The sequence below is a fragment of the Ipomoea nil genome, unplaced genomic scaffold (genome assembly GCF_001879475.1).
Source record: "Ipomoea nil cultivar Tokyo-kokei standard unplaced genomic scaffold, Asagao_1.1 scaffold0164, whole genome shotgun sequence".
NCBI lineage: Eukaryota > Viridiplantae > Streptophyta > Magnoliopsida > Solanales > Convolvulaceae > Ipomoea > Ipomoea nil.
In genome coordinates this window covers 189,550-261,638 of record NW_017616592.1, presented here as the reverse complement: position 1 = coordinate 261,638, position 72,089 = coordinate 189,550, and the positions used below count along the sequence as shown (strand labels likewise).

General features: G+C 39.6%; 2 protein-coding genes and 1 long non-coding RNA gene across 4 annotated transcripts in view; all 3 read left to right on the top strand.

Annotated features, from left to right (window-relative positions):
- The window catches only part of LOC109175687, a 5,656-nt gene extending 4,463 nt beyond the window's left edge, over positions 1 to 1,193 (top strand). Inside the window, exon 2 of the long non-coding RNA XR_002053306.1 lies at positions 954 to 1,193. This is a non-coding gene — a long non-coding RNA (uncharacterized LOC109175687). The remainder of the gene's footprint in view (positions 1 to 953) is intronic.
- A 22,868-nt stretch (positions 1,194 to 24,061) lies between these two features.
- LOC109175223 (spindle assembly checkpoint component MAD1) lies at positions 24,062 to 26,512 on the top strand. Its single transcript, XM_019324482.1, has 3 exons — positions 24,062 to 24,449; positions 24,568 to 25,043; positions 25,744 to 26,512. Exons 1-3 carry the CDS (start codon positions 24,350 to 24,352, stop codon positions 26,206 to 26,208), a joined length of 1,041 nt encoding a protein of 346 aa, XP_019180027.1. The 5' UTR covers positions 24,062 to 24,349; the 3' UTR covers positions 26,209 to 26,512.
- A 25,160-nt stretch (positions 26,513 to 51,672) lies between these two features.
- Positions 51,673 to 55,408, top strand: LOC109174847 (mediator of RNA polymerase II transcription subunit 19a-like). 2 transcript variants are annotated; one of them, XM_019324079.1, is made up of 4 exons: positions 51,673 to 51,913; positions 53,029 to 53,084; positions 54,593 to 54,882; positions 54,966 to 55,408. In XM_019324079.1, the coding sequence occupies exons 2-4, from the start codon at positions 53,054 to 53,056 to the stop codon at positions 55,236 to 55,238; spliced, it is 594 nt and encodes a 197-aa protein (XP_019179624.1). In that variant the 5' UTR covers positions 51,673 to 51,913; positions 53,029 to 53,053; the 3' UTR covers positions 55,239 to 55,408. The 2 variants fall into 2 exon arrangements, with proteins under 2 accessions (XP_019179624.1, XP_019179622.1); XM_019324077.1 differs by having other exon boundaries at positions 51,678 to 51,887.
- Positions 55,409 to 72,089: the final 16,681 nt, after the last annotated feature.

Sequence of the window (72,089 nt, the reverse complement as noted above, 5' to 3'; positions counted from 1 at the left end):
TTGCTTTTGTCTCAGTATAGAAAGTACAATGTCCCCTGCTCAGCTGAGGGAAGTTCTATTTATGCTAGGTCCTAACGGTAACAACATGAAGAGTCATCATTGGGGAGCTGAGCTAACGGCAAGAATATGAAGAGTCATGAATGAGGCGTTGAGGCTTTAACTCTCTCTCATCAAAGGTGGCATCAATGGTGGCTTCAAAGACAATAAAGGTGACACCTGTTGGAATTCCTAACCGTTGGAATTGTCCCCGTTGGGTTCCTATGTGATGCTGAGTCAATGCCCATTTGTGATCCGGGTCGGGTGCCAGCCCTATTATCCTGTCAACATGAAAAGCTTTGTTGAAATATTAAAAAAAGAAAAACAGAAATTTTATGGTGATTCAAATAAGAGTTCTGTCTAGAAAAATCCTAATTTATATGTACATGGTAATAACATTGTTAAAGAAAAACAGTTTGGGAATCCAAAAATTGTTAAATGATAAAGAACCATACAACTGACAATAGAACAAACCTAAGAAAATAAAAAAGCTATTACATACAGATTCTAATTAGAACAGAGGCTCTAATTAAATAAGAATACCACTGCTTCTTGTATTATGGTCTGAAGCAGCAAAATTCTATGTACTAAACTTTATGAAACCTGTAGAAGATGAGCATAAAACAATTCATAACAAAAAAAAAAAAAATACAGCATTCAATTACAAATTCGAAATAGAATAAACTGTGATTGTTAGTATTATACACACACAAAAAAGATTGGAATAATCATTGATTCGAATTCAGAAAATAAAAAAAGATCATACTACTGTATGTATTATAATTGAATCAAAATAGTAACACATACCTCTTTGTCATGGAACACACATTCTTTGCATTTTATACTTTCGTTTTCATTCCTATTTAGAATATCATACGTTTGCACACATCTCAACTTGATAGCACTGCTTGTTCTAGGTGACAGCTCGTTGGCCATAATGAACAGAGGTGCCAAGAAGTTTTTTGGGTATATTTTTGTGTTGTAAAGAACTCTCTGTAATATGTAGTGTTTGCTATGATGTCAAATTGTATTTCAAGAAGTGTTTATATACTTGTCTCTAGAAGTCTTCAACTTATATGCTATTTAATGCTGTTGTTTCTAGAACCAAAAAGACTTATCATTCATCAGTGTAATAAATGTCTAACTATTGAGTGGCTCGAGGTTGTGGTAGGTAATGCGAAAAGGCTTATCATGAAAAGATAGGTAATTAAAAGCTCTGACCACTTACCCAAAAAAAAAAAAAAAAAAAAAAAAAAAAAAAAAAAAAACAACTCTGTAATCCATGTTTTAACCAAACGGCGCCGTATCATTTGGGCGGGAATTTTTCACCAAAAGGATTTGGCTTTATTATATATAGGATAGGATTTTGGAAAAGACGAACTATCCTGGCCTATTTGGTATGGGGGCAGAGTAATATATGGTTGGTTATTGAACTCTAGATGGAGTTTTCCCCATGAATATAATGCGTCAAAGTTTTGAAGCCACGTGGCTTTATCGCATAGCTACTGATGGATTATATGAACCCGGGGTCTGAATTATACAACCCGAATATATGTCGAATGTGATAAACGAATAATAAAATGATAATAGGGATGTGTATGTAAGAATTATTGTATTAATCGAACGAATAATGCTATTACAGAGGTAATCAACGTGTAATAGTCAGACAATTGTTGTAGGAAAAGTAGAAAATGCTTGAATAGGACACCGGGGGTGTTTTTATACCCCCCCGGTCGCTACGGGCCCGGGGTACGCGGGAGGAGCCGCGGACCGCGCCGCGAGACTCGCTCCACGCGATGACCCGGTCCTTGGCCGAGCACGGAGCTCGGCCAAGGGGCCGACCATGGGCTCGTCCGAGCCCATGGGGCCAAGCCCACGAGGCCGAGCCCATGGGGCCGAGCCCGAGCCCATGGAGGTCGGCTCGACAATGAGCCGACCCCATACCGGGCCGATCCCGGGGTGGTTCGCCACGCGTCGCGGGTAGTTCGCTGATGCCGGGTCCGACCTGCTCCGTATTGGTTTGCTCCAAACCCGCTCTGTGATTATTACATCAGCTACAATACACGTGGGAACAAGAGCTTGTCAACTATTAAATAGTTAGTTTGACATGTTTTGAATATCATCGAGTTTAGTATTTAACATGTAATATTATAGCCACCTTATTTATGCCTAATTTAATAATTATGTGCTTCATGTTATTGTTGGTATGTAACTTATATGGGTAATTCCCGGTTATACTCGTAGAATGTATGTATGTAGAGTAATGTATGAACAAGGAGGAAGAAGATATAGCAAATGAGCCTCTTTTATTCATGTTGTTCTTGTATGTGTTTAGATGGAAGGGAGAGCTACAAGCTAGAGAGAGGAAGCCTTTGTAGAGAGTGGGGGAGGAACCCTTAACTTTGAGGGCTAATGCCCTATTTATAGGGTCAAGGGTTGGCGGGTTGACCTTGACCCGAACCGTTTGACCCAACCCAAGTAGGAGCACGGAACGTACGGGGAGCCTAAACCCGCGGTATATTCCCTATCAAGAAGCCCCCCCAAGTCCGTGCCCTGACGATGAGTTAGCAAGGAAGGGTTCGGGCTGAAAAACTGCTTATGGTCCGCGACTTACGCAGGTTGCCTCGTTAAAAAACCTTAAGCTAATAAAAACCCAGTGGGAAAAATTTTTAGCTTCGGAAAAAAGTGCACAACGCTAAACGCAGTCTGGTGGACTAAAGAAAGGGTTTGCCCGACCTAGGGGTCGGTTTTGCAACATGATTCGCGAGGTCAAATCTTTACCGTACCAATCGAGCGGCCGGGAAGCTAGCTAAGATCGGGAGATCAGGTTAGCTGCGATCTAGAGGTCAACTTTACCGGTCTACCAACCGGGTTGCTGGGTACGACCAGGACGTCGGATTTATTTGCGATTTGGGGATCGAACTTTCTATGACTTAACACTAGGAGACCTGGTGGTTTAACGATAGTGAGATGCGCTCGGTTTACGAATTGAAAGTCCCAGGCGGGGGGACACTTGGAGACCCGATGGTCTAATGATAGCGAGATGTGCTCGATTTGCGGATCGAAAGTCCCAGGTGGAGGGACACTAGGAGACCCGATGGTCTAACGATAGCGAGATACGTTCGGTTTACGAATTGAAAGTCCCAGGCGGAGGGACACTTGGAGACCCGATGGTCTAACGATAGCGAGACCGGGAAGGTTACTTTGATCAGGAAGTGCTAGGCGCTGTAAGACTTGAAGGTCTAACGAAGGCGAGACCGGGAAGGTCATTTTGATCGGGACTCAATGACGAGACCGGGGAGGTCGATCTACTCCTTTGATCGGGACTCGATGATGAAACCGGGGAAGTCGATCTACGCTTTTGATCAGGAAGGTCGATCTACGCGTGAGGCAATCTACGAGACCGGGAAGGTCGATCTACGCGTGAAGCGATCTACGAGACCCGGAAGGAGGTCGATCTACGCTTTTGACCGAGAAGGTCGATCTACGCGTGAAGCGATCTATGAGACCGGGAAGGTCGCTTTGCTCGGGAAGCACCTCAGTGCTCGAGCTCCACAGGCTGAGGGAGCGTGCTCTACAACCTTACTCGTGTAGCCTCCCACTCCCTTAGTTGCGAGAATCGTCAACCTAAGGGAGTAGATACGATAGTTTCCCAAGTTTGCTTTGTAACTTAGATTGCGATCGGGAAGTAACCCGACTGATCTCATGATGTCGATGCATCAAACTATACTTAGGGTATCGACGGTCGGTTTGCCTAGCTTGTAGGACTTGGAGGATTTATGAAGTTTGAATTTACCGATCAATAGACCTGACCTCTAGTACGATAGAGGGTTTGAATGCTACTCGACCGATCTACTTGGGAAATACTTTAGCGAACAAGCTACTCCACCCGTGTAGCCCCCCACTCCCTTAGGTGCGAGAATCATCTACGTAAGGGAGTAGATATGATGGGTTCTCGAGTTCGCCTTCTAACTTTGATTGCGATCGGGAAATGACCCGATCGAGCTTATGATGCCAATGCCATAGCGTCGATGACCGGGAAGTGGCCCGATCGGGCTCACAACGCCGGTGTACCACCGATCGCCTCGCCTAACTTGTTGGACTTGGAACTTTGCTATATCTAAACGTACCAATTAAGGGATCAAACCTCTAACGTGATAGAGGATTCACACGCTACTAAGATTGAGCGATCGGACTTTGATCGTGATCAGGCGATCAATCTTTTACCAATCGAGAGATTGGTTTTACTTGGGGCGGGAGGCCCGGCCTCGTGGGTTCAATTGCCTACCTTGTAGGGCTTAAGGCCGAGATGCGGTCTCAGGCCAACTGGGCTGGTAGTGGCAATGATGCCGATCGGACCGGACTTAGAGCGCCGATGGCGGCACCGACCTAACCAGACTTAGAGCGCCGGTGGTGGCAATGTCGACCTAACCGGACTTAGAGCGCCGATGGTGGCCATGCCGACCTAACCGGACTTAGAGCGCCGGTGGTGGCCATGCCGACCTAACCGGACTTAAAGCACCGGCGGTGGCAATGCCGACCTAATCGGATTTAGCACACAACTAATCCATGTAAACGCGTATGAGCCGAGACATAAAGCTGTTCGACACCAAGGTTGGTAGGTCGGGCTCGGGCCTTGATCGGTATTGAACCGGAACTTGAAGTTTACGCGGTGTTGTAGTCGTTACCGTTTAGAGAGCCAAGATAAGTTTAAGCGACTTTGCCGTCGTTTGGGCTATAAAGCCGAGAAAGTTTAAGCGACTTTGCGGTCGTTTGGGCAACAAGGCTGAGAAAGTTTAAGCGACTTTGCGGTCGTTTGGGCAACAAGGCCGAGTTAGTTTAAGCGACTTTGCGGTCATTTGGGCAACAAGGCCGAGTTAGTTTTAGCGACTTTGCGGTCGAATGTTGGCTCTAGACGATTAGGTGGCGAGTTGCGGTCGGGCTCTTGTCTTCGTGGGTCGGGAGACCAGAATTGCCTACTTATTAGGGTTTTGTGCCTGGATTTTTCTCGGGCTTAACCGCGCCAGTGGTGGCAAGGCTGACCTGACCGGACTTGAGGTGCCGGTGGTGGAAATACCAACCTAACCGGGCTTAATTTACATATGCTTTCCTATTATAATTTTTTAAATACAAAGCTACGTCTAAAAGACTAATACAATTTTTACAATTTAATCTACGATCAAATCTAATTTATGACTATAGTTTACAAATTTAAGAAGTCAAGTCACGATCTTGGGCTTGGTTTGTACTTTGTTCATATTACAGAATGTCATGCTTGAGAAGTCTGCTGACATGTGCATCTCCGATCGACGTTCAAAAGGGACATCTTGACTAGCGATTTAGCTTCGGTGCCCGATCATATCCAACATGCAGTCTACTTTAATGTTGGAGTTCGTGCATATGGAGGAAAGAACGATCATCGCTGATCTAGATCTCTGGCAAATTCAGGAGAAATTGTGATGATCGGTGGTGGATACAACGATTAAGTTTCGTAGTTTTCAAGCTGAGATTTTTCCGGTCATCCGATCTTCTTCAATCAAATATTAACGGCATCTCCGGGTGCGATCTTTATTTCGGGAATCCTTGATCTTAGCCACCAACTCAGAGGAGGTCGGGAAATCTGGGGCATTGACGATTGGGAGTCCAGAAACGGATCATAAAGCTGATCGGAGACCGGCATAAATCACGAGCCTTTGGTTCTCTATCTGGTCCGGTCACCCCACAAATGCTACCAGTTCGACAAGTATGCTCGGGGAGGGACAGACTAGGTAGGAAATTGCTCGGGGCTATAGAGCTCTACTGATGCCACCCGCCTGATACACTCGGTGATGACCGGAGGTGATCAAGAAGAAACCCAAACAACTTAGTCGGGTACTAATGGATGGTAGGTGAGGTTGTGTCCGATCGGGCTTATCCGATTGTGCATGAAATACTATCTCCCTTGATTATCAGCAGCTGCAGATTGGACTTCGCCCTTTCAAGCTTTAGAACGGTCACAAAGCGAATCGGTCATAAGATGAGGTCATCATCATCAGTCTATCATGATAAAGATTTGCTCGGAGAACCTGTCGGAAGAAAAATCAGCTCGGAAGTCAGTTAGCAAGATGAGTCGGAGTGCTCGGTGAGTGAGCCTTGGATCGGTCTGATCTGGTTTAACAGGAGGTATGGCCGGCGACGGTTCTGGGCATCTGCTCGAAAAACATGCTAGGAGGGGGGCCACCTCAGGCCCAACTACGCGAAACTTTAGACCAGGACACAACCTCTGAAGTTCGGTGATCGCCAAGAATTCCACCGGTGTATCTGTCCGAAAGGCAACAGAGTTCACTCATTTACGACCTTTAGTTCGAGCCACGCAGAATCGACCAGTGACGTCTGGTTGGTCCATGATTAGAAATTAGCGAACAACATCAAGATCGGGAATGCATGAATCTGTTCTGTTCGTCTCTCGTGAAATTGGAGGATGCTCGGGAAACTTTGGGAAAGCTTTGTGGACCTCGAACAACTATACTGATTGCCCAACTAGTGACGTTGGACTCGCCGGCAGCGTACAAGCTGGATCGTGAACAGTCATTGCGCTCGGGAAACATAAAAAATCAGAGCCACCCGACCAAGAATTTGGGCGGTTATATCGCCTTACTGGTCGAAGGAGATCGGTACTTTTGAAGGCAATGGGTAGCGAGAAGAAACAGTCAGGATAGCTATGATTGGAGTCGAGTGCGGCAATGGTGGGATCGGATCTTGTATTCGGTCGGGATGAATTTGGAGTAGGCTAGAGCAAAGCTTGAACTACCTGTCCTTTGATCGTGGGTAATTAGGATTATTGGTGTTGGTTTTTGGGTTTTTGGGCCCAGGGAGGTCCAACACAACCTTGGTCGGTGGATACACCTTTCAATAAAGCTACTAAAATATAAGGGAGCAAATAATTCTGGTGAACGTGTATTTCTATTCTTGTAGCTATTGGTACATGGTATATGGCTATTTTATACATGTAATATTGTGTAAGAATAAATTTATCTTTGATATCGAGAGATGGAGTATGCTTCTTGGTGGAATGGTGGTGGAGTCTTCTCATATGGAGTCTTCTTCATGCGTGGAAGAATGGTGGAGTCTTCTTTGTATATTGTGGAATGAAGCCTTCTTGGGAGAGTAGTTGTGGGAGAGTGATATGTGGTCTTCTAGTGTGTAGGAATAGTTCTTGGGAAAGTCCTCCCATGTGTGGATGAATGAATGAGTGACCCCCTTCCTTGAGCTCTTCCTCTCTTCTTATAGCTAGCCGACCAAATAGTGTCGGTTGGACCATTTAGTATGGTATTGATGGGTAGTAAATGGGGTAACAAATGGTAGGTTATGATGAGGTAAGTAAATATGTGTTTTAAGGACTTTAAGGGTAGATAATTTGGGGGGTTAGGAATTGAGGGGTAATAATTAGGAGTTTAATATGGGCTAACGGCTAGTTTTAAGCCGACCTTCTACCCGTGCCGATCTCACACTTGCGCCGACTCTCGAGTCGGGCCGACTCCTCGGTTTGGCTCGTACCTCTTTTTGGGCTTGCTTCATTTTCTTCTTGGGCTTCTCTTCTTGGGCCCCGAGCCCACGGGGTTCACACCCCATCAACTAGTCCCTCACTTTTCTATGTCTCGCACTCAGCAGGGCATGAGAAAGTATATTGTCTCGCCTCAAAATTCCCTTTATTTGCCGCATCGATTTTTGCCGACTCTTTATTCAAGATTCCAAACGACTCCATCCTCATGACTTCTCTTCGTTTGCCATATGACCGATTGCTTCAGTGGATGTGACCCTCTGGCTTCGAGCCCCTTTTTTCTTTAGCCGTCGAAGTGAATCTCGGCGGTAACTTTTTCTTTCTCTAATAAACTTCTAAGGGTTCAGACCCTCGATTCCTTCTTTATTTGTCGAGTCCCTCAGTCGAGGCAACTCTTCGTTGGTAGCTCCTTTTTCGTCCAAGAAATGTCTAAGGGATAGTGCCCCAGTTTCTTTTCTCTTTCTTGCCGAGTCCCTCAGTCAAGGCAACCCTTTAGGCTTTTTCTATCTTAGAAACTGTTCAGGGTCAGTGCCCCGTCGTTTCTTTCTTTTCTCGCCGAGTCCCTTAGTCGAGGCAACTCCTGTAGGCTTTTTCTCGGAAACGTCTAAGGGTCAGTGCCCTTGTTTCCTTCTTTTCTCGCCGAGTCTCTCAGTCGAGGTGACCCTTTAAGCTTTTTCTATCTTAGAAACAGTTTAGGGTCAGTACCCCGTCATTTCTCTCTTTTCTGGCCGAGTCCCTCAGTCGAGGCGACTCCTGTAGGCTTTTTCTCAGAAACGTCTAAGGGTCAGTGCCCTTGTTTCCTTCTTTTCTCGCCGAGTCCCTCAGTCGAGGCGACCCTTTAGGCTTTTTCTATCTTACAAACAGTTTAGGGTCAGTGCCCCGTCGTTTCTCTATTTTCTCGCCGAGTCCCTCAGTCAAGGCGACTCTTGTAGGCTTTTTCTCAGAAACGTCTAAGGGTCAGTGCCCTTGTTTCCTACTATTTCTCGCCGATTCCCTCAGTCGAGGCGACCCTTTAGGCTTTTTCTATCTCAGAAACAGTTTAGGGTCAGTGCCCCGTCATTTCTCTCTTTTCTTACCGAGTCCCTCAGTCGAGGCGACCCCTGTAGGCTTTTTCTCAGAAACGTCTAAGGGTCAGTGCCCTTGTTTCCTTCTCTTCTTGCCGAGTCCCTCGGTCGAGGCGACCCTTTAGGCTTTTTATATCTCAGAAACAGTTTAGGGTCAGTTCCCTGTCGTTTCTCTCTTTTCTCGCCGAGTCCCTCAGTCGAGGCGACTTCTGGAGGCTTTTTCTCGGAAATGTCTAAGGGTCAGTGCCCTTGTTTCCTACTTTTTTTTTCTTTCTTTCTTTCTTTTTTTTGGCCGAGTCTCTCAGTCGAGGCGACTCCTTGATGTGACTCTTCTTTTTCTAGTAAACTTCTAAGAGCTTGGACTCTTGGTTCTTTCTTTACTGACTCGCGTCCTTTAGTCGGGGTGATTCTCGGTTGTAGCTTTACTTTTTCTTCCTTTATATAGCCCTTTGTAAATGAGAAATTCCATGAGAAATTCCATGAGAAATATTTTGAAAATGTATTTTTCTTGTCACGCCCAGAATATATCCAAGTCTATTGTGCGGCACATGTGACTGGAAACTAAGCTCGCCTTATGTAGAAAAATCCATCCTCCAAACTCGCATAGGAGATAATACTCGGGCAGACTCTTGGAGTCGGCTTTAGAGCTGATTGGGCTTAGGACTCAAGGTCCAACACAGAGTAGTCGGCCCAGCGTACGAATGGGCAGACCCATGTCCCTTGGTCTGCCTTACATGCCTTCAATAAATTTTGAATTTCTCCTCCGTTTGACTGAGTCCGTCAGTTAGCGTATTAACAAATGATCCCAGCGTTTTTATACTGCCTAATTGCTCAAATCTTTCTCACCAATTTATGTTCAAGTTATAGTAGCCCTTCTGAGCAATTTTAACTTTGCAATCCTCTTCCAACGCAATTGTCAAAAGCTAAATCTCACCATCGCGCCCCATTCTGCCCAGAATCAAAGCTGCGAGACCAAGGACCACCAAGCTGCATGGGTCATCCCCTACTTAGCCATTTTAATGTTTCCCATCACCGAAATTAAGTCAGCTTCAATTTATTCCCTTAGCCTCCGTTATAACCTCTTTCTTCCTAGAAATCAGAAGTCGCTTGGAGCTTCCTATTCTCAACATGATACTGCTTAAAACAATCTTTTGAGGCTTAGAGTCTAATAGTCTCATCTGAGTCGACAAGGTTTTCCGCCATTCTTGCCTGAAACAACGGAGGGTGGTCGCCTTTTATTCCTATCGCCAGAGTCCGAGGCATTGGAGTCGGAGTCTCTTTTAACTCACCTCGTCGGACCTCAGTCCGGTTTCAGACCCAGCAACGCAAACCATACATAAGAAATCATTTGAATCATTGATGTCTACGGGGTTGGAGATACCATCTTTCACGAACTATAACCTTCAGAGCCATGGGCGGTTCATGGCCGCTCGGCGGTGTCATTAATTGGCGGTGGCTGCTAGTAACAATCCACAAGGAGTCGGGAGCTAACCGTTGTTATGGTGAGACATGCGCGCAGTCGCCGATTGTCCGATCAGATTGCTTGTGTCGAGTCCATCATTGCCGGCTCCTCGATTACCTCTATTCGAACACTGCTTCTCCTTCTCACCCCTTCTCTTGTAGCTTTAAGTTCAATAAATGGAGTCCTGGCGTATGGCGAGGTAGACGGGGCGAGTCCAAGTCTGAGCCATTAGCGTCGGAGTCACTTTCAACTCGCCATATTGAACCTCAATGAGCTGAAATCTTCAGAGCCATGGGCTGAGCATGGGAGTAAGATCCATCAGTAGCCATCTTGTGAAGGCTAAAAAGTTTTTAAAATGTGGCTTTAGTGAACCAGGAGGCCGCAGCGGATGATGGGGTGCATTGCTATTAAACGCCCAGAATCGTATTTTCCCGATTGTTACTGATGGAAGCTTCAGCTGACTGAGAAGCATGCAGTGGGCGAGAGGAATGTCGGCGCAAGATGGACTCACAAGAACTCGGCGGACTCAATGGACTCGGCGATTCAGTATATGGATTACGCGGGCTCGACGATTCAGTATAGAGAGTATGCAAGAACGAGTGGTCTAACTCTCAACCTCTGAACTTTCTTCTTTAGCGCCAAGACCTTACTGTCCACCCTTTCATGGCGTATATTTGGTCCTCGCCGCTGCTGTGGAGGCGACAGAGGTAGACTCTCCCAACGCCGCCAGAGCAGAACGCGACGACGCCGAAGCCCCACTACTCCTTGGGTCCTTCATTTTCATTCCCTAACTAATTCCCATGCTCATCAAAATTTTCTCTGTATCCCTGCTACGTGAACAATAGGATGCTTTTCAATTGTCCACAAAGGTTACCTCTTTGCGAATAAAATTATCGCGATTCGAATATATAACATTAATCCCTCTCGCTTGATTTTGCTAGTAATAGTGGTGGGAGTAGTCTGGTCTGTTTCGCCACTCCCCTGTTCGTCGGAAAGTGGCCGACTTCATTTGAAGCCTGGTGCCAACTGTGGGTACTTCAAACTGATAGGGGCATGCAGTCGGCGACAGAGTCTCACCGACCTCTGCATTCCCCTGCTCACCGAAAGTGGACTCGGATGCCTGTACATGTAGCGAATCAGAGGACTCGGCGAACCTTACCAGTTCATCACCTTGTCGCGAGCTGGCGGACTCAGGGAACTCGGCGGAACAACCATGATCTTTTAATAATGCGCCGTCTTCAGAAGCAATATTCCAACCATGAGATGCATCGATGCTAACGGATGGTGACTTAAGAATACTAACCGGCTGTCGTGGAGGCCTCGGCCGACTACAAGAACTCGACAAGGGCCAAGGAAGATCTTGGCGCCGAACGAGCAATCGGGATAGTTTTTCCATTTTCCTCCACTTCTTTGTTTGCGCGAATATAACATAAACAGGAACAATTGATACCATGTTGGGAAGCCTACCGTTGCAGGGGTTTTATGGTGCTTGATGCCAGGCTTGGCTGTCGACTACTGCTTTGCAAACGTGAGTGGTGAGAGCATCTGCCATAATCTTTCCTCGTGTATGCACTATCTTCCTAGCACATTTATTATTGCGCCTCCAAAGCTTTTTTCGAGAATTGCGTTCGCAACGTTCATGGGGGCGATTTTTCCCTCTACTTTCGTTGACCCCGATAGCTTTTGATAGGTAAGAATCTCCATCCAAAATGCAATACTTGATGTCCGCACATCCAGTAGGAGGGTGTGGCGTTGACCCAGAGGAGGACGGTGAAAGCTGGTAGAGGCTCAGCCGTCCGAAGAAGTAGGCGATGGGTACACAGTCGGCGGTGGAGCAGTCTCACTGACCTCTGCACTCCTCTGCTCGCCGGAAGCAGACTCGGATTTGGCGTTAAGTATATATTTCCGTATGGTAAGGTAACAATAAGTAACGCATCATTATTATTAGCCATAAAATGACTTCATTATGCAGTGGTTTCATAATCTTGGGTTTTGAATCTCACAATTGGGAATTGAATTGGCGGACGTTCTTGGATTGAATTAACATAGTGATTGCTCCGACTGCTTTCCCATATTTGGTGTCTTGATTTTCGCAACAGAGCCTGACCTTATGAAAGTTTCCATGGATGCTTGTGATAGAGATTGCCACGTGTGAGTGCGCAGCCAAGAGTACATCCAAAAACCTTCCCTGTGCCATTTTGCTTACACAGCTGGTTCCAATTGGCATACTCGTATTCATTGTGAAGAAAACCATTTTATATACAGTGATTTGCCCAGGTTCATTATGGATTCCTATGAAGAATGCCGTTGGCCCCCACGCTTGCACCTTCTAGACAAATTTGATGCTGGTGGTCCTGGATCTTGCTTAAAAAGGTACTCTGATCCAACTTTTTTTTTAAGAGAGCATCCGCTGGTTCTGATGAAGCATATCTTGAGAAAGTCCTTCAGGAGCTATCACATTCTTTTGATTCGATATATGGATCTGCACGTGTAGAAGGTGTTTCCTGCCCAAGTTCTTTGTTGCACCCTGAAGAGGATGATTCGAGACAGTCATTCTCTAATTCATTACAGATGTACTCCAATGGTTCCCTTGATTATGATATTCCTTTTGAGCTGGTGTCCAAAGAATCCTTATTTTCCCCATCACAGATGGATCGAGACAATGGTATTGACGTTGCTTTCCCAGATGAAAAGATTTGGGTTGTATCTGATGAAACTGGAAGTGATTTCTCTCAGAACCAAACATGTTCCTCTTCAGTAAATGGTATGGAAAATCCCATCTTTCCTTTTGATTGCCACGCACAGTGGATATTCTCCTTCCGTATGCCATGTGTAAAAAATATGGTCATTATTGTAGGAAATTCCATTTTCCTTTTTTATTGCCACACACAGTAGATTTCTATTTTCCCTATGCCGTGTGGAAAAATATGGCGATTGTGCAGAAACTTTTCTTTTCCTTTGATTTTGGCCGACCATATTTCTATGGACAACGATCTCGGATTTTCTTGCGATTGATTTGAGTCGAGTCGGTGGGCTCAATTTTCTCGCTGTGATGGTACTAGAATGTGTATACTGGAGAGTCTCTTTTAACAACATACTGCTTGTCGGGCTCCATATAATCAAAGCTTTTCGCATAATCAAGAGAAAAATTAGAGAAAACAACTGTAACCACGGTGTCTACCGTTAAAGTCGGGGTGGGGGAACCGTTAATTTGGCGTCACGACTTCTTGATTCCCCCGGCCAAGTCCCTCAGTGTGATAGACCGACCACTCTCTGCCAATCAACTTTTGAGTACTTTAAATTAAATATCACATTTAATTTAAATGATAACGGTTACGTCTTGTAGATCTCGACACGCAGACTTCTTTACTTGATTCTCCACTAGTCCTCTTCTTGGTCCACGGTTTTCCGTGAACCTTCTCAATCTTCCGTCCGCAATGACCGGACGCTCTCCGAAATTGTTTAGACAAAGAGGTAAACGCGACCTTTCGTCACTATCCCCACAGACGGCGACAGTGTTGGTTTTTGGGTTTTTGGGCCCAGTGAGGTCCAACACAACTTTGGTCGGTGGATACACCTTTCGATAAAGCTACTAAAATATAAGGGAGCAAATAATTCTGGTGAACGTGTATCTCTATTCTTGTAGCTATTGATACATGGTATATGGCTATTTTGTACATGTAATATTGTGTAAGAATAAAGTTATCTTTGATACCGAGAGATGGAGTATGCTTCTTGGTGGAATGGTGGTGGAGTCTTCTTCATGCGTGGAAGAGTGGTGGAGTCTTCTTTGTATATTGTGGAATGAAGCCTTCTTGGGAGAGTAGTTGTGGAGAGTGATATGTGGTCTTCTAGTGTGTAGGAATAGTGCTTGGGAGAGTCCTCCGATGTGTGGATGAATGAATGAGTGACCCCCTTCCTTGTGCTCTTCCTCTCCTTCTTATAGCTAGCCGACCAAATAGTGTCGGTTGGACTATTTAGTATGGTATTGATGGGTAGTAAATGGGGTAACAAATGGTAGGTTATGATGAGGTAAGTAAATATGTGTTTTAATAGGACTTTAAGGGTAAGGGTAGATAATTAGGGGGTTAGGAATTGAGGGGTAATAATTAGGAGTTTAATATGGGCTAACGGCTAATTTTAGGCCGACCTTCTACCCGTGCCGATCCCACATTCGCGCCGACTCTCAAGTCGAGCCGACTCTTCGGTTTGGCTGGTATCTCTTTTTGAGATTGCTCCATTTTCTTCTTGGACTTCTCTTCTTCTCTTCTTGGGCCCTGAGCCCACGGGGTTCACACCCCATCAATTGGTGTTAACGTTCTCCGGTCTTTTATGCTCGGGTCTGACTAACTCGTTACAGTCTTGCTGGCCAGAGCAACGGGAAACATATATAAGAAGTACAATAACTAAGCCAGGTGGCGTTCGGGAACTTCGGTCGCTTGATGTTGTTCGACATTGGTTGTCCATCGTGGGACTGCTTTGGACACGCCGGTGGTCCATGACCGGACTATAGTCGACGGTCGAGACCGAGCTCGGAGAAGCAGCCCTTCACTCTGGAAGAGAGGCACAACTTCGACCAATCACCAACTCGGAGGTCGGGAAGTGTAAACGCTACTTTGTTTGGCGGAGAAACTGCCCGGAGATCAGTTGTGAATGGCTTCCCCTCGGAAAACAGCCCTCTCTGGGAATAAATTCTCCCCTTTCTTGGTTTTGACACAATTCACCGCCATGCTCCCCCAACCAAGCTGCATGCATTAAACAATTTCCATATTCTTTTTCTTTTTGAACTCCACCTCCAGCCCCACCAATAGGAAATAAGCTTCTACCATATTTTATTTACTTCTTTTCGCATGCGGCATCAACGCACCGCTACGCTCCACCAATCACCTTGCTGCCCTCCTTCCCTCTATTGGACTGCCCACACCCATCATTGAGAGAGAAGCTTTGGCACTAAAGCTTCTCCTCTCTCATTTCCACGGAACAAACAACTAAAAGCTACGGCTACTATAGCTCCATAATACTCAAGATAATAACGAGCTTTTCTGCAGATGGCTCTGGTAAAAGGAGGGTCCAGTAGCTGGAGGACGGAGAAGGTGCGTCACACCTCTGCTGCTCCAAAACGTTCGATGCGGCGGTGCTGCGGGAAAGGGGAAAGACACACGCGAAGGTGGGGGTGATCGATGATGATGGCGAAGGTGGAATTAGTTTTCTCTGCTCTACCACCCTTGCATGCAATGAATGAACCCATTTCTGGGTTATTCTGATGAACAAAGCGTGACACGAGATAGCTCTGGTCGGACTTGCCGGACTTGCATGTTGGCGTCGGAGACAACATGGGTACGAACTGTGCTTGTTTTGCTTTTTCAACTTGAACTTGGCTTCCAGTTAAGGCTCTAAATCGCAAGAACAGAGAAAATAAACTAATAAGCATCATGGCGTTGTGGTTGGAGCACTGGACCTCCAGTTTGGATGTTTGGGTTTGAATCTCTCCCCAGAATTTCTACAAATTTTTCTTTGCCTTCGGCCTCCCTCGGATCCCTTAAGTCTCAACGAACACAGAATAAAAAACAACTAGTAGAGTGGTGCAATGGTTGGGGTGTTGGTGTAACAGCTTGAACTCCTGGGTTAAATCCTTTCTGATTTCTAGAACCTCTTCATAGTTTTTTTTTTCTTTTTTGATGGTAGGAACGTAACCTTTCGCCATGGTCCCCACAGACAGCGCCAAAATGATACGGGTAATTCCCGGTTATACTCGTAGAATGTATGTATGTAGAGTAATGTATGAACAAGGAGGAAGGAGATCTAGCAAATGAGTCTCTTTTATTCATGTTGTTCCTGTATGTGTTTAGAGGGAAGGGAGAGCTACAAGCTAGAGAGAGGAAGCCTTTTTAGAGAGTGGGGGAGGAAGCCTTAACTTGGAGGGCTAATGCCCTATTTATAGGGTTAAGGGTTGGCGGGTTGACATTGACCCTGACCCGACCCAAGTAGGAGCACGGGGCGTACGGGGAGCCTAAACCCGGGGTATATTCCCCATCAGTAACATTTGATAGAAAAGGGTTTTTTCCACATAAAGTTGTCCCACATTGCTTTTGTAAGTCCCATTTTTCTTCCTTATATACTACAAGCCTTTAAGTCTTTTGAAAGTTATGGGAGGGAAAATAGGGAAGCCTACGTGCGTGCCGCCACTCGCCTGGTTTGGTTTGCACCCGTGCGAGGTGTGCACATTTCTTTTTGTGACAAAGAATCCTGTCACTAATACAACTACTCACTAGCATAATTTTCTCTCATTATATTCTTGTAATGATGGAAAATCTCGTCAAAGTTTTTCCTCATTATATTAGATTTTAGAGATCTTTTCAATCTCCACCTCAAGAAATTCTAACTTTTGCCTACATTTTTGCACTACTTCTCCTCCCATTAGCCCCCTCGAGCTTCTCCATAAACACTGCTCGGAGTCGATCCTTCAATTCTTCCTTCTTCGACGACACCTCCACGTTCTCTACCAGCGACGATGTCATCGGAAGCCCTTTATCGTGCCGGATTCTCCATAACTTCACCACCACCTCCACAGCCTCACTTCACTGCTCATAAAACAAAGTTCTAAAACAGAATCCCTTTCGAAAACATGGGAAATTTGTGGTGGTGACGACAATTTCTTGATGAGCTCGTCCAATTCGGATCTATTAAGGCTCTGGTTACTCGAACGGAACTATATTACGAATTTCGGCTGTCCAGGAGGCTGATCACGACAGTTGCTCAAGTGAGACTTCCACTGATTCTTATACGGCTGCCTATAAGGAAGCTTCTCTGGTGGTCGATTTAACACTGATGTAGGGTTATAAAGTGAAATTACAAATCTGTCCTAAGTTTTATTGCCTTAAAAATGCTGGTTTGACTCTAAGATACCAAATTAAGGAATTTTGGTAGTTGAAGACCAAATTGGTGAAATCCTCATAGTCGAGGGACCAAACCGTTAATTAAATCTTATATAATCCAAAGTAGTTAAAATTATATCGCAAGAAATAATTAAAATTAACAATAATTTATACAATTGAAGTATTAAATTTATTGAAACTGAAAGATACATATGACTAACTTTTATAAAAAGTAATAATTAATTAATGAAAAGTATATGTTTTGCTTATAATTTTTTTCTTCTTAGAGCCTTAACAACTTCAACAATAAAATTTATATTGAGTTTTTTTTTTTTTTTTTATGTCCATACAGAAAAGAAAAAAAAAAATTAAGAGTGACCACCAGTTTGTTAGACATGTATGTTTTAGGAGTTCGGAGTGTGGGGCCCTTAGGGTTGGGATTCAACTAACCTTTTGGAAGAATGTATGTTTTAGGTTCAACAATAACATTTATTGCTTTGGACATTGTATTCTAATTAAATAAATATATTAAATAAATGTTTTTAATTATTTAATTTTTCGACTTAATTAATATTTGATATTATTCTGTACAATCTTCTTAATTCTTAATTTAAGAATTAAGAATATGAGCGACGATGAATTTATTAATGAAGTATTGTAAAAATGTTCCTAGTTATATGAATTTTAATTGGGTATCAGAATTTCGATAAGACTAGAATATTGTCCTTCTTATGGTGAGTCTTATGTCATTTCGTATGAGATATAGAGAGTGGACATGTGGATGATTGTTAAAGAACAAGTCAATGAAGTCATTGAACAATGACTGACTACAACATATCGCATGGTGTTTACCTACGTGTCATCGGTATATTGTATGTTACAAGTATATATAGGGATGGCAAAGGGTCGAGGTGGGTCGGGGAGGGCTACATCCATAACCTGACCCACCTTATATTTTCTCCACCCACACTCACCCCAACTCACATCGGGTGGACTTTTACAAAATCCACCCTCACCCCCACCGGGTGCGAGTGCCCACTACGGATACCCACCACTTATCATCTTATTATTATTTTTCAAAATATAATATTTAAATTACTTATATGTAATAAAATAATAAAATGCATTAGTATACTAAAACATAAAATAATAGAAATATTTAAATATAATAACTAAATTTTTAATTTTTAAAAGTAAACTTTGTTTAGATATAAAAATAATAAAAAGTTACCCGAAGTTATAAAATTTTTTATTAATAACTACGTACTAGTACTTATTTTAATATTATTTATATATAGACACACACATGGTAGGTTGAGTGGGGTTCTAGACAGATTTTGTACATATAACCCGAATCCAACGCGACCCAACGCGGATTTACTTTTTAAAGACCCCACCCAGACCCATCACCCACTACCACCACCAAAAAAAAAAAAAAAAAAAAAAAAAAAAAAAAAAAAAAACCCGATCCATGCAGTGTGGATTTTGGTGGATATCTGCGGTGCGGATTGAAATTGTCATCCCTAAGTATATATGTAATAGTCTTGACTTGAGACGACATGGTTCTCTCATACATAAGGTGGACTGGTGTTTGTCAGTATGCATCTTTTGTTCCCTTATGGGGGCTATATATAAGTGTACTTGATGGCCTAATTTAATATTGTACCGAGACATGTGTGTTCAATAGAGGATCCATCATCTTGAAGTAACAAGGTTATTGTAATCTATTCAATAATCTTAGAACGAGAATCTCTGGCAGAGTATAATGAAGTTGGACTTCAGGTTAAAAATATTAAATAAACATTTTAAACCAAGTTTATAGGTTTGACAAAGTTTGATCATGACTTTTACCGTGGTTTGGAACAAATGTTGTGCTGAAGGATAATATTGCATAATATTTGTAACAGAAAGGTTCATCATAATATATAAATATATTTAATTGTCAATTAGGTAGTCATGACATATTGCTAGGTGTCACTAATGACTTACGCGCAAGTTATTTAATAATGAGTTATTAAATATTACTCGTTGCTAGTTTGACTATGAACCTAGATGTGTTAATATCTATTTATGTCACCGCTAGGCATTGTCTAGTGCACATAAAGCACATCAATGTTTAACATTTGTTTTCAATGCGATCAACAAAAAAAACGATTACTTGCAAGACCCCCTTTCACCATCTCTCTCGTCTACTCTCTCTTTCGCCTCACATAAACTTCCATTTATTTTTTAAACCATCTATTATTATTGTTACTCTTAGAGAAACCATATCACTTGGTTTTTATCTTTCAAAAAAAAAAATTATCAATTGGTTTTTTGCACAATATTTAAGAAGCCAAGTAGGAGAGAGGAGCGGGAGAGAGAAGAAGAAAAAAAATGAAAAAATAATGAAAAAAATTCTCACATAATGCCTTCTCTCTCCTCTTTCTCTATCATCCACCTCACTTTGAGCCCTACAAAAAATAAAATAAAATTAAAAAAATCACTAGTGTAAATGCTCTTAATTCATTTTCTTCTATCTCTTCTCTCATTTCCCATTCTAAAAAGTTAGATGTTCTTTAGGGTTAAGTGTAACAAATCCAAGACAGCCAAATTTTGTAAAAGGACTAAAGAAATAAAAGGTTGTTGTTGTGTTTTCAAAAAAAAATAAAAGGTTGTCATATTGGCTATATCGTGCTGTCAATGGATTTGCATGAATAGATGATATTCTTCCCGACAACCCAATATGGGATGGTGTTGAATATAATTTTGAAACAAACTAAGAAAACAAAGACTAGACGTGTACTCTCATTAATGACTTGCTTGTAGAAAGCTCCATTACATGTGCATATCAATTTATACAAATTATCAATACTAGCATTTTTATCTGCCATGTGAGAAAATTTAGGCTCAATATATAATAGAGTAAATACCCAAAATGGTCCCTCGACTATAGCTAAATTCATAAATTGGTTCTTGACTTTTAATTTCAACCAATTAAGTCCTTAACTTTGCAATTTTAACACAATTTGGTCCTTTGTCTATTTGACCGTTCGTTGACTACGCTTTTTTAGGATATATATGTAATTTCATGGTCCATCGTCGATTTTTTAAGGTTCCGGTTGCATTTCTAGACCGCACAGTTACATTTGAATCCACTGCCGGCGCTGCACCCCATGCCGGAGAGATTATAGCTTTTGATAGATAGATCGCCGAAGTCCCTGGAGTAGCTCTTTGAGAAAGCCGTGACTCCAAGCGATGTAGGCAAGCTGAACTGGCTCGGGATCCCCAAGCAGCAAGCGGAGAAGCACTTCCCCCTCCGAAACAACGATGTCACCTCCAAGAGCGTCCTCTTGAGCTTTGCACGTGAAACTACATATATATCCTCAAAGATCGCGGTTAACAAACGGTCAAATAGATGGAGGACCAAATCGTGTCAAAATTGCAAAGTTAAGGACTTAATTGGTTGAAATTGAAAGTCGACGACCAATTTGTAAATTTAACTATAGTCGAGGGACCATTTTAGATATTTACTCTATATAATATTAAAACATTGATAAATATAAATAATTAAAAATTATAGTTCAAATCATATATATACTAATAATATATGTATTATATACACACATAAATTATGTAATAACTAGTAATTTACCCGCGCGATGCACAGAAAAAAAAAATTATGTCATTATAAATATAAATAAAAAATAGAAAAACTAAAATTTTTTAAATTATTTAATATAATAATATTTTTGAGCTTCCATTGGTCAAGTATCTATTATTTTTATAGAATACAAAATTACAATTAAAATTAAAATTAAAATTTTGTATGGTTAGTATAATCTCTAATTATGTGCATATTCAAATAAACTTATAGAGAGAATTTACATAATTACATTGATTTATTCTTAATTGTATATCATCTATATTATAATTTTCACAATACGAATAATAACTAAGATAATTACATTTGGAAAGCAAATTTCAAATTTTGTATGTGTAAATTTAAACTCTAATTGAACAGCATTCAAAAAAAAAAAAAAAACTCTAATTGAACACATTTTTTATATGATTATATAATATATAGCTATTTTATTTTTCAAAAGTATATTTTTTATATGATTATATAATATATACCTATTTTATTTTTTAAATGTTGTGTTTTTTTTTTTTTTTTATAATAAAGGATGTTGTGGCATTAATTGTAACATTAATTATTTCCCAAACCATATAGTTTTATTATATAAATTTTCACAATACGAATAATAACTAAGATAATTACATTTGGAAAGCAAATTTCAAATTTTGTATGTGTAAATTTAAACTCTAATTGAACATATTTTTTATATGATTATATAATATATAGCTATTTTATTTTTCAAAAGTATATTTTTTATATGATTATATAATATATACCTATTTTATTTTTTAAATGTTGTGCTCTTTTTTCTTTTTTTTTTTTTTATAATAAAGGATGTTGTGGCATTAATTGTAACATTAATTATTTCCCAAACCATATAGCTTTATTATATAAAGGATGATGAAGTCATCAATGTTAGAATTAAATAGTAACGGAGTTATAACTGAGTTAAAAAATTTCAATAATTATAAAACTGATCGACTCATCTCTCTTTTTTTTCTTTTTAATAAAATCCTCAACTATTGATTAATCGTGATGGACGACTGAGATCAGTCATCACATTTTTTAGAAGGACCATGTTCTCATTAATCATGCTTATTAATTTTTAATATATATACGAACATTTAATCACAAAATAATAATTTTTTTAATAGAGTATTTGCTTTTATAATTCAAACACATAGTGTTTATATATTATTAATTTATTTACAATACTCATATAATTGGGATGACATTCAAGTCTTTTATTTAAACTAAATCTTAACTATGGAGATTTTCAAAAAAAAAAAAAAAAAATCTTAACTATGGAGTATTATATAGAAATTGATATAATGTTTATGGCCTAAAAGAAATTCATATGTACCATTTGCTTTTTTTTTTTTTAGATAAGCAAAAAAAGAAAATTATACAAAACGAGAAAACGGAATTCGTATCGAGTTTGTGGTTAGAAAAGGGCGAATACCTTAAGACAATAACTCTAGGAATTATTTATGAAAGTTAACTCCAAATCTTAAGTCTTAACCAAATGAGACCATCCAATACTATTTTAGATTTATTCAATATTTTATTGTAATGTAAAAATATATATAAAATATGTATAGGTTGTATATGTATTGTCAATAGTAATGTCATTATCTCTTTTTTTTTCAAATATAGAAAATGTTAAGAGTATTTTAATAATTTAACATGAAATTAAATTGCTTTAATGTCTATTATATTACTTTTTATTTTGAAAAAAAAAAATGACATAAGAGTATAAGAAATTAAGAATATCGCGTAAGATGAGAAAAGATAATAATTATTATTATTAGTTTTGTATTATGATCTTCAAGTGTTTAATAGTCATGTTATTTTTTTGGTCCCGGACTATGATTTAATGAATTGAGTTCACCTTTTCAAAAAAAAAAAAAAAGTTGTCTTTCTTATTATATTAAGAGAAAAATATATGGTGGAATCTCATTTTATACTTCAAACTTTTACTCATTATATTCTCACAAATTTTTGATGTAGATACTTTTTTGTGGATCATGATGAAAATAATCAATCCTTGTTTGCCACATCAGGGAGTAAAATTTGAGAGTATGCATAGTATAACTCATATTAAAATGTTCGTACCATCAATCAAATGTGATAATATTTAATTTTTAAGAAAAAGAATATTATATTACTTGTTGTTTAGAAAAATTCTTCGCTCAAATTGCATATGAATAATCAAATGTTAAAGGATCAATCATTGACTTTGGGTATGGAGTAACTTTAAATTTGTTTGAAAACTATCAACAAAGCATATATATTAAATCAAACCAGAAAAAAAAAATGAGGGAGAACAGACTCCTAACTCATACAACCAGACTGAGAGCCCACCCCTTTAGCTAGTGCATGGACGGCCTGGTTCACTGATTGCGGAATGAACTAAAAAACACAACCATGAATAGAATTACTAATGGAGTTACATTCGTGCATAATCTATCCGAAATAGGTCCTATTCTCCCTTTGCGAGGACAAAAAAATGGATGAGATTTAGACAGTCAGAATGAACCCAAATCTTTGAAACACCTCTTGATGATTTAATCCATGCATTTTAGAGCTTCCTTACAGGCAAGCGCTTCGGCCATTAAAGGGTCAAGTACACACTCAGTAATGCCATTTACCGCCGCAACAAAAGCTCCCTCAGCATCCATAAGCAAGGCGCCAAACGTGACTCTGTTGGTTTCCGAACACATGCAGTGTCCTATTATCACACATTCCGAACACCACCTCCAGCCAAGCAGCAAAAGTAGCGTGAGTTCCAAAAGGCAATTGCAGCTGGGATCGGATAGCCTCCACACTTCTTGCGCTAGACTGCAGCCACGAAACACATGCAAAACCGATTCCACCTCGAACCCACATATGGGACAATCTGGTGAGACATCCACATGCTTAAATATCAAGCTCATCTTATTGGTTGGCAAAACCTCCCTCACCACTCTCCATAACATAGATTTCCAACTAAGAATGTTTGGGAAGACCCTTGGCTTATGAATGTGGATGACCCTAAGGTCACTACTGAATTGCCACCGCCCTTGGCGGCACTTTGGTTGTAAGCCTAATGACTAAGAATGGCACATAACTTTAAATTTGATTCATCTTTAATGTTGTCTACAATTCAGCTAGAAATTAGTCATTCTGTCCAAGTATGGTAATTAATATATTTATATAAAAAAAAATAGCATATAGATAAGTGAGAGAAAAATAATTGAGAGAGTATTGATGAATGAGCAGAGGACATGGCATCACATGAAGCCAACTGTTATTTGTCTAAAAAAGTCAAAACAATCAAAACCCGTAGAATAAGTCAAAAAATCACCAATAATTACGCAACAACATAACTGCCATCAACCAACCATTTTTTCTCTGATGAGCTTAGGCCAACAAAAACACAGACTATAACCGATAATAAAACTGCAAAAACGTTTAAACCTTAAACAAACACCAACAAGAAAACCAAACAACAAAAATATAAACTTAAAAAAGTAAAAGATAAAAAATAAAGAGAGGAGGAGAGGGGTATGCAGATCAAGCAACCTCTCTTCTTTTTCATCTCTCTCTTTCCCATCAAATCATCATTTCACTAGCCATTGTATACCGTACAGAAGAATCAGAACCCCTTTTCTTCACAATCCAATAATCCTGTATTAATTCTCTGCAATTTTTCCTCATTGTTTTCATGAAAGGCAGCTTAGATTCTTGAAGTAAACGGAAGATATATATATAATGAGTAGATTTTGGGCATCACTTTCGACTCCTCCTGAGTCGCCTTCCTCGGGGTCGTCTCCGTCTCCGGAACAATCTTACGATGATTCGGCTTTAGAAGGTTGCTAATGTTGTTAGCTTTTGGGTTTTCCTTTCTTTCCCTGTCTTAATTTGGCTGGCTGATGTTCATCAGAGAGTGTATGTTTTGTTGTTGTTGTTGTTTTGTTGAAATGTACAAGGCGTGGCGGCGAATGTAAAGCTATTGTTGAAGCTAATCCAGGATCACAAAGATGCGTGCAAGAAGGAGAAGAAGGATGGGCGGAGGATGCTGAGGGTGGCGACGATGATGACCATTCTGGACAACGTGAGGACGCGGATTCAGAAGTGCCAATCGTTCGGGAACAAGAATCGCGACGTCGTCCTCGCGGAGGTGCCGTCGCGGCGGAGCTACACGGATCTCAGGTCCGGGATGAGGCGTTACCACCAGGAGCAGCAGCAGGCGGCGGCGGGGAGCGGCGATGAAGAGAATGCGAGGCTGAGGAAGGAGCTGAGCGCTAGCCTGGCGGCGCGGAAGAGCATGGAGGTCATGTGCTCTAGCCTGGGGAAAGAGAAGGAGATCATGGCGGCGGAGCTGTCGCGAAAAGCCCACGAATTGAATGGAATGGAGGAGCTCATCAATGATCTAAAAGCCCAAAACAGGACATTGATGGAGAAGGTACATTCTACATTCTGTCCTCCATTAGTAACAAGACACAACCTTTTTTTTTTAAAGGGAGTTAATATCCAATTTAGTTTGGGATTGTAGTGATTTTTTTGGATTTAACAATTTTTTACTTAATTAGATCATTGATTTTGATAGTTTTACTCAATTGGTAATCTATTAAGATAGCTTGGTAATTTCATCTATATTAAGATCTAATTTAATCATTGACTATAGTAGTTTTACCTTAGTTAATCTTCAATTATAATTGTTTTACTCAATTTAATCATCAACTATAGTAATTTTTCTCGATTTAGTTATTGATTCTAACCGTCGAGGATTCAATTGGATAAAACCATCGAAGTCAATGATCTAATTAAGTATAAAAAAAGTCATTTAGGACTAATTAAATCGTGAAAAATCACTATACTCAAGAACTAAATTGGGTATTGACTATTTTTTCTTGTGACCAATAAAACCTACAAATACTACTCGAAAGTGTGCACCGGGTAAATTCCACCTTGTTACCCCTACCGACAAAGGACGACATGGAGGTAAACCAACATAAGTTGTCATAGTTTCAAGAAGACTAATAAGCCATTTTTCACTAGGAGTCGAACTTCAAACTTGGTTGCTGCTTTTAGCATCTTAGCTTTTTAGGTTGCTTAATTGTATTTTGGAGGTCAACAATGTCGTCTCCCCCGAGCAATTACAGGCACAAGAATGTGCGTCAGAGCACAAAGATCAGGATAAATCGAGCAGCAGCAGCAACAAAGGATCACCATCAGAAGAGAATGTGCATAGACAAACGGCATTACAGGAGCGAAACAAGACGCTTTCGGAGCGAGTGCAGATAGCCCTGGATGGGTACAGATCCATGAAGAGGAGACTAAAGGAAGTGCAAGAGGAGAATGCAGCGATGCGGGCAACGATGGAGGAGATGGGGGCAAAAGCGTCGGCCGGCCTAGAGCGAATCCGTGGCTTCAAGGAAAAATTCTCCGTGGAAGAAGAAAAAGACTCATCGTCCGTCTACATCCGGGGGGAAATAGCGGAGTTGGAGCACATGTTCGAGTGCTTCGAAATGCAGATCTCCAAACATGGCGGCGGACAGGTCAAAGGGGAATGCGTTAAACCCAACGGAGAGATCATCAATCCTCGCAAGCCTTCAGTTCTAGCATGATTCGATTTGATTCGATTCTAGCTAGGAAATGCATGTGGATCAATTGCATTTTGATTTCAAAGCACCCAAGAACAATACAATTTTTATGTTGGGGTTGGTGTTGGTGTTGGTGTTGTTGGTGTGTAATAAAGTGGTGTGAATGTATATATGAAATTGGAGGATCGGAGGTGTATGTATGATTAGTGACATTTTATCCGAGTTCGGACACGAAAATTAGGGTGTAATCATATTATGATTAGTCACACTGTGTTGTTGAATGTTTTCAGCTTTACTTGAACAGTGATTTGTTTTAAAATTTGTAATATTTATATTTTATATTTTGCTATTAATTGGCCTGGTATGACCAAGACTTTCTATTGTTTTTTCAAATAAAGAAATGTTTAAGAAACAATATAATAAAGCATCGGTGGATGTGATAATAGTATATTATTGTCTTCGAAAGTTCGAATGAATAAGAATGTGATTCAACATGATTATACAAGTTATAGAGCTGAAGACAACTTATATTTATATGTTATTAGTCAGAATAAATTTCACTTTTGGTCCCTTGACTTTTGTACATATCAAATTTGATCCTTAACTATTAATATTTTACAAATTAGGTGTATGACTATGTAATTTATATTACATTTGGTCTTTGATTATTAATATTTGGGAAAAGGGTCAAATAGACCCTTAAACTATAGGCAAAAGAGCAATTAGGCCCTTCAACTTTGAAAATGTGCAATTAGGCCCTTCAACTTGTTATTTTGAGTCAAATAAATCCAATAGCAGGTTTTTCACCAGGAATAACCGGTCAAAAAATTCTGGCGATATTTCCGACCATATTTTCGGCGACAAAAAAAAAAAAAAAAAAAAAAGAACTTGCCGGAGAAGACAACCGTCGGTTGTCTTCTCTGGTGGAGAAGGCGACCAGATCAGGTCGCCTTCTCCATTGGAGAGGACGACCAGTCCGGTCGTCCTCTCCAGTGGAGAGGGCGACCAGATCTGGCCGCCCTCTCCAGTGGAGAGGACGACCAGTCCGGTCGTCCTCTCCACTGGAGAGGGCGGCCAGATCTGGTCGTCCTCTCCACTCCTTTCCACCGGAGAGGACTGTGGAGAGGACGACCAGATCTGGCCGCCCTCTCCAGTGGAGAAGGCGACCTGATCTGGTCGCCTTCTCCACCGGAGAAGACAACCGAACGGTTGTCTTCTCCGGCAAGTTGTGTTTTTTTTTTTTTTTTTTTTTTTGCCGGAAACAAGGTCGGAAATTTCGCCGGAAGTTTTGACCGGTTATTCCAGGTGAAAAACCTGCTATTGGGTTTATTTGACTCAAAATAACAAGTTGAAGGGCCTAATTGCACCTTGTCAAAGTTGAAGGGCCTAATTGCTCTTTTGCCTATAGTTTAAGGGTCTATTTGACCCTTTTCCCTTAATATTTTTAAATGGGATACATGACTTTGTAATTTGTATCACATTTGGACCTACCGTCAAATTTTTCAGCCAAACATTGCTGGAATTTCAACGAGAAAAATAATTTTTCCAGAAAAAGTTGGTTGAAAATACTCTTTTAATTAGAACATGTTTTTTTTTTTTTTTGTTGAAATTTTAACAATAGTTGGCAGGAAACTTGGCCAAAAAATCGGACGACAGGAACAAATGTGTTACAATTTACATAGTCATACACCTAATTTTAAAATATAGAAAATTTCAATTTTGGTCCACTGACTATTGGAGGTGTGTTAATTGCAACACTTGACTTTCAAAAATGTTAATTGAGTACCTTGACTATGCAATTTCTATCAATTTTGGTCACGCCGGCCAAATTGCCGGCCAAATCTCACCGGAAAAATTTAATAGGGCAAATAATGAGGGTATTTTAGTCATTTTACTTATTTTTTCATTCTTCTCCCCTGAGCTTCCCCATTTCCGGTGAGCTTCTTCTCCATTTCCGGCGACCAACAACCTTTATTCTCCTAAATTTTGAGGAAGAAGAAAAATGTATGTGATGAGATTTGGGTAATGGGAGTTCGTTGATATAATAATTAAAGCAAAAGTAAAGCCAACCTCTAAAGTCTCACACTCCCAAATTTTCAACCTTGTCTTCTCTCTCTGACCTTACCCCTCTGTCTCTCTTCGCAGACATGGAAAAAGGGTGAAAGCGAGAGAGAATGTCGGCTAACATTGATTCAAATGTTTAGCCATTTTGAATTTTGTCACCATTTGATTTTATTTGACCAGGTGATGAGGATGAAGAGCAGCACAATGATTCAATTTTGTCACCAAGAAAGAACAGCACAATGATTCTGATGATGTTGACCAGGTTAGGATGAAGAGAAAGAGCAGCACAATGATTCTCGACAGGGAAGGTTGATACGAAGCAATCAAAGACAAGCTTATCGGAGAAGGAATCTCGCCGGAAATGGAGGGAAGTTCATCGGAGAAGAAAAAACATGAGTAAAATGACTAAAATACCACTACAAGAAAATTGTTGATTAGTGAGAGGTGAAACCGTCACTAAAAATTAAATAATCATCATAAAAGACTTTTAGTGACGGGAAATTTACCGTCACGACCCGTCGTTATTTCTTCCGAGGATAAAACCAAATAATGACGGGATATGATACCATCATTAATAAGCATATAGTGATAGTGTATTTACCGTCACTAAAATGTTCTTTTTGTGATAGAAAATCCCGTCACTAATATAACTACTCACTAACATTATTTCCTCTCATTATATTCTTTTAATGATGGTGAATCCCGTCATTAATATTACTATTTACTAACCAAAATTTTCCTCATTATATTAAATTTTATCGTCACTAAAACTAGGTTTTTTTTTTTTTTTTTTCTTTCTAATTTGGTATATATATTGTTGCTTCTCATTAAATATTAACTTTTGTAATACATTTTTTTATTGCTAATCTACATTATGTTCTAATTATAGATATTGTATCGGTAACATATATAATTTTTAACATAATGGAATCAAATTAAACTCGATTAATATGTTAAAAGATTTCATCATCACCACTAAAATGAAATATTTCGCACAACTTTGTAAAGACTATAAACAAAGAAACTAATTATAATGAATAGCCATAGTAATGTATCTGTTGGCTATTTTGAAAGGAGAGGCTGTATAAATTGACATGATTAGTTTATACAAAAGCAACCCCCAAAAAAAATGTCCAATCTGCTGTACTTCATACAAAAAGAGTTTACTTTCAATGTGGTGTTAGGTATGCTCTTTTTCATCAATAGCTTTGCCACCTAATAGATAAAAATAGCCTGTGAGGATATACTCTGTATAATTGCAGTTAATAAATATCATGCATGCACTTTCACAATCAAATGTGTATAATGAAGCATATATTTAACCCACAATTCAATCAACCCAACCACATAGATGAAGGGCCAAGAAAAATGTAGTGTGCAATTCAAGTTATATATTCTCATATAAAACTCACAACTCCAGCTAAATGACATTCATAAAACTTTAACTACAATCCTCATAGTAAAGGAAACATATATTTCATATCAATATAGAGTTAATGTATATACATACATATTTCATTTAAACAAATGAAGTGAACTTACATCATCCAAAAGCACACGGTTGCTATACATAATAACCAGTGTTAGAAGTAACCTGCATTGTAATGCAAAATATAAGAATATTAGTTCTTAAAAGTTGTCTGTACATAGTGCCCCAGAATTGCCCCTTTAGGCTACAAAATTCCTTAGTTAAATCAACAAAAGTGCCACCCTCTAAACCAAACAGCAAGCACTCGCACCTCAAGTTACTTTACCAAGAGCCGGCTGCCAAGCTGTTTAATCAAGCATACACAACTTACACAACATGCAACTCAATCATACTACAATCCTTACCCTACACAAGGTGTGGGACCGATGCTTAAGAGTCATGAATAGAAATCAATACAATATGTACCCTCCACCTTCCACCCTCAGGATCCAGACCAACCCCTCTCATGCAGACCTCTACATTTTTACAAGAGGGATTCCCAGAGCTTACAACTAGAGCAATGGTCACCCTCAAGCCACCCACAAAGAGCACACAAACCATAATAATAATAATAATAATAATAATAATAATAATAATAATAATAATAAATAATAATAATAATACACATCTAGATCCATGAAGTCATCTAACAATAATTTTTCCAAGAGCCACAACTTAATTAAATTGATATACTGGTAAAAGTGATAGAAATGTTTATTTTACCTTAATACTAAAGTCAAAAGAAACAATGTTCATATCTTGAGTTCTAAGCACCCTGCAATGATAAAATTGTAGTCATTTTGTATAAGAAACTCAAAAAAAATAATATAAGTTAGTTACGTTATTTCCTATATAGTAAGCAAAATTAAAGGTTTCTCTCCATTAACTTTATGTACCTGTTGAATATCATCACCGGTTGTAATTATAACTGATGGTGAATCTCCATTCTCTATTCGGATCAACCTACTTTCAAATATATCCATGCGCCTCTTAAGGTCACGATTTTCTTCACCCTTTTCATAGAGTTTAGCCTCTAGCTCTTTGATATAAGTAGATTTACTGTCATTAAAGTTTTTCCGCTTCACTCCACCCCCATAGCCATATACATGACCATGGCGTTGTTGTCCAAAATGTTTTTCAACAACTTCAAGGTTTGAAAGTGATGGATTGGACTTAATAGTCTTCACAATTTCATTCTATAAAAAGTTTACAAAAGTTAAAAGTATATCAAGATAAAAATGAACAAGATCAATGTAAAAGGGATAAATAATGACACTTACATATTTTTCTTCTTCTTTTGTCCCATTTAATTTTTCATTTTTGCTTCTAGTCTTTAAGAAAATTACTCCCAAAGCAGGTGGTTGTGAATCTTTACCTCCCTATAAGTTGAGGAAAAAAATGTCATTCTAAGTAAAAAACTTCATAGATAACTAGCAGAGAAGTGTTTTTTTAGTACATTTTCATATATGATTTCTCTATGTGGCTTACTCCCTGTGCGATGAGGCATTCCCATATCTGATACAGACCTATTCTTAGTATTCTGCTGACTGATTTTCTGCATGACTTTCAAATGTAAGTGATTATTTAAATAGAAATATTATTTATAATATGTAAAACCATCATTACCATATCAACATACCTTAAACTTTTCTGTCATAAATTTGTTAGTGATAAGCCACTTCCAATCTTCAATATTTACTCCAGGTGGAACACTTTTTAAAGCTTCAATCTTACTTTTGCAAGGTCTCACAAATTTTACATTCAAATGTGACCTCCAATTTGTCCACAAAGTACACATATGCTCTAGGGTATCATCACGATATGATTCAATATTGGGGTTATCAAAACATTCCTATAACAGTTTGAAGGAAAACATAAAACAATTAATTTAAATGTCAATACACAATTATTATATTTGTTGAAAATGTCAAGTAAGTAATGCAAAGAAAATGTTCAATTGTTTGGCAATATTAACTTATACCTTTACTGCTTCCCACATGTGTTGCTTTTCTGCATTCTCTATATCTTTCCATGAAAGCACTTGCATTGGACAAATGTTTCGATCACGCACAATTTTTCCTAAGTGTCTTGACCAATATTGATGATTTTTTCCCACTGAATGATTGTTATAGAATACAATATCAAGCTTTTCTCCTTTTTTCAATGCTGCAATTTTTTTGTTCTTGTTTTCCCCTCTAACTTTTTTTTCTTTTCTTGGAGATGAAACTATTAAATAAAATGAAGCAATAAATATTTGTATACAAGAAATATTCAATGTCACATAAAATTTTAATTTCATATAATAAGTATCACTTACTTTCAACCATTTTGTTAGACGTAACAAACACAGGTTCACCAATTTTACCATCTTCACCCATAGGAGTATACTTTGCCACAACATAATGACCTACAGCTTCTAAGGGCAAATAGAACTCCTAAATGAAGAAAGATAAGTAGTTATGTAAATTATAAGTATATATATAATTGAATAAGTTTCTTGCTAGTTAACAAAATCATGAGCAATATATATACCTTTTCAGTCTCAGATCCACTAATAGCTTTTAGGTTTTCTTCCATCTCAAAGTTCTCAGAAACAGCAACAAATAATTGAACTGTGCTTGCTTGTTCAATCCCTCCAACAACGGTTTCACATATTTTTACTTTTTTGTTCATCTTAAAATCACCCAATATCTTAATATTTGTCACGGTTGGATTTGGTGGGCCACATGAAGCTATATATAAACATATAAAAATAATTAAGAATAGGTAATGAAATTTTACTAAAAAAGAAAAAGAAAAAAGAAAACTTTTTAAACAATGAAAATCATATATAAGGTTACCTAACATTTGATTGTCTTCTGGCATCTTAAAACTCAAAGGTTGGGCATTTTGATCCACTTCCATATAAACATGTATGCAAGAAACATTTTCATGATCCATCAACATAACAAGAACATCTCTATCATTTTTCAAAGGCCTACCATCCCCATCAGTGACTTTGATTCCAACAGAATATATATCAATAAACTTTTTACAGATGTTTAAGATATCCAAAAAAGAACTATCTTCGTTAAAATTCTTCTCATGAAATTCTGTTTCCTCAAAGTGCATAACCAGAGTATGAGATAAGAAACCACCTTTTGAAAAGAAATAAAATAACAGTTAGAAATATACATACTAGTTCAGAACAAAAATTACAATAAGCTTTTAACTAATGAATAACATATCATAAACTATTTAAGAGTTTATAATTTTATTTTTTGATTGATAAAAGTTTATAATATACTTGTACAAATTAGTATGAAATATTAACATGAATGCATGTTCTTACTATTACTTGAATAGTTGGTGCTACTTTGAACTTCTTGTGCAATCAATGATTGTGGAGTTCCAATTTTAGTCCTTCCTAAGATTGCGAATGGAAATATATGTAAGGAAATTATTGAGAACAAATTAATAAAAGAGAATAAACCAAAGACATGTTGTGAATTACCGTTTCCAGAGTGATAAACATTTTGCCTATTTCCACGCCATTGAGCCAACATGCCTGGTGTTAAAACTTTAGGAAGCCTGTTATTCATGTCTTTGCTACTTTTCTCATTCATCACTTGATCTAGAAATAAAAAGAAATCACTGATAAATAAAAACACACATGCAAATAATATTAATCATTGATTAAAAAAATAAACAAATCCAAATATATAAAAATATCAAGTTACTTGAGATATCATAAATAGCCTCTCAAATGGCTTTTCGTTTTCTATTCTTTTTTATTGTTGCTGCTTCAACTACAATTGGTTCCACACCAGTTCTTGTCCACGTACTTTGATTATCATAATGCAAAGGAGCCCCAGTACACTTAAAGTTAAATGATTCACCATATTGATATGCTTCACCTAAATCCTCTACAGTGTCATTCTCAACCTCTTCTGATTGTGGCATCTTATATAAATCACGAGGTTGTGTCTTAATGACAACCTGCCAACCTTTAACCATGTTGTCAATGGCATAAAACACTTGTGATGCTTGATTGGCCAAAATAAAAGGTTCATTTGTTCTCAAAATACGTTGTGGATTAATGGTAGTAAATCCATATTCATCCACTTTTGCTCCTTTCTCATTATCATGCACATTAAACCATCGACATCGAAACAATACTACCCGTCTCGCACCAAGATATTGAAGCTCAATGATCTCCATCAATACTCCATAATATTCAACAGGGTCTGTTTCACCCCTTTCCAATTATCACCCCTTTTCTCATGTGATATTTTCACTTTTTTTCTACCATCTTTAGTCAATGTGATTCCTTCAAGGTCACTAACTTGAGCAAGTATATCACTTCCTGAAAGTGACTTTGGTGGTGGCCTCAACTCCCTTGTTCCGTCAAATGAACTTTTATCTTTCCTCCATTTGTGGTTGCTAGGAAGATAACGACGATGACCCATATAGCATTGCTTGCTGCAATTGGCCAACCGCATAGAACATGTTTCTTTATTACAGCAAGGACATGCCATTTTACCTTTAGTACTCCAACCAGATAGATTCCCGTAAGCTGGAAAATCATTAATAGTCCACAATAATGATGCATGCAATTTGAAGTTCTGACGAGTTGAAGCATCAAATGTGTCAACACCTACTTCCCACAACTCCTTTAACTCTTCTATTAAAGGTTTGAGATAGATGTCAATTGCATCACCAGGACCCTCAGGACCGGGTATGAGCATTGATAGAATAAAATTGGAATCCTTCATGCACATCCAGGGAGACAAATTGTATGGAATGAGTATTACTGGCCAAATGCTGTATGATGTTTTGGATTGATTAAATGGTTGGAAACCATCACTTGCAAGACCAAGTCTTACATTGCGAGGCTCTAAAGAAAAATCTTTGTGAATTTCATCAAAGTATTTCCATGCCATAGAATCAGCCGGATGTCTCATCACTCCATCATCCACTCTTGAGTCATGATGCCATCTCATAAAAGAAGCTATATTCCTAGACATGAATAATCTCTGAAGCCTTGGCTTTAACGGAAAGTATCGCATTGTCTTCAATGATACTTTTTTGCCATTACTTTTAATTTTAATTTCTCCACTATGAATATCTTCTTTCCATCTTGAAGCACCACAAATTTTGCATGAACTACAGTCATCATCATCTTTCCAATACAACATACAATTATTAACACATGCATCTATTTTTTCATAAGAGAGGCCAAGATCTCTAATGATTTTTTTTGCATCATAATATGTTTCTGGCAAAGATGATCCTAATGGAAGTATGTCTTTTAACATTTGTAGCAACATGTCAAATGATTCATTACTCCATCGACCAATGCTCTTGATATATAGCAATTTGACAATGATCGATAACTTAGAGGTATTACATCCTGGGTAAGCTGGTTGCTCAAATTCCTTTAACAGCCTGTAAAATGCATTTGCTTCCTCATTTGGTTCCTCTCCATGCTCAATGTGATTTGAAGTACCAATATTAGATCCACTCTTATCAAAACTATAATACTCAGGATATATATCTTCTAATAATTCTTGAATCTCCTCATCATTTTCACTTTCGTGTTCTTCTTCTTCATCATTATCAGATTGTGGTTCACCACGCCTTTCACCATGATGATACCAAAATGTATAATTTGGCAAAATTCCATACACATATAGATGCATTTCAACCACTTCACGAGATCTATAACCACTATTCTTACACTTAACACACGGACACCGTATTTTATGCTCTTCACCCGTCTTGAGAAATGCATAATTCAAAAACTTTTGAACGCCATCTTTATAGTGTTCGTTCCATCTATCATTGAAAAAACTCATCCATTTCTTGCTAGGTGCCATTATAAACAAAATAATGAAAGCTATACAGCAAAATTCGAAACCTGAATTTAATTTTAAATGACAGTTTATTAACCAATAAAATCCATTATATATATAATGCATAGTATTCTAAAAAATATAATGTAATCTGTCAAAGTCTACATGATTTTCAAGAGTCAAATCGTCTTAATTTATTTACATTTCTTCAACCAAATTCCTAAGAATTATTTTTCATTTTACAAGATACAGACAAGAAAATAAAGAACTTAATGATTTAGAATACATAATTGTAATTTAAAAAATTCTTTTTAAATTCAGAACACATAATTGCAACTTAGAAATTTCTTCTTAAAATTCACCCAAAACAAGAATATATTCAAAGAGAAAACAAAGGTGACATAAACAATAAAAGAAATTAAGAAAAACAAACTAAACAAACAAGAAACACCTAATATTTTAATGAAATTTACAAATTCAACTTAGATAAGTTCATGACTACAAGAAAAAATGACATAGGCCATAAATACAAGAAAAAGACTAATAAATGAAAACTTCTATAAGAGTTTTGAAAAATCAAATCGGTAGAAAATAAAACTCTTCCTTTTTCAGATGCTATATAATGTACTACGGAAAATACAAAAAGAATGGTTTTTTTTTTTTTTTTTTTTTTTTTTTTTTGTGAAAAAGGGGTTATGGGTAAAATAAGGCTGAAAGTAGGATTTCTTGATTGTGGATATTTGTTTATGATTAAAAACGGCCGATGAAGGGTAACGAAGCATTTTCTTTACCATTGTTTGAGTGTACTGTATGCATCAAGTTCTACCAAATTAAATGTCCTAAGAAATGGTGAAAATGCAGGGGATGTCGAAAGAGAAGGGAGAAAGGTGTGTGGTTGTAGAACCTTGTGTAGCTACAAACACTATTCTATAAATGAAAAAAAAAAACAAAAACAAAACAAAAACAAACACAGTGAAGTTGAAACAGAGAATAAAAAATGTGAATCAAGATCTTCATTTTGGAAGATATTTTTATCTCCTCTAACAAGTCAAAAACACAGGTTCCCGGAATTAAAAAAAAAAAAAAAATTGTTGCCCAACATTACACCACCTATAAGAATACTGTTTGTTCAAAAATTCATAATCCTATATATGTTTACAGCACAAAACTATTGCATATACATAGACAATCCCCCCTCCCCAAAAAAAACATTACTCCTACCCCAATAAGTTTAGGTACAGAGATAAATAGATAGATAGATGCAGTGAAAGATAAAATACTGTGATTACTGGACATGCCCATGTCCTAATTAAGGTTCTTTGACAGTGATTATGGCAGTGTAATTTGCAGGATGGGCCATCAACTTCAATATACCCTAAAATTTTCCTTACAGTTCTTGAATCCACCCAGATTATATATATATATATATATATATATATATATATATATATATATATATATATATATATATATTTGTTTTTTTTTTGTCAAAATCTTGATGGTTTTGTAAAAACCCATTCAAGATGTTGGTAAAAAAAAAATTCTCTGGAGCTTTTTTTTTTTTTTTTTTTTTTTTTTTTGAAGAAGAAAAATCTCTCTAAAGCTTGAGTGATTGACTAACATAATTAAAATTTCAGCAAACTAATGGGTATAGCAGCAATGAGAAGAAATTACAAAGATAATGGAGAAATATTAAAAAAAAAAAACAAAAAAATTAAAAATTACCTTATAGATACGTTGTGATGCTGAGAAAAATCCAAAGTCACTCACAGTTTCTGAGAAAATGAAATCCTTCAGCACAAGCTCATATTTGTATTGTTAATTACTAAAATGGATCGAGAGGGACTTACCTTTTTCAGCTACATTGCACTACTGCATAAACAATAGATCCCTGGGTTGGATGAGAAATCTTCTATCTGGAAGTAGAGAGTGAATAGAAAGAGAGAGACGAGAAGTAGAAATTGAAGAGAAAGCGAGAGATGGAGAGATGGTCTACTGAGGTGAGAGCTGGTGGTGAATCGCAGATGAGTGGAAAGAGAGAGATGAATTTTTGTGGCTGTAAAAGCTTATGTCTAAAAGAAGCGCGAAAAAGAAAAAAATTGGTGGGAAATGGATTTTAGTGAAAAAAAAAAAAAATCTAGACATCAATAGTGAGAGAGAATATCTTCCATATCATTAGTGAGAGTAAAATTTTAGAATAAGTAAAAAATTAAAAGTTTGTCACTAAATCATACACCTTTAACTAGAGTAATTTTTAACCCTCACAAAAGCTATGGAAATATTACATTTAGTGAGGGGTTTCTCTACCCGTCACTAATTTTTTGTCGTTAAAAGTCGTTTTTCTTGTAGTGTACCCTCATTATTTGCCCTATTAAATTTTTCCGGTGAGATTTGGCCGGCAATTTGACCGGCGTGACCAAAATTGATAGAAATTGCATAGTCAAGGTACTCAATTAACATTTTTGAAAGTCAAGTGTTGCAATTAACACACCTCCAATAGTCAGTGGACCAAAATTGAAATTTTCTCTTTTAAAATATTAATAGTCAAGGACCAAGTGTGATGCAAATTACATAGTTATGCACCTAATTTGATAATATTAATAGTCAATGACCAAATTTGATACATGTACAATAGTAAGAAACCAAAAGTAAATTTTTTTTTCTATTAGTTATTATTCCCTTCGTCCCATTTTATGTGTCCGGTTCGATTAACGAGGTTTGACTGAAGTTATATTTTGAATTCAATTTTTCATAATATTAAGTTTAGAGTTACTATATTAAATTTCTATATTTAGAAACTACATTAAAAGTAATATATAACACAAAAAATCAAATTTAAAAATGATTAAATACTAAAGAAAATAAGTAAAAAAAAAAAATAGTTAGTTTGACCAATAAATACTATTTATATCTACCTATCTTAAATTCTTATTGAAATAAATAATCTTGTCTGCATGCCTCTTCGTCCGAAGTATATATATATATATAAGTGTTAGATTTTTTCCACTTACAAAATCTTCACCATTAAGGTTGACAAGATAAGTGTGATGATTGCCTACCTACTTAAATGAGACCATCTTTTTATGGTAATTGTAAACATTTACTACAATAACTTCTCTAAAAAGAATCAATTTCTTTTCTCTCTCTCGATTATGTACAAGTATATATTATTTTCGGAACGGATTTAGTGTTCTGTAAATTTTATTTCAGGCAAAATCAGATCCAATATCTAAATTTTTGGCGCCACATCAGCAGACAAATTGGATGGAGAATATATAACCTAAACTAACTATCAGTTAGGTCAAAGGTTGGAATCTCTTGAAATTTTCCAAAATAACCCTCATCGTTTAAAATCAAAATAAAAGACTTGAGGATATTTTTGTAAAACACCTCCTCCACCCAACCGATCAAAAAGTCACCTTCTCTAACCTTTCCAAAACCCTCCAAAACTTTTCATCTTCCATAGCCGAATCACTCCCAAACCTTACCTCTCTCAATCTTCATCAAAATACCAAGTACATTATGGCAACCATTGGAGATTCAAGTCCACAACCGAATGGGGAACAACTTACACCTATCAACCTCACCAAACTAGTCATTGGAATCAAAGCAGGAGGAAGCTTTGACCCCAACGGATTTCTCAAAATGGCCAAAAACTCGGAACTGGCTCAGAAGATCATCCAGGCGATTCAAAATAGTGGGCTTATGAGGTTATGTTCTTATCAATATTTTGGTTTCTATGATGAAGATGTAGCAGATTTTTATGCTAATGCCAAAGTTGTTGGTTGGACTGTTGAGTCCACCGTAAATGGAACTCACATCACCATTGATGAAAATGAGTTACATTCAACTTTTGGACTACCCATGTCTAGTCCAGAACAACCACTAATAGATTTATACATGCATGCATATGACCATACCAAAGTCTATGCAGATATTAGACACGAGAATGCATCCATTGAGCCCAATCTTTCTCGTCATAAAAGTGATTTGAAAGAAGAATATAAAATGTTGGTTAGTATTATCTACAAATGTATTCTGTGCAAGTTGAACAATATGGAGGATATATCACCAACCAGAATAGGATTCGTGCATGCTTTAATGACGGGAGTTAGGGGTGGCTGGAACAAGTTGGTGTTGAGCAGAATTGCACATTTTGTGAAAGGTGCAAAAATTAGGAATGAGAAGTTTAACCGTGTTCTAGGTTTCAGTCTACTTATTGGAGAAATAATCAAGCAAAAAGGACTGACTATGAGAAGTAAAAAGCCGTTTGGAAACAACCAGATTCTCTATAGAAATCATGTGATTTTACTCGAGTCCAATCCCAAAAGAAAAAGAAACCCGAGAGGAATACCAACCAGAAAAAGACCTGTAGCCAAAATCCTTGGTAAAAATTCTCAATCCACATCTCAACCTTTTAACAATCCTACCACAAGCCACAGTCCTACCACAAGTCATAATCCTAGCTCAAGCAATGATCCTAACCCGAGTCAAACTCACACTTCTAACCTCAATCAAAATCCCAACCAAAACACCAGCCTAAATCTCATGAATCCATCCTCTCGGATTGCAATGTTGGAAGCAGTGGGAAATGAAATAATTTTCCAAGTTGATGGACTTGACTCAGTCTTGGTAAATGAGTATCAAAGAGTCCTAAATTGGAGAAAATGGAGACTTGACGTTTATCAAGAATTGATGACAAGAGGTCCAAGTATGAAAAATGAAGAAGTATTTTCTTTAAATTGGATCGGTTGCCTAGACATTGCCCATGCAACAATAATGTCAACTATCAATGGGGTATTCATAGCTAAGTTAAAAGCTAAGTTGGCCGATAGCAATGTTCAAGAAAATACAATGCAAGAGAACATGCCAACTGGAAATGAATTCTTGGATGATGATTATGATCGAGCTATTGAGCTATCTAGACAAGTTACATAGTCAGAAAATGAAGGTGGTGCACATGCTCAGATTTTTTGTCACAATATGATAAGTCCAAACTTCATGAATATTGAGCTTTATGATGTGAGCGTACTGCATCAAACTGAAATTAGCCATGAAGACCAAGCCATGCAAGCTAGCCATCAAATGGAAGAAGCACAGTCACAACATCAAGAAAGTTTTCAAGATGATACACTTGTGCTGGAGGAGCACACGCTGAAAGAGCAAGGAATGTGCAAGAAAATCAAGCACAATCTCACTTGCTTGGAGATAATTCTGCTCAAGAAGGAGCAAGACATAATCCCGCAACCCAAGAAGAACACAATCTTGATGGCACTACTTCAAGTGATCAGTTGAAGAATCTGGAGAATATTGTGTTGGGCTTAGTGAACCGAATGGAGAGCATGATTCAAGGAATTTTTACACATGTGGATCATATTGTCAACACACAAACAGGAAAAATCGAAGGCTCATTTGATGAAAACAGGAAGAGTCAACAACACTTGATTGGTACACACCAATCTCTTGAAAGACAAGTTGGTAGTTTAAATGCAAACATCAAAGGCTTACTCAATGAGTTCTTATCCAACTGTCTCAATCTCTCAAGAATGATTGGAAGGCCAGTGAAGCAATCTCTGTGAATCAAAGCAAAGGAATTCTCAATGTGGTACATCAACAAGAAAATCAGATCAAGGATGTTCACACGGATATTGACTCCATCAACACTAAAGTTGGCTGCCTTCGGGGTTCCTATGAAACCATCTCAGAATCAATTTCTTCTCTTCGTGAATCTGTGTATACACTTATTGATTACGCCAAAAGGGGGGGAGAAAGGTTCAGTCATTTGGAAGGCATGATGCAAACCATAATGTCCGAAATAGCCAATGGTGGTGGAAATAACTCAAGAGGAGGCAGATCAGCTGCTAGCAGAATTAATACCACAACCAGAAAAAAAAGGATTAGAGTATTGGTTTGGTGGTAATGCAAGCAGTTCAGGAGGATCTAGCAGTGCTAATATCACTAACAGATCATTACGTGATATTATTTGTGCAGGTGGAAGTCATGAACACATCAACTGGTTCAACAAAGTAGCTCTTTACTTGGAATCCACACCAAGAGATGGCAGGGTTGAAATGCCAAAGATGGTGAATCTGAATGACCTACCAAAAGGAATGAAGAAGAGTGGTCCAAGCGATCAAAATATGTGGGTTTTAAATGAGAACTTCAGACGCATCAAGATCTATGCAAGGTCCCTAATGATCATGGTGCTTCGAGACTACATCAAAGTGAATGATGCAGAACTTCAAGAAGACAGAAGTCTAGAAGAGTGCATAATATGGTATGAAGAAAATATACTACCCGGAAACAACATTATTAAAGCCTTCAATTAATACGTGATTGGGCAGGTATGCAAAGACTGCTATTAGTGAAAATTTCCTTGAAGTTAAAAATCATGTTAATCGCATGTTGGAAGGAAGAAGGAACAAAATAATTAAGTAATTTGTATTCGATGATACAATGTTTTGTTTGGTCTACAAACTTAAAGTATGACCATAAACAATTTGTAATGATATTTTGATCAATTGTCTGATTATGATGCTTATAGTATTTTATCTATTGTTATTTTAATTTGTTTTGAAAGATAAATTTTTAGCTTAGTTTGTAAAAATCGCATAATTGGAAAAATTACAAAATTCATTAACACATTAAAAATCCAAAAAATGCGAATAGGAAATTTTTACTAAAAATACCTTTCCTAGAGTCAAAATCAATTGTTAAACTCATCATGGCTATGTCAAGCTTAATAAAATCTTTTGAAAAATAATTTTTTAAAAAGACAAGCCAAATGACTGAGTATACGTTTTGGCGTCATCAAAAAGGGGGGAAATTGATAGGAATATTTTTGTAATAAAGTTTTGATGAGCCAAATGTACTTTAGATCCCCTTAGAATTTAGGTCTTTAGTACAAGCATCATAATTCAGAATATCAAGTCAGCAAAGGAAAATCTACCACATGAAGAACAAAATTAATTTTGGTCCTACAAGTATTCATCCGGGAAAGAAGTATTAAACAATGGCGTTACAACAAATGACCGGATGAGCCTAATGGTAAAATGGTAGAAGTTCTTATTTATAAATAATCACACCCGAGATTGATTCCTCCCCAAGGACTTGTTTTTTACAAGTCAGAATTCCCAAGGAGCATGATGTCTTAAACAAGCACAATGACAACAAGCAAGAAGTGTCAGGAGCACACGATGTCTTAAACAAGCACAATGACAACAAGCAAGAAGTGTCAGGAGCACGATGTCTTAAACAAGCAAGAAGTGTCAGAAGCACGATGTCTTAAACAAGCACAATGATAACAAGCAAGATGTGCCCAAGGAGCACAATGTTAAACAAGCACGATGTGCCTTAAGGAACACAATGTGGCCTAATCAGAAAAGCACGATGTGTCAAGTCAAACAACGATGTCTTAAACAAGCACAATGACAACAAGCAAGAAGTGCCAGGAGCATGATGTCTTAAACACGCACAATGATAACAAGCAAGATGTGCCCAAGGAGCACAATGTTAAACAAGCACGATGTGCCTTAAGGAACACAATGTGGCCTAATCAAAAAAGCACGATGTGTCAAGTCAAACAAGCAAAAAGTGCCGAGGTCAAACAAGCAAGATGTATCCAAAGGAGCACAATGTGTCTTTTATGGAGCACACTGTGCCTTTTAAGGAGCAAAATGTGACAAAAGAAGCAAGATGATAAAAAAATAGATAAATTCGAAAGAATTTATTTTGATTCATCCCACATGCCACAAGAATCCAAATTGCCTGAGGACATGATCAGAACAATAGGGAATCTTATCCTAAAAATTAAATCATGTCAGAAGAATTCATTGCTAAGAGAAGTTGGATATTTGAAGATGATGAAGAAGATAATAATTTTTAGAAACAACTTGAAAATCAAGTTGAGATAAAAAATATAATCTTGTCAGGCAAGTTGACAATCAAATCAAAATTGAAGACCTACTAATGTCAACAATATCAGGCTATGAAGATTCAAATTTCAAATATCAAATTATCCCACTCCAACGGATATATTTTATTATCTATAAAAGGCCATGAAGACTTGAAGATACAACACGGATGAACAAGTGTGAATTCTAGATATACAGAGTGCTCAAATATTCATTGAAATATCTAGAAAAGAGACTTAGTCTGAATAGTCTCAAAATCAGTTGGAGAGAGATACAATTACCTTTGTATTTGTAATTGTAAAAAGAGTATAGTTGTGTGCAAGATACTCTAGTGAGTGTAGCTGTGTGCAAAACACTCGTAGTTGCTAAGTGTAGCTGTGTGCAAAACACTTAGTTGGCGTTGAGTATAACTGTGTGCAAAATACTCATAGTTGAGTGTAGCTGTGTGCGAGACACTCGGAGTTGGGTGTAGCTGTGTGCAAGACATCCGGAAAAAGTGCTTGTGTAGCGCTTATTCACTATTGTAACTGTGTGTGGAAAATAGTGAATTACTCCTAGAAGTGAATGGAGTAAAGTGGACTAGGAAGATTACGCCACTTCCGAACCACTATAAATTGCCTCTCTCATTTACATACAACACTTACTTAACTCGCTTTACTTATCTATTATTTAACTAACCCATTTACTATTCACTGTCTATCCTAATCTTTCGGGTTTAGTATGTTTTCACGTATGCATGTTACTCAAACTTATCATGCTTAACATTTGAATTATTCTAAGCAAGTTTGACGTGTTGCATGTGACATTCATCATACGGTTGACGTGACACGAAATCTTATTTATAATCTTGAATATTATTGTTAAATATTGAGTGTACCATCTCCTTTAAATATTCAAGATATTCATATCATCCTTACACGTCTTCTGGGCTTATCTAACACGTGCATGTGATTCAATTTATTGATTGGGCATAACTCTTTAAACATATTTCCGCTGTGCACTTTAAGTTAAATACTTCTCTATTTACTTGTTATTTAGAGTTGAAATTATCAGAGTTATTTATTGCGAAAAAGTTTAAAAAGTCTATACACTTTAAGTCGCCTCTATTTTACAAGCTTTAAATATTTTAAAATTTAGGGGTGTTACAGTTGGTATCAGAGCCTAAGTTCGACCCTAGGATAAGACCCCTAAGATAAGACTTTAGGACATTAAGTTCGGACTCTAGGTTCTTAAGTACGTAGGATCTAGGAAGCTTAGGACGCGCGGTGAGGCTGTGAGTTTATCTATCATTACCTGCTTAATTCTTCCCTAGCTAATCTGTTCTGTGCTTCACTTGAAAGTCCCCCGTAATTTATAACATCGAGGTAAGGATGCGAATCCCTAACTTACTATTACGGTCGACATTGACCATGTAGACACCGGGATGGCGCCAAGAAGAAGTCAGTCAAGAACCCCTGAGCCTTCTGCCCAAGATTCGTTAACTCAGAACCTACAACATTTAACTCAGGTCGCCCAGACGCTGAGCAAAGCCATCCTCCATAGTCCATAACAAAAACCGACCACCATCACCAAACGGGGACTCAGATGTAGCCCGCCAAGTCTCGAGCCATCGCCCACCCATCTTCGCAGGAGTAGAAGATCCCACAACCCTTGAAGAATGGATCCGAACATTCGATAAGATCTTCGAGGTAGTGGAGTGCCCAGAGGGACGCCGTGTGGAACTAGCCTCGTTTTATTTCAGACACGAGGCTGATCTTTGGTGGGTTCACGAAGGACCTGCATGTAGGCAAGAACCGGGATTCAACTGGGAATCCTTGAAGGCACGATTACGGGGACGGTTCTACCCCGCACACGTGAGGGCCTCCATGTACGAAGAATTCCTCCACCTGAAACAGGGAATGACCACGGTGATGGAATACCACAAACGATTCCTTGAGCTAGCTCGTTTCGCACCTGAATTGGCGCATACAGAGACGACTAAAATAGAGAAGTTTGTGGCGGGTCTCAATTTTGAAACTTGGAAGGCCTTGACCATAAGTAGACCCCAAACCCTCAACGAGGCTTACACTAGCGCCGCCGACCTTTACCGGATCCAACTTCTACAACGGGGAGTCCAAGAACAAATCCGAAAAAGGAATAGCAGAAGTGGTGGACCGACTGTAAAGAGAACCAGGAACGACTCTAACACAAGAGCGGTTAACCCACCGAACCAAGGACCGCCTATAAGATACAACGAAGCCAACGTAAGACAATTTCTTTGCAGAAGGTGTAACAAGGACCACAGGGGCAAGGATTGTTTCGGGAACACCCTACGGTGCTTCAACTGCGGGGGAGAAGGACACAAGGCCTTCCAGTGCACCCAACCCCCAAGTGCGAAGACCACGGTCACGGTCGAACAGGGGAACGCGAGCAATCGAGGGAACTACGGGGCACCTAGAAAGGTATTCGTCATCAGTCGTACCCAAGCCGACCTCGAAGCCGAAGCTGGGATCGACGTAGAAAATGTAGCCCTAGGAGACGAGGACCCTACGAATCAATTGGAAGAGAATTCGGAAGAAGAATTCTGTCTAGGATAGATAAACTATGAACCCTAGTAAACTACCTTTTAGTAGAATCGCTTACTTAGTTCGGTTATTTAGAGTTCCCATACTTTTAAATAAAAGCCAAAGTTAATTAGTTCAATCAGCTTAAATTCCTCTTACTCCGCCCCTCGGATTAATTAAAGGATTAAAATTCGTGCCTTCTACAATCTACGAGTCCCGAAACCAACATTCGATGAAACCAAAGGATACGACTAGAAAGCCTAATCGGAACTCTTGCCACCCCGGGTAAAACAAAAAGTAGGAAGTCCTCAAATGTATAAAAAGAGTGCACTAAAAGACCAAAGGTAACCACCAGGAATCAAACACTAGACCTTCCATTTCCAAAACCAAACACTTAACCATTAAACCACACTTGTTTCTTGAAACCTTAAGGGAACACAACCTTCTTAACTCCCTCCAAATCCCCAAAACCCAAAATCCCCAAATCAAAACCCTTCTTCCTCCCTCTTCTTCTTCTCTCTCTCTCACCCACCCCAGCCGAGACCTTCCCCAAGAACCCGTCAACAACCCGGTCACGCCCCACACACCACCAGACCGCCGACCGCTAGCCGTCCACCACCACCGCGTCGCCCTCCGCAACCACCACCGACCGCCTGGACGACCGCAGCACCACCACCAGTCCACCGCGTCGCCCAGTCACGCGACACCGCCACCCCTTCGCCGCAGCACCAATCGGCCGCCACACCACCACCGTAAATGCACCGTACGCGGAGGCCCCGCCGCGGTCGCCGTTCATTGTGCTCGCCGGAGAAGTCACCAGAAAAGCCACCGGAATTCTCGCCAGAAAACCGACCCCTCATCCGTAGCCACCTCCTAAATTCCTACAATGCCGAAGAAGCCCACCAGTGCCCGAGTCCCATAGTGGAATGACGCTGACTACACGGTGATCGGAGGTAAAGCACTTGAACCCGACCAATTCTCTCCGGAGTTGGTTGATATGCTTAAATTCCAAGGCCTTTTGGATACCTACCTCGCGATTAAAGGGGATACATATCCCGGGTTGGTAAAGGAATTCTATTGCCATTTGGTAGCTACCAAACGAGGGGACAAGTTGGAGATCACCTCCAAAGTCCGGGGCAAGGAAATAGTGCTCACTGAGGGCCGCCTGACTAAACTCCTAAAATTCACCGCCACGGGTGTGTCAGACTATGACCGAAAGGCATGGGTTAGCACCCGAGACACGGGGTACAAGGATTATCTCGGTTATTTGTTGGGAAGAGAAGACGGTTTCACTTCGGCAACAAGGCCAATTTAGAAGATGTTAACCGCCAAACAAAAACTGCTAGTTATGATCGTGTCCGACAGCTTGTTACCCACTAACAACAAGAGCAAGGATGTGGAAAGCTTGGAATACTTCTCTAAGTGCTAGGTATTAAGACTTTAGAACATTAAGTTCGGACTCTAGGTGCTTAAGTACGTAGGATCTAGGAAGCTTAGGACGCGCGGTGAGGCTGTGAGTTTATTTTCTATTAATTGGCGTTATTCATGCTTTCTCTTGTTGCCACTTCTGCCAAAAATAAATTCTTGATTTGATCTAGTCTCCTGGTGTGCTTCACTACAATTTTAATACCTTGGCGCAGTGTACCTTCTAAAACATAACCAAATCCTCCTTCCCTCAAAAGACATTGATAATAGGCATTATTTCTTATATGTGTTGAATATATATTGTAAATTAGGTGTACCGTTTAATTAATGCATGTCCAATGCATGATTCTAATTAATTGACCAAAGTTCATGTTAAATTTTATATTATAATTTTGTTTGAAAATAACCATCAAAGCGAACTATTACTGTGAAATCAAATCACAAATACAATGAGGGATATGTGTGTCCCACACCTCCCGACCAGTATACGAGCAAGAAGCTCTAGCTAGAGAGTGAGCAATCACATTGGATGTTATATTTTATTTTTTTAATACAATCTAACATATTCATAGTATATGTTTAACAATTATGTCAATTTTGATTGGGATGTGGTTCGAAACCAAGACTTTCCTTATGAAAATCAATTAGTACGTTAAGAATAATAAATAGTTAACGAAATATTCGGTTACTAAAGTTTACACGGATGGAATACATGGGTATTTAGGAAAAGTAAATGATATAGTAGAGAGTAAAGTAGTAAAAATAATTTTTTAAAAATACTAAAATCAAAATAATATGAACCATTCATTTCAACAAATAATCACACCAACATTTTTTAGTTATCGTTAGGGACTTAACTTTATTGACTCTTATTATATTATATTATATATACTAGTTTTTTTTACGCGTTTTGCGCGAATAGAATAATGGCCAATAATTATTTTTAAACAAGTATTTTAAAGTATATCAATGCAATATTATATTGGAGATGTTCATGCATAGGTAAATAAATATTGAATTTGTTTATTTAAATTGATAATTTAAAGTATATAAATGCAAGATTATATATATGAGAGATTGATTATATTGTCACTAAAATAAATGTTTGCAACTTTGTAATAATGTTAGTCTAAATACTTAGTCTAAAAATGATAGTCTAAATAAATACTACTTTTGGTTTAAATTTTTCTAATTCTTCTTAATTCTCTTTTGGGTAGCATTGTGATTGTCTTCATCTTCAGTACATGTCTTTTTTTTTTATTATTTATTTTTTTTTATTGGTAGTGTATCATGTGCAATTAGGTTACTGGTGGTAATATAGATGGATTCATCGTGCAATGAGATTATGATGTAAGAAGTTTTAGATTTGCCTTGTTGTGTATATGATGGGATCTTAGTTGTACTATGAACTCTTTATCTTACAAGCACCTATTGATATTTGGTAGTGCCGTAGTGGTAGTTTTTCCCCTACATGTTTCATGCGTTGTGAGATGTGTGTCGTAGGTTATCATATGAAAGTGTTGAACAAAATATTAATATTTATTATATTTGTATAAAATAATACTTGGTAAATAAATACTCCGTATATATAACATATTTTGTATTATAACTTTGATATTTAATTACAAGATAACGTAAAAAGAAGACAATGGACAATGTAGTGAATATAATAAATTAATAAATTTGAAGGCAATGAATCTTTGAATTGTAGAAAATAAAGATAATATAACTAATGAAATTATATCTCTTTTTAAAATTTTTAATGAATAATTTTTTTAAATAAAGGCATTATAAACATCTAATTCTAAATTAATTAAATGCATATGTATTTTTTTTTTGTAGCTACTAATTTATTTAATTTAATAAGAGTAATAAAATGGTGTACATACTTTTAATCAAAAATAATGAAATCAATGATTTTTTAAATTTATAATCGTTGTTGAAACAAATTGTTTTGAGAGTTTGTCAATGACAATTGTTAGAATTCCTGTCAATAGAGGGTGATAATAAATAATTCAAAATATATAGTTACGATAGATATTGTTATAATGATATAGTAAAAATTAACTTACAAATTTCTTTAGAAGTTTTTATGCATTGATAAAATTCTGATGTGTAAAAACTTGTTTAATTGGAGCCAATGGGATGTCAATATTGTCAATTCTTTGAAAAATGGTCATACCATTTTAGAGTCTAGGTGTAATTGTATTTATGATCAACAACTTTGTAGTTTGGTCACGCAGGTCTGACAATGGTGTAGGAACAATTTTGTTCGATAAAAAAAAATAATAGTATAATATTTGTAAAGTAATGTACAATTGTACCATTATAAAAATACATTAAAAAAATATTAATACCATAACGACCTAAGTCATACCAATAATGCAAAGAAGATTAATTATACGGGGAAAAAAAAAACTTAACCTATTTTTTTTAGTGTTATACAGACTCTATTACAATGTAGTATCTGTATCTATTCATAAACTACTTTCTCAACCTACTGAAGCACAAAGAGTCATACAGAGAGTCAATGCTGACTCCGCTGAGGCTCGAACCCACAACCTCCCACATAGGGGAGTAACATGGTGCCACTTAACCACATAGGTTTTTTTTTTTTTTTTTTTTTTTTTTTTTTTTTTTTTTTTTTTTTTTTACATAAAAATCAAATGATTTTTAAAATTCTTGATTTATAATCTTTGATGCTTAACTTTGAATGTTATTTATTTAGTCGGACTAATTATTTGACCAAAGTTTATGTTAAATTTTATATTATAAATTTTTTTAATAGATTTTAACATATTCGTAGTATATGTTTAACAATTATGCCAACTCTAATTGGGATCGGATTCGAACCTAAGATCTTTCTTATAGAAATTAATGAGTAAGTTAAAAAATAATAAATAGTTAACGGAATATTCTGTTACTAAAGTTTATGCTAACCGAATTTAGGTTATTTAAGGGAAGAAAATAATATAATAGAGGGTAAATAAGGAAAATCATTAAAAACATACTAAAATCAAAATAATATGAACCATTCATTTTAAGAAACAATACCACCTACATTTTTTTGTTCTAGTTAAGGGCCTAACATTATTGACTCTTGTGGACATTCTCAGTTCTGATTTAATGCATTAAGCTTTTGTTCTAAAAAAAAAACATTATTGACTCTTATTAGAATGGTATGTATATGTATAGATGTAGATGTAGATGTATAATATATAAATAAATGAATAAATAATATATATATATATATATATATATATATATATATATATATATATATATATAACTCATGCACATTAATCACAGATCCGCTCACCTTAATTTTGACTTAGATGCAAAAATTACAAAATTGCCACCGCGTTTTTTTAAAAACTTTGATAATCCTGAACGTTGATTAAAGCGAGATGAATGGCTCAGATTAAACCGCACAACCGCACCTGAAGCCCTCACCCGCACGAGAACCTAAATATATATATATATATATATATATATATATATATATATATATATATATATATATACACACACACACACATTGTGGGTCGAGTGGGGTTCTAAGCGAACTTTATACATAGAACCTGAATCTAACCCGACCACCACGAGTTTACTTCTTTAAGACCCACCCCAACCCACCACTACTATCACACAAAAACCCGACCCATGGGCGGGGGAGGGGGAGGGGGGTGGTTTCCGGTGAATTAAAATTGTCATCTCTAATCAAGGCCCTATCTAAAATTATTATTATTTTTTAATTTGTTTTTTAAAAATATGCCTCATCTTGTTATCTTTAACTTAAAAGTATTTTTAAACAATTTATAATTAATTCATATAACCAAAATAGGCATTTCATGAAAAAACGATGTATGAGTGTATGTATACAATATATATATATATATTTTGAAAGTTACTGGCTCTATTACAGTATAGTATCTGTTCATATACTTTCTCAATCTATTGAAACACAAAAACACAAAAAAACCAATAATGCCTCCACTGAGACTCAAACTCATAATAATCTTTTAAATGGAAATCCAATCCGAATACTATTAAACCACATAGTCCTGATATATGTATACAATATATTTATATATTTTTTTAAAGATATTAGGGATTTAGGGGAGAGGTAGGGCGGGTACTTTCTGTTCCCAATGAAAAGTGAAAATCTCTCCTGTTCCCGCCCCTATTTCCTAAAATTTTCTCCATCAAATCAAATTCCTACTCAGAGACGGAGTGCGATTGACGTACCTAAATATTAGTAGGGTCTTATGGGCAAAAAAATTGTTTAATAATTAAGAAAATTTCATTATTTTCAACATATCAAGGGGTCATAGTGGCAATAACCTAAGGTAATATAATTCCCCTCTTTGCTTTGTTTACTTCCGGCGTCAGGGTTTCAGATATCGAATCGGGGCTCTTCTCGCCGCTTTGATTCCCTCCGTCAAATCCCCCGCCGGTAGGTGACTGTGCTAGCTCCGAGCTATATATTCTTCTCTCTGCATCATATTACAGTTCAATTAACTCTTTGAATATTTAATACCTAGCGATAATACATGCTAACTCGTTTCATTATTAACCACTTGTGTGTAATTTATTGAAATTCTTTCGGTATTGTAGAATTCATATTAAAAAAAAAAACGAAGAAAAATAAGCAAGTCATCGAAAATTAACGTTTTCATGAACTCTATGAGTCATACTTAGTGTCAATCTTGGATTGAGTATTTGAGTATCTCTAGTGCAGCATTTTATAACTTTGTAGATGTCAAGTTGAATCAAAGAAAAGATGAAGGAGGAAATTCAGTGTTTATTTATTTGTATGTCCTTGTTTGGACTTTGGATTGTAGGCTGCATTATAATATTTTTGTTTCTGTGTGAATTAACGTTATATCTGCATTTGCACTAGCAGGCAGAGTAAAATTGGTTTAGTTGGTGTTCTTATATGTTCATTGCTTAGCATATTTGCCTAGAAATCAATCTTAGAAAGAAAAGATTGTCCAATAGTATATGGAGAAGCGAGGTGTTTGTATAGTACATTAAAAGTTAAGGGGTAGTTTCTGAAAAAAGTTGATTTCAAAGTTCTCCACCACCACCTTCTAATTATTTCCATTACTTCCCTTTCTAATCAATCATAGTATGCTTGTTGTTCTACACTGATACTTTCATTTCCTTTCTGCTCAAATCCTTTTAACAACAAATCTTAGCTTTTCTGAATGAAGGCGAGATGGTTCTAAGACTGAAAAAAAATAACCAAGGAATCTTTTGACTCTAGCAGTGCTAATGCAGCTTGGTGTATGGTTATTAGTAAAACTAGCATATGGAGTTGGTCTTTCGGTAGCTTAGATGTTCTTTTGTCAGTTTCATGGGATTTTGGTTACATATTAGATTGCTATGTTAATCTTTGTTATTGACTCCATACATTGCCAAGTTTTCCTCAATCTCGAACAACAAAGTGACTTGAGGGGGTGGGCTTCTGTATCTGTGATAAGTGGATTGGATTGGATTCATCTTCTAATGCTTTAGTTGATCATTGTAAAACAATTTCTAATGCTTACATGTCATCATTTTTACAATGTTCTTTTTTTTCCTCCACTTGTTAGGGTTGACGAGTATACAATAGTTCTAATGGATCCTGAAGGTAGAAAATTTGGAAGAGGTAAGTCAGTTCACATACATACACAAATATGTATGTATATTAATTAATTATTTATGTATTTAATATTTATTCACACCTGCTATGTGATTGTTTGCTTCTTGGATGGTTGTTGACTTCTTGGTAGTAATATCTTCATTGCGAAGTTTATTTTATGCAACTGTATTTGTTTTCTAAATAAATTTGCTGTAGCTGTTACAGAAACTGTTATTTAATGGGTGTCTTATATAGTTATATTCTAATGTTTCCCACTTATTTTGTTTCGGTTTGCATTATTATAGATGCTGGCATGCTGCTTAATCCTAATTTTTTGAACAGTATGCATTTTGTTTAAACCTCAGTTCTTTTGCTGTTAGTCACCTATGAAACTATGCGCCTTTATCAGCTGATTACTACTAGCTAAAAAGTATTCCCTTATTATGTACTACTACACTTTATTTTTTGGCCAATCTGTGCTTTTCTAGTCACTGTTGATTAGAGCTTCACGATGATAGATTGGTTCGTGAGGTTTAAACCAGTGATAAAGTGACATTAGAGCTTCAGTATTGCTTCTGATCTAAAGCTGATCAGTTGATGAAATTTTTAATCATAGATGCTCTAACATCTGCTACCTGTCTTTCTTCTGTATTTTTCTTTTTTCCTTGGCTTTTTTATTACTATTTTTTATTAGTTTTGACTATTTTGTGATCTTTTGCTGTCATGTGATATTAGTCAATAAAAGTGGTTTCCAGAATGTGAGGAATTTATAAACAGTCATTTGACCATGTAAAAAATAAATGCAATTTTGAATTCTAGGTATTGAAGGGCCCTCCCACAAAAAATACCCACATTAACTAATATCACTCTCTAACCTTAAAGCCTCTGATGTAAAGAGCTAAGAACATTCTAAAACATCATTCATCTGAGCCAGTTCCTGTCAGACTTTGCTGCTAGCTTTTGAAGTTGTAGGATGACATCTTTTCACTTCTTACATCAACAGATAATATCCTCTTTCAGTAGAAAAGATGAAATAAGTGGGTTTAATTAGGAGTGTGACGATTTCCTTGGCTGAGGGACCAATTCCTTGAATTAGACTAACTGTAATGATTATTGGTGAAGTGCAATTTTGCCTCATTTCTTAAAAGCAGTATCAGCATAAGTATATATTTATACGACCTTATACTCATAAAGATCTAATTATACATTAATTCCTCATTAATAATTTCAAATATTCAATATTAGTTTGATTTTTTTGGATGTAAATATATGGTTATGGAAGAAGGAATTAACTTCTAATTGGATGTGCTATGATACACATTCCGCATTCCACATGTGCATGTGAGCTTTGACAAAGCTTGATACTATGTTACGAAATTGTGAAAGAAAATTTCCTTCAGGGGTCCGTTACGGAAAGATTTATTACTTTAAAAGTGGTTTATTTATTTTTGTTTTGTAGACCGAGTGAATTAGATAGTTTGTCATAGGAGAAACTTCTCCTTGTTGACTCATAAAGCTATAAATCGAGTTTTCAGGGCCTAGAGAGCTAGGAGGTTCAATTGATCTTCTAAATTATTATAAACTTGAGCGGCATCATGAATTTTTCTGCAAGAGGTCACTACCGTCATCAATTTCCAAGACTCAGTACCTTCACAATGTTGTGGGAGAGACAGAAATTAGGAAAGGAGAAGGAATGGAACTTGATCAGCTGTTCCAAAATTCCACTAGTGTGGGATGCGGACACAAACCGCTGCATCCTTTTCAGTTGGATGTTCTCATGGATGCTTTTCAGCTGCGAGAAGCAACTTCTACCGACCTGCCTTATGTAAGAAATATTCAACCTCTGCCTTTGATCTTCTGTGGTTGATATCTGATTAGTTTTAACAATTGCTGGCTTTGTGTCACTAGACAAAGAAAAGGGCTTCTGGTGGGTCAAATTTGAAAGGTGAAGATAGGGAGGAGAAGCATAAAAAACACAAACACAAAAATAGGGAATCAAAAAAGGACAAACACAAGAATATAGAGACAAAAATGGGTTCTAACATGCAGTCTCAACCCCGCGTTGATGCTAGCAGGAACAAAGATAAAGAGTATAAGAGAACTGTGGATCATAGTTTTGGTTATGACCACTACTTGAAACAAGAAAGGGTGTCAAAAATTTCTACTTTTTTGCCATTATAGTAAATTGCATTTGAAGAACGATGTTGAGCTTGTAGTCTTGTTACTTAACATGTTATTTTTTCACCAAAATACTTGTAGTCTTTTGTTTTCTTGCTGTGATTACCTTATTCATAGTTACACTTAATGTAGTCTTTCTGCTTCAAATCAGAAACTGTGCAGGATTTTTCCTAGCCTTGGCTATAGTGTATCTCACTTGTTAAGTGAACTCTGTTTTATAAATTACATTTTTTAAAGACTGTTAAGTGTGAAGTGATGGAAAATATTTTTCATTTTATGTTTTATTTTCGTTTTTTCTACATTTTTTCAACTGTTTTTATTTTTTATTTTTTATTTTTGTTTTTAAAATTTTTTACTACCTCTGTCTCATTTTATGTGTCGTAGTTCGGTTAATGAGGCTTTGATTGAAATTATTTTTAATTCAATTTTTCATAATATTAAATTTAGTATTAATATACTAAATTTATATATTTAGAAACTAAACTAAAAGTACTATTAAAAGCATGTCATACGCCACATTCTGTCATTTGTTATGCTAACCTCCACATCCACATTGATAGTATAAATTCCACGTAATGCGGTCAAGATACCAAACAAGATCAAGCCAAAACAAATAAAGGCTTTTATTGATCAAGAAAGAACCTAATACAATCTAAATGACTATTCCGAGGGCCGACTGACTGTGGTCGGGCAGCTCTGTAGATAGTCTATCGATCGTTCCAAAAGTCCCTCACACTATAGCTGCCGTGAGTACTTATAGCCGTTAGGCCGAAGACACAGTTCCGGCCAGCCGGCATGTAACCCACGTAGCATCCACGCGTCACCATCCTGTAAGCCTTCTCTGTCAACGTGTAACGCTGCCACGTGCCTCTTCTCGAGATCCTTAACAAGGATAGCTAATCGGGTGAGGAGGGTGCTCGGTCGGGAAGACTATCGGTCGGGTCCGACCGTCTTCTTATAAGAATATCCGACCTGTCAAACCTGCACAAAGAACAAGACAAATCGAGCCATGTCGGTCGGGATATATCCTACCAAAAGCCCCCCCAGCTCGGGCCTTTTTGACCGCTCGGGAAAAAACGGGAAGGGATGAAAAAGTCCAATCACTCGGCCTGCCATCCCGACTAGACAGCTGTCGCTTGTCGTGCCACGTGTCGGCTTCTGCGCGCCTCGGAGTCTGTAACGGTCGCGTCGCGCAAGTGGGCCGTTTTCCCGCCCAAATTTTTCCTATAAATAGGCGCTTCTGAGGTTCATTTGAACTTTTACCACTCTGCAAGTATCAGTCGGAGCATCCCGAGCGAATCAACCGAGGCATCGATCGAGCAAGCAGCTTCCAACTTCCAACTTTCTCAACTAAGACCAACCAATCGGTAAGTTTCTCTTGTCCCTCCTTGTATCTCCTTTTAACTCTTCTTTTACTTTCTTTGTACCAACGACCCCCGTAACTCATTAACCCCGACCGAAATAAAACGACCCCCAACGCTGAAACGACCGTCTCCTTTATGAAGGGGACATGTCAGACTTTGAAAGCTAAAACATCTCGGGCCCGGACTGTGATGATGCGGTCGAGCAACTCAATGAAGAGATAGAAATTGAGGCATCGTCGCCTGAAGTCGTCGAGGTCGTTCAACGTCCGAACAAGACCCCCGAACGCCAAAGCTCCTCTAGCTCAGAGAGCTCCTCGGGGTCAACTGATTCAGACAGCTCGAGCAGCGGCAGCGAGAGCAACAGCGGTACCTCGACAAATGACCGCGAAACCCGGTCGAGGACGTTAGGGAAACGCCCATCCGAACGATAGGGGATGACCCCGGGGCTTCTACTCCTGCCCACGATCGGGAAGTCACGCCCGAGCCAATGGAGGAAGAGCCGGCCGTACCAACCGTCAGACCAGAGCTCGTTTTCCTTAACAGTGAAAGTGTCGAGCAGCAAGAATGCTTGCTGACGATCGGTGAAGCGGCGAGGATCGCCGAAAGGCTGAGCGGTCGAGTTCGATTCGACACGCGGCGTTCCTTAGGCAATATAATGGAACGCCACCAGGGAAAGTGGATCGAGATGCACTATGATTCCCTGATGGCCCCGATCACTTTCCCTCTCTCCGGACTCTTGACCGCGTTCTTGGGCTATTACCGGGTATTACCCGCGCAGATATGCCTGAACGCCCACCGAATCCTGGCGTGTTTTCCTCAAATATGCGCTCGGCATGAGGTTGCCTGCTCGATGGAGCTTTTCAACTTCATCTACCAGGTCAAGACCTTAGCAGCGAAGTACGGGGGCGGTTTTTTAATGATACAGTCCCGACCTGATCTATGTACGATCGACAACCTGCCTGGGAACAACCATGGATGGAAGAACCGCATCTTCTCGGTTGAATACGACCCATGGATCCTCCCGGTCGACCGGACCTGGTCTACGCATTATACGAAACAAGTCCATCCGGTCGAGACCAAGGCTCTCCGGGATGCAGTCTTTCGGATCTCTAGTGAGATCCATGAATACAAGATTTTTCGGTCGAGGGAAAGCTATGAGGCTGCCCGACTGCCGCCACCTCAATACGACCTGGAGGAGAAGTACAAAACCCGACCAACGGGCGTATCGATAGCGATAGCGGTTACTCGGGCCAAACCGACCACGAAAGGTCTAACACCTATCTAACTTTCCCGATTGAAATTGTAATTTGCTTGCTTTAACCGTGTGATCTTTTGCAGATATGGGTCCTTGACGCAACTTCCCGTCGGGCAATGCACCGCGAGCCTCCCGATCCAAAATAGCGCTCGGAAAGAAGAAGGATGATGCCGGATCATCCGACAATAAGGAAGCTGAGGGTGAGGCTATCCCGAGCGGTCGCCCCTTGGGCGCTTCCACGATTACAACGGCTGAAGGGGTCGTGATCGAGGACACGACGACTGATGTCCTGGTCGCCCGGACGGTCGGCCACAAAGGGAAGGAGAGGAGACCGTGGCGGACACGGACGAGGGGGGCGCACTCAAGCGCCGAAGAAAGCAAAATAGCCCCCCGAGCGGGGCTATCATGGGCGACGACTCCATCCTCGCCCGTATAGGCAGCCTCCGACCGATCAAGGAGGACATCAGCAAGATGACGCCTGCACAAGTGGCCGAGTGAAGCGGTCAGGAGCTGGTCGAGGTAAAAATCGATCATCATGCTTATTTCGCCAACTATAGTTGATCGAGCTAACTCGTTCTGTTCTTGCAGCTATCCCGATCGATCCAACACCTTCAACGCCAAGCGATGCTGGCCAACGAGGCCACCGCTCTGAAGAAGGTCGTCGGTCGGCGTGGGAAGGAGATCACCGAGCTCCAAGACAAGCTGAAGTCGACCGAGAAGGCTTTGGTCATTACGGAGAAGGCGGCCGGGGCATCCCTGAAGGAAGTGTCCGACCTCAAGGCCCGATTTGGGAACCTTGGGGACCTTGCGAAATTTCTTTGCCGTGATGAGCCGTCCGGTGAGAAGTTCCTCAAGGAACTGATGAAGACCAAGGTCGGGGATGACCTTATCTGGCAGTTCGGGCATTGGGCCTTCAAGTTCGGGCAACGAACTATGCGGGAGGAGACCCGATCCAACATGGAGGAGGTCTTCGAGGGCGACGACTTGAAGTCTGTGTTGTCGACCCTCCCGGATGAGGTTGGCGACCCCGGCCCGGCGCCCTTCACCGAGCCAACTGAAGAGGATGCAGCCCATCCCAACGGGGCCGTGAAGGATGGGTACAAGGTCGTGTAGTTGCCGACCGTGTAATTTTGTTTTTTGGTTTTTTGTAAGTGGACTCCGTCGGGAGCCCGGTCCCGCTTTGTACCGGGCACCTTTTATTATTTAATAAAAGTCTTTTGCCAAACTTCGTCTGCTCGGTTTTTGCATTTTTATTTAATTGCTTCTTGGTCATCCCTTACTCGACCTTTGGCCTATTAGCCTCTTGATGATTTGTTGGCCTTTTCGTTCGGGACTTGCCCGACCATTTGGCCTCCACCTTAGCCCCCACACTGTGGCGCACACAAGGGACGAGTGAGTGCGACAGTGGAGAGAAGTTAAGCTGATCGGAGATATTTTGGTGTAGCTCTGCCATCCCCGATCGATGGCGTGACCCGAGTGTCCGCCGAAGATGAGCATATAGAGCCGGTCGTTAGAATTCGTCCGGCTAAGATGTAGATGGCTATTAGAGCCAATTAGGTGTATACCCCTATCGGTCGGGACCGAGGCAGAGGTGTGTACCTTGACCAGTTATGATTGAAATCTGACCCCGGTTTAATCGGGTAAGTTTAAACAACATTATGGTCGTGGGTCTGTCACCCCTCTTGTTCGTTGATGCTGAGTCTCGGTCGGGCGTTGCAGGAGCAAGACCATTTTCTGAAGCAGATCTAAACTAACCTACTTCGTACTTAAGCGATAGGAATAAACCGATCGGGCCGCCGTGTGCAAACAGTCGAGCAATCACCGATCGTAGATACATTAATAATTCTCACACGCAAACGGTTAAATATTTACAACATTTACAGAAGCAATTAACGATGAACGGGCTCACTCGCAGGTCGAGCCCCTACTCCATCTACAATTACATAACCAGACTAATGTCTGAATAAAACAAGGTTTTCCGAATTCCACGTACCCTTGATCAGTCTTCCGGTCGTTGTCTCCAACCGGTAAGTTCCCGGGTGCATGACAGCTGTGACAACATAGGGGCCTTACCAATTCTGAGCTAATTTGCCCCCTTCCAACGGCTTGCTCGCCTCTCGACACCGTAGAACGTAATCTCCCACTTGAAAGTAGCGAGGGTTGACCTGGACGTCCTTTGAGCTCTTAACTCTCTTCTGATACTCAGCCATACGCCGAGCGGCAATCTCTCTCTTTTCCTCGACCCCGTCCAGATCTACGGCCATGGAGTGTTCATTTTCTTCGGCATTGTAGGATCGCTCCCTGGCGGTCGGGATCCACGCCTCGATCGGTAGCCGAGCTTCAGCATCGTAAACTAAGGCAAATGGCGTCTCCAACGTTGCCTCCCTCGGGGTCGTGCGGTACGTCCAAAGAACATATGGGAGTTCATCAGCCCAGCTGCGATCGGCCGAGTGCAACTTCTTCTTCAAGCCTTCCAAGATTGTACGGTTAGCGTTCTCGGCTTGACCATTGCCCTGAGGGTAAGCCACTGACGATCGGATGGATGTTGTCCCGATCGTTGCAAGAAAATTCTGAAAGTACTGCTTACGAACTGCCGACCGTTGTCGCTGATGAGATGAACGGGTACGCCGAACTGGGAAATAACATTGCACCATAGAAACCTAGCGCACTGCTAGGAAGTGATCGTGGCTAAGGACTCGGCCTCGATCCACTTGAAAAAATAGTCTATGGCCACGATGACAAAACGTTTCCGACCGGATAGTTGCGGGAAAGGTCCCAAAATGTCCACCGCCAACGAGCAAAAGGAATTGCAGTCGTGACCGGCTGATAGAAGGTGGCCGGTCGTCCAGGCGTCCGAGCAAATAACTGACATGTTTCGCACCCTCTTGCGAGCTTTTCACAATCAAGCTGGATAGAAGGCCAATAGTACCCGATCACCATAATACGGCGAACGAGTGACCGGCCTCCTTGATGCGACGAGCAGATGCACGAGTGCAATTCCTTCATCACCAAATCTGCTTCAACCGAAGTCAAACAGCGCATGAGCGGGCCTCCATACGACCGCCTATACAAACGGCCTTCTTGAACCTGAAACCTTGGAGTTCTTAACTTGGCCTTCCGGGCGCGCTGAGGGTCATCTGGTAACCGACTTTGCTGGAGATATTCCATAAGATCCGAAATCCAAGTTTCCTCCGACGGTTGGATGGGTGCGACCGGTAACCGGTGAATGCTATGTCTCGGGATCATTAAAATCCGAGCGATCTTGGACATGTGTTCCGGGGCGTCTTGCGCCAACTTAGACAGGATATCGGCATCAGCATTGTCTAGTCGTGGAACATGCCGAACGGTGTATCCCTGGAATATAGTGAGCTTCTCCATGGCGAGGTCCCGGTTGGCCTGTAACCGCTCTCCATTAACTTCATAATCACCCAAGACCTGCCCGACCACTAGTGCAGAATCGGTCTGAGCCCGGATATATTCAGCCCCCAAGTCCCGAGCGCATTGTAGGCCATTAAGAAAGTCCTCATACTCGGCTTCATTGTTGGTCGGATGGAACTGATACATTAATGCAAAATAAACCTTGAAACCTTCCGGGCTTGTGACCACGACCCCTCCTCCTGCTCCTTTTTTGCTGCTAGACCCATAGGTCGCCAACGACCACCACTTTGCCTCGGGATCTTCGACCTCCGGGGGTTGTATGTCCCGAGCGGTGCATTCGACCAAGAAATCTGCCAAAGCTTGACCTTTTATAGCTGGTCTTGGTCGGTACTCGATTGCATACTGGGTCAGTATCAACGCCCACTTGACTAGGCGTCCAGAAGAAGAAGCGATACGGAGAACTTCCCGGACCGGCTGATCGGTCAACACATGAATGGGTCGACCCGGGAATACCGGAGCTCGGGACCATGGAGCGCGTGGCTCACATAGTAGATCGGTCGCTGGACTCCCTCCGAATCTGTTCGGCATAGAACCGCACTTACAGCTCGATCGGATACGGCGAGATAAACATCTAGCTCTTCTCCGAGCTCGGGCTTTGACAACACGATCGTTGACATTAGATATTCTTTGAGCTTGTCAAAAGCTCCTCGACACTCATCATCCCATGCGAACCCATTAACTTTGCGCAATACCTTAAAGAATGACAAAGAACGCTCGGCTAGTTTGGAAAGGAAACGGCTCAGTGCTGCTAACCGGCCGGTCAATTGTTGCACCTCCCGAACAGTCGTGGGTGGTTGCATATCAAGAATAGCCTAGACCTTGGCAGGGTTGGGCTCGATTCCTCTCTTGGTCATCATATAGCCGAGGAACTTTCCCGTTTGCACCGCAAACGTGCATTTGTTGGGATTCAATCTCAACTGGTACTTCCTCATGATCTGAAAATATTCCTGGAGATCCCGAGTATGGTCGGCCCGGTCCCGACTCTTTACCAGCATGTCATCTATGTAAGCTTCCATCGTTCGGCCCAACAAGTTCGCAAAGAGCATATTGATCATCCTTTGATAAGTTGCCCCTACATTGTGGAGACCGAACGGCATCACTCAGTAACAATACAACCCATCCGGTGTGACGAAGGCTGTCTTGCTTTCATCTTCATGGTGCATCATAATCTGATGATACCCTTTGAATGCATCCATGAAACTCATGAGCTTGGTCCCGGCCATCTCATCAACCATCTGATGAATACTCGGGAGCGGGTACGGGTCAAACGGGCATGCTTTGTTGAGATCGGTAAAATCGATGCGCATCCTCCAAGATGGAGGCTTGGGAACAAGAACAACTCATTCGGGATAGATGACCGGTCGGATGTGCTCGATCGCCGCCATCTTTTTCACCTCCTCTCTAACAAATTCTCGGCGGTCGGAGGATAGATGCCGAGTCTTCTGAGCGACTGGTTTCGCTGCGAGATCTACAACAAGCTTGTGGCAAATCATGGTACGATCGATCCCGGGCATGTCTTCAGGCCCCCATGCAAAGATGTCGGCAAATTCCCGGAGGATTGCCAGTACTTCACATCTTAGCTCGGGGGTGAGGGCCCGACCAATCTTGATTTTCCTGTCTGGTCGTTCCTCGGACAAGGGAACCTCTTCGATCTCCTCGGAATGCTCGGGTTGCTCGTTCCGATTGCTGGTAGCCTCCTTCACAATGGCCTTCACAATGGTATTCACACGGGACGTACCAGCATCGCGCCGATTGACAGCCCGTGTATAACATTTCCTTGCGGACTGGACATCGCCGCGGACAACTCCAACCCCGGCCGGGGTTCATGCATAAGTGTGGCATGGAAATGATCCCGCCGACCTTCATGATGGCCGGTCGGCCCAAGATAACATTGTGGACGTAATGCAAATTGACCACAACGAACTCTAGCTCGGTTTTCACAGATTTGGGCGGGGTGCCGATTTTGACCGGAAGCATAATTTTCCCTTCGGGGTGTATGAGGGCCCCGGTGAATCCTGACAAGGGTACGCCGACCGGAATCAGCTCCTGCTTGTCCAACTTTAGCTTCTCAAATACGTCCAAATAGAGGACGTTCACACTGCTCCCGGTGTCCACCATCACTCTTTGGACATCGGTCCCCATAATATCAATTGTGACCACGAGGGCTTCCATCCCATGGTTTCCACTCTCCGATTGGTCTTCGAAAGAGAAAGTTATAGACTCCATCTTTTGTCTTTTTCCGGTTTCACGGGAGTTTACGATCGCGACCGGGCAACTTATTCGGGGTCGGGATGCGTCTTCCAAACCGCCGAAGATAACATGGATCGTTGGTTTGGACGCCGGTCGGCTGCTAGATGGAGGGTCGGGGTCTCTGCGGTCTTGGCCCGACCGATCTGAACGCTGATGGGAGCGTCTGTGATCTCTTTGATCATCTTTCTTGCTCTCTTCCCTTTTGCCCACACATTTGTCTAGCTTTCCCAAGCTAAGCAAATCTTCCAGCAGCTGTTTCAAATGTGTGCACTCCTCCGTATCGTGCCCGGCGCAACGATGATAAGCGCAATGCTTGGACTTATCTGGCCCATCCTGTCCAGGGTGGGGTAGACGAATGAGATTGCAGGATTGGGCATACTGCATGGCCTCCGCCGCTGATTGCTATAATCTGCAAGCGCACATAGTCAATCACAGTATAAATTCCTGGAGTATTCCAGGGTCGATCCCACGAAGAACACTATTAACTGTTATCTTAAATAATCAAATTGTTGATAAGGAAATTCGCAAATAAATTGAATTAATGTGATTAAAAGAATATTTATGAATTTAAAGCAAAGGAAAATTCCAATTGAGAGAAGACTAGGGACTTGGGTTCACCTATTAGATAATTAACTAACTCTCCTAAATATTAATTCTTGTAATTATAGTGATGATTGTTCCAATTATATCCTAATACTCCGTCGAGCTACTAGGTTGTATCCAATTAACTGTGATCATCCGTCGATATCTCACCAACATTAATTGAACCCATTAAGCAACAATCAAATATCACCACAAATACCTAAAGCTATGTCTAGTTTAGGTCAATTGTGTTTATCTTACGAGTTCTAGGTTCATAATTCACCTGTCAGTTCTTCTTATGAACCCTGATGTTAGAATTATGCAGTGGCCAGTCACACAACTCACAATTAAAATACATAAAATAAATATAATCAAATTCAATTATTAAACTGAAATTGGAAGAATTAACACATGAAAAATAGTCAATTAATCTAATTTAGGCTAATCCAAATCCCTAATTTAAGTTCTAGCCAAGAATCATATTTGAATGCATAAATTGTTCAAGGAACATCATTCTGAAAATTTAAACAAGAAATAAAGTAAGGAAGAAAAACAATTCAAGCCTAAGAGATGATAGCTGCGATTGAAGCTCAGAAATTCCTCGCTGAAGTCGCTGCTACGCACCCAGGCTCTCTGGTTCTTCTCTCCGCCGTTTTCTTGTTACGTTTCGTCTCACCCGAATCAAAACAAAGGAAAGGAAATTTAAAAAGGGCTTTTATCCTTTCTTTTTTCCTTTCCCTAGGCTGCGCAAAAACCCAAGTTAATTTCCCTTTTCTTTTTTCCTTTCTTTTTCGTTAGTTTCCAGTGAATCCCAAAACAAGAAACAAAAATATCTTTCTTTTATTCCCATGATCTCTCTTTATTTCTTCATTCAACACCAAAGCTTTTTAGGTTTGCAAATTGACCCCTGAATTCTTTAATCTCCCTTCAATTGAATCCATCTTCATATCATCAAATAAGCTTACTCACAATTTGACCTTAAAACTTATGATTCTCTTCAATTAAGTCCTACCTGACAAAGAGTGCACAATTAATAAGATTTAACTCAAAATGAATCCCATTTAATAATAATGGACCTAAAATCACAATGGAATAATATATAAAATATGCACATATTCTAGACCTATCAGCCGCCGATCGGTTCAACGCCGTAAAGTCTCCTGGCCGGGTACGGGGTTAGGGATGGTCATCACCTGATCGATGATCCACCCGATCAGAGGGCTTCCGGGATGATGTCCCGACCTATTGAGATCTCTTAACGGCATTAGCCTCACCGGCATTGGCGTAATCCGTCACTCTACGGAGGGCCTCTTCGTACGTGGTTGGCGGATGGAGGATGAAGTCCTGGTACAAGTAACCGGCCCGGAGGAAAATGTGTAGCATGTGGATGGCCGTGAGATCGTCCATCGGCTCAACCTCCCCGACCGCTACTTGACCAAGAACTCGGACAAGCTTTCCCCCTCTAATTGCTTGGCCTTCTCCAAGTACATCTAGGGTTTCCTGATGACCTTGGAGGTCACAAACTTTCGGTTGAATTTCATTGCCAGACTGGTAAAATCAGAAATGGAGTCCGGTTGAAGTGATCGAAACCATTCCGCTGCCCGACCGGTAAGCGTGGAATAGAAAGCCCTACACATCACCGCGTCAGACACGCCCATCATCAACATGTTACCGTAATAGGTGTTCAAGTGAACCTCAGGGTCTGTGCGCCCATCATACTCTTTGCTCCCGGGGACTCGCAAGTCGAGCGGGTAAGGCTGGGCCATAATCTCCGCCGTGAAGGGTGTCCTCAACAGGGAGGCTGATTGATCCGACGGAGGCCTCACAGCGTGCTCGTGTTGCCAACGAGTGAATTTCGCCCGGAGTTCGTTGACCAATCCTCGGGTCTCATCTTGTGCGGCTGTTTGAGCTGGTTCCCGAGCTCGTCGTCGCCGATGAGATTTAGACCCACTATGCACAGACGATCCCTCCTGGCTTGTCGCTCGCATCGGCGAATCGACTGAGCCTCTGTTCGGATCCTGCGGTCCCAATCTTTGCCGCATTGCTGGTCGAAGCCGCTCGAATGCCATCGCCAAGTTAGCTTCTGTCTCAGGGTCTCCAGCTACCTGAGCGTGTACTTCCGGCTGAACGTGCTGAGCCTGCGGTGGTTCCTCCATGGCTTCGGCACCCTGCGACCCCAACCTCGAACGAGCCGAGCGCCTAGCCCGGGAAGTGGGCTGGAGCTCCGGCTCGGTCGGCATAGTCGGGTAAATCGGAGGAGCGGAAGCTGGAGCCGTGTACGCAGGCATATATTGAGGGTATCCAGCCGATGTTGGATAATACATTGGTGTTCCGGGCCAACACCCATATTGTGGTGGAGGGATCGGGTATGGATACTGCCCGGGGAATGGATACTGCGAGCCGGGAGGCGGATATCCCGGTTGGATGTAGTTGACGGGGTTCTAGGCGACCGGGTTATGGGCCACCGGATGAGGTGGTGATAGGTTGAGGTTCAGATCTATGGCCTGACCCTGGTACTGAGTGCGTTGGTGGTCGGATGAACTGGCTACATCGGCTTGCTCATCCTAGGCCATTTGGTACATATATGGATACATTGTGATATAAGAAACCGGTACTCGTCGAACGTTAGCTTTCGTACTCGGGTCCCCACAGACGGCGCCAAAATGATAGTATAAATTCCACGTAATGCGGTCAAGATATCAAACAAGATCAAGCCAAAGCAAATAAAGACTTTTATTGATCAAGAAAGGACCTAATACAATCTAAATGACTATCCCGAGGGCCGACTGACTGTGATCGGGCAGCTCTGTAGATAGTCTATTGATCGTTCCAAAAGTCCCTCACACTATAGCTGCCGTGGGTACTTATAGCCGCTAGGCCGAAGACACAGCTCCGGCCGGCCGACATGTAACCCACGTAGCATCCACGCGTCACCATCCCGCAAGCCTTCTCTGTCAACGTGTAACGCTGCCACGTGCCTCTTATAAGAATATCCAACCTGTCAAACCTGCACAAAGAACAAGACAAACCGAGCCATGTCGGTCGGGATATATCCTACTACACATGATTCTTGGAGAAACTCAACAGCCTAGCGGTATTATTTTTCCTCCATAACAGTGACAGGCCATCACTCAAACCAACACTGTCCACGTAAAATAATCCTTCAAAACCAATCTTAGTACAAAGACGATCTGCATATATCCGCCCTACTTTAGTTTCTATTGAGTACACGAAATCAAGCTTCTTACGAGACATCAGGTCCACTATTTCTCGAACTGTTCGTGGATTGCCCAAGCCACGACAGTTCCAGCTTATCGTACTCATGATGAAGGGCGGACCTGAGCACTTGGACCTGATGTATTTCAAGTTTTTTTGCACCTCTATCATTGTTACATAACCACTACCAGCCCTTGCAAATCTACCACCCATGCTCGAAGTCTCCCTCCGCCTTTTGGACACCGCCACCACCACCCCCTCTTCCTCCCGCCTACCCACCGTCCTCACGGCATCGACTGCCGTGGCCATACCACCCTCCATCACTGCCGAATCCCCCACTCCTTTCCCCTTCCCCTCCAACGGAATCAACCAGGGCTCCCCAATAGCCCTCGGCCCTCGATTACCCCCGACACGCAGGTCCGCACTGAACGGAAACTGCTCGATCGAAGCCCCGACCTCCTCGCTAGTTTACAGAACTTGTAGGAGTGTCTCAAAAATCCACAGTAGAAGCAAAAATTATGTAAATGCTCGTATTTAAAATTTACCCAACAACTCGACTTATCTCGTTTGATGAGTTTCATACGACGTTTGAGTGGCTCCTCGATCGAAATTGAGACCCGCACACGGTGAAACGCTTACCATGGCGCCCCGACATACCTAACATCAACCTTGACAAATGAACAAATAAAATTAGCAGCCTGCTCAAGAACCACATCCGATGTATAGCCCAACGGTAAATCATGTAATTGAACCCACATGTCCACCGACTTGAGTTCCACATCCGCTGGCCGAATTCCTGCATCAACCTGTCGGCATACTAGGGTACTATTATCAAACGACCAATGCCCCTCGTCAAGTACCCTCTGCATATCCGTTTGGTCGTAGAAGATGAACATAAACAACCCCGATTGAATCTCCGTGACTTGCATTCCACACACGGGCTGCCAAATCGAAGCCATAACCTGCTTCATGAACTTTTGGGCGGGAAGTTAAAATGAAAGAATTTGTTTTTATTTATAGTATAGATAGATTTTCTTCATACCTAAACTTTGCCGATTTTCTCTCTCTCCTAAACATTACAATCTTCCTCTAAAAATACGAAATAATATTATTTTTACTTCGTTATTGCTTGTTTATTTTTTATTTTTATATTTTTTATGTTTATATTCGTAATATTCGTAGTATATATATATATATATATATATATATATATATATATATATATATATATATATATATATATATACATATATATATATATATAACAACATGTTATTACAAATGGCGAACTACTGTTCGCAACAACAATTTGGGGCTGCAAACAGTCAGTGGCGGAGCCACATTAAACTTGTAGGGGTCCGTGCCCCCCCCCCCCCCCCCCCCCCCCCCCCCTACATTTTTTTTTAATTTTATAATTAGTATTGTAGTTTATTTTTTGGCCCCCCTCACTAAATATTTGTTATTTTTTCCCCTTCCAAGCAAGCTTTTAGGATAACTTTGTCGATTGCTAATTTGCTATCTAGTTAGTTTTTTAATTTGTAAATGAAATACATTGCAGTTGTGTTTATTATAATAATAAATTGTCATTTTGCTACCAAAATCTTTAAATTTCTGCGACTTTAATCTTTGTCTTTTTAATTTGCAAATGAAATACATTGCAATTGTGTTTATTATAATAATAAATTGTCATTTTACTACCAAAATCTTTAAATTTCTACTACTTTTTTTTTTTTTTTTTTTTTTTGAGAAGGTAAACTTAATCCATTAGATCAGATAGGAGAACGTTTACAAGAAAAGATGGAGGGGAGTCAAGCCACTCCCCGCAACCTGACAAAGAAAAGGACCCCCTAGCAACACAGTGAGCGGCACGATTCGCAGATCGCTTAACAAAATAGAATTCAACATCCTCAATTTCAGATGCTAAATCCTTTACATCATCCACTAAATAATCAAAAGTCGAATTAAAAGACATAGAACGAATAACATTATACACAAGTTGCGAGTCCACTTCCACATCCACGCGTCCCAACCCTGTACTCTTCCACACTTCCATAGCATTCTTGCATTTTCGGATTCTGGGAAACAGGGAATCATCCAGAGAGTTATAGAGAATATTTCTTGCTACATTGTCCAGATTTGCTCTAGTCCTTTCTTCTGAGGAGTACTGGTCTTTTGGTTTCGGTATCATTTGAGGAGCTCCTGCTCCCTGTGCTGCTGCTTGAGCATTTGCCATCATGATTGTGATTGGTCCGGTGGTTATGATGTCCCACATTTCGTCATGAGTGGAGCATAGGAGAGCCTGCATTCTTAACTTCCAGTCATCAAATTTAGCAAGACTAAATGCAAGTTGTTTGGAGCGATGAGCATGTTCCTTTTCCATTTTTTTTTAAAAAAAAAACGTGCAAAGAAAATATGCAAGATTTTCAAGAGAATTTTTGAATAGGGATCTACCAGGCAGTAAATGCAAAGCCTTTACCGATCAAGGTATCGGCTCTGATACCACTTGTTGGTCCCGATAGAATGAGATGAGAGTCTAGAGGGGGGGGGGGGGGGGGTGAATAGACTCTTTTCGTTAGAAGCCCTAAACTTCACCTTTCGGTGTCTTGGCGCAGCGGATAAGATAGATTTGTTTTAGATGCTTTGCACGAGTTTGCGTATTTAGACAAAATTTCGGTAACGATGATATATGAAAGATACGAAAGCAAAAAGAAAAGCGTAAGTAAAGAGATAGAAAGGACACGAGATTTTATAGTGGTTCAGCCAATGATGCCTACTCCACTCTTCTTCCACAACTGTTGGAAGGATTGCACTATCACTCTTAGTACAAATACACAAAGACTTCCTTGATCACTAAGCCGGACAGCCTTCGTAGGTTTTTCAACTCCTCGAGTTTACTCCGCCTCTATCAACTTCTTCTCCTGAGTTGAGGTTGGTAGAAAATGATTTCTTGAATTCTCCAACGATGAGGTCTTGACTCTGAGATATGATTGCTTCAAACAAATGTCAAGACTTCCTTGAGGTGCAAGACAAAAGATTCTTCAAGTAGCTTAGCACCTCAAAACTGGTTCACAAAAGCTTTTAGTAAATTGTAAACTTTTCAAGAGCTTTTGTAAGTGAGTAAGTTGAGTGATAATGAACCAGCACCTTCTTAGTTGATGAAGGTGAGTTTATATAGGTGATGAAAATTCATCCGTTGGAGGGAGATGAAATTTTCGAACCTTTTAACCAGTGGACAAGGACCGGGGAGCTTCATGCATTAAATGCTCCATTGATGAGGTTGTACCATGTAGCCGTTGTGGGTATGGGAAGCATAGGGATTTCGTCCTTTAGCTCCAAGAGGTGGTACATCTTCATTTAATGCTTCTTGAAAAGTGTGTCCCAAAAGGTGAAGTCCTTATTGTCCTAGGATGTTGTCAAATCAGACAGGTGAAACATTCTTGTCGTTGTTGAAGAGAGGTAATGCTTGATAAAGATCGTCTTTCACCAACACTGTCCTTTCGTGCTTGTTGACAACTCCTGTTTGATTCTTGTTGCTGTTCTCGTGTCTTCTTTTCGCCTTGGAGATCCTAACATCTAGTCATAACTCATTTTCGTGTGTTTGTCTAGCTTAACACGAATTACAAGGGAGTTATGGCAACTTTCGTCTAGGACGAAAGCAGCAATTGGAAAAGCTAAAGGTTAGGGGTTTACTTTTCTACATTACATTGGTATCATCAAAATCCTAATACAATGTTCCTAACAGAAGGTAGTTCCATTTACCTTCGAAGAGATTATAAGTTAGGAGATGTGAACTGGGAAAAAGTGAAGTCTAAGACTATGGGTGTTGACTTTGGACTTTGGAGTGATATGAACGTGGGAAGGAAGCTATAACACCCCCGATTTCTAAACATAAAATGGCAATAAACTGGCAAGATAGATAACAACTAAGTCTGAATTAAAAATTGCGGAAGCTAATTCAAAGTAATCGGGAATGCTATGCCACATTTAGGCCACACAGAACCCAAATGCTAAGGCTAGTCTAAAATCCTTAACAAAACAACATAACAAATACTAGTCTCAACAATATAAGTCTAGCATAGGCTCACAAGCCAATAAATAGAGTCAAACTAGGGAATCTAACTATAAGGCAGAAGCTAGTCTCGAACTAACGCGCTCTCAAAGCTGGACTACTCCAAACCTGAAAACATGTTTTTAAAAGATTAGCGAGAGATGGTAAGTAACTCCACTCCATAATGTAAAACTATATAGATAAACTTTTATATTTCAAAATAGGTTTTGCAACGGTATGACTACATACATATGCCATACCAACAAACTTAGCTGAAGGAAGTCAACAAGTGATACTCAATCAACAATATACAATTCTAGGGGCGCTAGACCCGTTATCAACAAATACGAGGTTCAATACTCAACTCAAGATAGATAATCCAAGCAATGACTCAATTCCAACAATCAAGCTCAACTCAAGATAAGGTAGATTATAATCAACGCAATAGAATGATTCAATCAACAAGATAGATTCCAAAAGAGTATCAACAGGAGATAGAGTTCAATAGATAGGTAATACAACTGTACAATTCAAGTATGGTTCAATTCTCATCTCAAGCATATCATCAACAATATCAATCTCAAGTTCAAGTCCACACAGGGACATCAACAATATCAATAATCACAATCAATCTCAAATATACCAACAATTAATAACAGTGGATCATTGTGGAGAGCTTCCAGACAGCTCAAGTCCTCTCA

What these genes read in the sequence shown, in the direction of transcription:
- LOC109175223 (XM_019324482.1), top strand. Translation starts at nt 24,350, where the DNA reads ATGAGTAGATTTTGGGCATCACTTTCGACTCCTCCTGAGTCGCCTTCC. An exon ending in CGATGATTCGGCTTTAGAAG is followed by an intron (nt 24,450 to 24,567) that starts GTTGCTAATGTT and finishes GAAATGTACAAG; the next exon opens with GCGTGGCGGCGAATGTAAAG. An exon ending in ACAGGACATTGATGGAGAAG is followed by an intron (nt 25,044 to 25,743) that starts GTACATTCTACA and finishes GAGCAATTACAG; the next exon opens with GCACAAGAATGTGCGTCAGA.
- LOC109174847 (XM_019324079.1), top strand. Translation starts at nt 53,054, where the DNA reads ATGGATCCTGAAGGTAGAAAATTTGGAAGAG. An exon ending in AGGTAGAAAATTTGGAAGAG is followed by an intron (nt 53,085 to 54,592) that starts GTAAGTCAGTTC and finishes TCGAGTTTTCAG; the next exon opens with GGCCTAGAGAGCTAGGAGGT. An exon ending in CTTCTACCGACCTGCCTTAT is followed by an intron (nt 54,883 to 54,965) that starts GTAAGAAATATT and finishes TTGTGTCACTAG; the next exon opens with ACAAAGAAAAGGGCTTCTGG.